This window comes from Dioscorea cayenensis, unplaced genomic scaffold (genome assembly GCF_009730915.1).
Source record: "Dioscorea cayenensis subsp. rotundata cultivar TDr96_F1 unplaced genomic scaffold, TDr96_F1_v2_PseudoChromosome.rev07_lg8_w22 25.fasta BLBR01000783.1, whole genome shotgun sequence".
NCBI lineage: Eukaryota > Viridiplantae > Streptophyta > Magnoliopsida > Dioscoreales > Dioscoreaceae > Dioscorea > Dioscorea cayenensis.
In genome coordinates this window covers 3,580-75,668 of record NW_024087174.1, presented here as the reverse complement: position 1 = coordinate 75,668, position 72,089 = coordinate 3,580, and the positions used below count along the sequence as shown (strand labels likewise).

At 33.0% G+C, this 72,089-nt stretch overlaps 4 protein-coding genes, 1 long non-coding RNA gene and 2 pseudogenes across 5 annotated transcripts in view; 1 reads left to right on the top strand and 6 right to left on the bottom strand.

Annotated features, from left to right (window-relative positions):
- Positions 1-975, bottom strand: part of LOC120255002 — a 1,076-nt gene extending 101 nt beyond the window's left edge. The window contains exons 1-3 of the mRNA XM_039262929.1: positions 822-975; positions 625-737; positions 1-246 (exon numbers count right to left, since the gene is read on the bottom strand). The exon at positions 1-246 is cut by the window's left edge and continues 101 nt beyond it. Coding sequence (XP_039118863.1) covers positions 3-246; positions 625-737; positions 822-917 — 453 coding nt within the window. The 5' untranslated portion in view covers positions 918-975 and the 3' untranslated portion in view covers positions 1-2. The remainder of the gene's footprint in view (positions 247-624; positions 738-821) is intronic.
- A 218-nt stretch (positions 976-1,193) lies between these two features.
- LOC120255003 lies at positions 1,194-1,969 on the bottom strand. The gene is made up of 3 exons (XR_005534857.1): positions 1,882-1,969; positions 1,343-1,605; positions 1,194-1,217 (listed from the first exon to the last, which is right to left on the bottom strand). It is a non-coding gene; the product is annotated as an uncharacterized LOC120255003 (long non-coding RNA).
- Positions 1,970-4,827: 2,858 nt separating this feature from the next.
- LOC120254997 lies at positions 4,828-9,199 on the bottom strand (annotated as a pseudogene).
- Positions 9,200-15,320: 6,121 nt separating this feature from the next.
- On the bottom strand, positions 15,321-17,663 carry LOC120254999 (F-box protein At2g32560-like). The gene is given in 7 exon segments (XM_039262927.1): positions 15,321-15,816; positions 16,575-16,649; positions 16,723-16,899; positions 16,973-17,051; positions 17,148-17,239; positions 17,317-17,426; positions 17,428-17,663. Coding segments are annotated over 7 exon segments (906 nt in total). The 5' UTR covers positions 17,613-17,663; the 3' UTR covers positions 15,321-15,628.
- A 22,302-nt stretch (positions 17,664-39,965) lies between these two features.
- On the bottom strand, positions 39,966-41,060 carry LOC120255000 (heat stress transcription factor B-4b-like). Its single transcript, XM_039262928.1, has 2 exons — positions 40,788-41,060; positions 39,966-40,687 (listed from the first exon to the last, which is right to left on the bottom strand). Exons 1-2 carry the CDS (start codon positions 41,034-41,036, stop codon positions 40,127-40,129), a joined length of 810 nt encoding a protein of 269 aa, XP_039118862.1. The 5' UTR covers positions 41,037-41,060; the 3' UTR covers positions 39,966-40,126.
- A 10,018-nt stretch (positions 41,061-51,078) lies between these two features.
- Positions 51,079-54,720, top strand: LOC120254996 (annotated as a pseudogene).
- Positions 54,721-54,929: 209 nt separating this feature from the next.
- On the bottom strand, positions 54,930-68,641 carry LOC120254994 (DNA gyrase subunit B, chloroplastic/mitochondrial-like). The gene is made up of 22 exons (XM_039262924.1): positions 68,411-68,641; positions 68,181-68,319; positions 67,023-67,103; positions 66,812-66,925; positions 66,353-66,409; positions 65,997-66,098; positions 64,218-64,368; positions 64,020-64,096; positions 62,221-62,328; positions 61,836-61,906; positions 60,897-61,038; positions 59,575-59,673; positions 59,321-59,449; positions 58,927-59,041; positions 57,284-57,351; positions 56,370-56,483; positions 56,182-56,298; positions 56,023-56,076; positions 55,836-55,941; positions 55,565-55,695; positions 55,370-55,440; positions 54,930-55,298 (listed from the first exon to the last, which is right to left on the bottom strand). The coding sequence occupies exons 1-21, from the start codon at positions 68,569-68,571 to the stop codon at positions 55,372-55,374; spliced, it is 2,205 nt and encodes a 734-aa protein (XP_039118858.1). The 5' UTR covers positions 68,572-68,641; the 3' UTR covers positions 54,930-55,298; positions 55,370-55,371.
- Between the last annotated feature and the right edge of the window lie 3,448 nt (positions 68,642-72,089).

Below are 72,089 nucleotides of genomic sequence, written 5' to 3'. Positions count from 1 at the left end.
AATCAAAAGTGATTTGAATGACTGTCACTAACTTCAGAGAAGTATTCAGCTACACTTTCAGATTTCTCACTTGTTGATGCTTGAAGATGCATTGAGGTTTGATCATCAAAAGAATTTTTCAAGCTGCTTTCAGTTGTTGTTTCAGCTAAAAAATTGTGTGGACTGAAGAATGGATTGCAAAACATCATGTTCGCTACCATCCTGTCGATCGCATTCAATTTCGCCACCACATGATTTTTTTCCTTCCTGAATTCAGTAAAAAAAAAATCATCTCAAGGAATTACAAGAAGATGATCAGAAAAAAGAGAAAATAATAATGTACTAAATAAATCTTATAAGATTTGTGCACACTGATTATGTATCATACAGAATCAATCATTACTAATTCTTAACACAAACTTTTTATAAGAAACCAATCATCTTTCAATTTCAAATATAAACTCAATCATGATACCCTCAGCATTGCAGAAATAATTCAACTAAAATTGCATCAAATTGCATGCTGTACACAATGTATACTCATATTTAACAAAAAGCTTTAGATTCTGAATTTTTTTTTAATAAAATAAAGAGTTTATCTTGGAGAAATTAATACATGAAACCATTTACTGAGTCTCTCTGTACCTTGAATTTTCACAGTTGAGTTCTACATCTCTATTTTTGTATTCGACTCGTTTTGAGTTTTCTGCGAGACGATACAAAGCATTTCGGAAGCACATTCGTGTCTCATTATTCATCTGTCCAAATAAAGAATCAATTATGACAGGTTTTGTTTGAAAGAAAATAAAGATTTAGTGATTTATATAATTGATAATATATACCTGAATCATTACATGTTCGAGTTCCTGCAATACTGTTTGCTCCATACATTCCGGCTTATCCAAATCGGCAATTGCATCACTTTTGCTATTAACCATTACATTCTGAAACTGATTATAAAATAAAGTTTAATAATGGTTTCTTGCAAATGCAGCTAAATTTCAACTATCATACCATAGGTACTTCTGATGTCTTAGATCTCGTCGGGAATCAAAAGATGATGATGAACTATTTTCTATTTCCCAATCTTCTAATATATAATTCAAGGACTGAAGAAAGCCGAACGGTTTCACACATGTCGAGCTCACTGATCGAGCAGGGTCCGTAATCAAACTTAATGAACCCATGTTCACATCAGCAAAAACCATTCTGCAAAATCATCTTCCAGCAAAGAGTTTCTGCAGAAAAACATCAGAAAATAACTGAGAATAGCAGCATGTGTTAAATGTTTATTTAATGAAAGTTTTCAACAATTTAATTATCAGACTTATTAGTTCCTACAAGGATTAAAACAAGTTCCTACAAGAAAGTGTCATCCATTTGCCCCATATTGTTCGGCAACCGGAAATCAGAAATGCTTTGAATTGAAGTTTCCGACATCCCCAAGCTGCAATTTATCGATGAAGTTAGCTTATTTGCACTTGAGTTACTAAATTTTTTGTACTGATGACCGGGAATTTCATCTTTTTCACTAAGTTTTTCAGTAGATACATCTTCAGTTTCTTGATCATCAGGAACAACAAAATTTTCAGTTTCTCTTGTGAAATACCAGTCCATGTTCTCAACCTGAAAATTTTGGCATCATAAACCAGATTAGCATGAAAAAACACAGAAACTATTAAAAGTAAAACTTGCAGAAAAAAATAAAAGTCATGGATCATGACTTACTAAAAAACAGAAAAAAAATAATTACAGAATTTAATTAGATCAACATATAGAAAAGAAAAAGATTCAGTACTATATAAAGATCAATAAAATCAATCAAAATCAAGTCTCATGTCCATATAATTAAAGAAAAGAATCAGTGAAATTATCAATATTTAAATATAACATAATAAATACCTGAAAACAAAGAACTTGAGTTTGTCTCCCAATTTTTCTGAAAAAAGGAATATTATTTTGGTTTCTATATTTAGAGATAAGGTGCAAAGAAATTGGTATTGTGAAATGTGGTGGGGCCCGGTAAAGAGATTTAGTGGTGTGAATAGATTTCATTGAATCTAATTCTCACATCTAATTTTCCCACGTGTTCTAAGAGGATCTAATGAGGCTTTTCTGTGGTTCATTTGCCTTTCATGGCCCTTCATGTTGTTGTTAGTAATTGAAGCATTCTGCAGAAAGGATCCGAGTTGAGGAGAAGAGGTTGTTCTGGTAAAAATATAAAGCAATTAAGGGGTAAGAATGTCTTTTCATGTGTTCGAATTTCAGTTAAATCCGTTAGCAGAAGGTGGAAAGAAACCAACGGCTGAGATTGATTTGATCATGGATGGAGAGTAAGTTCGAGGCAGAAGCTAAGTCCAGCATCGGGGTTAGCCAAGTCCAGTGTTGGGGTTAGCTTAGTCCAGCATCACTTAGTTTATTTCATTTTGAGTACTAAACTTTCAGTTATTTAAATACTTTTCATATAAATAGTTAAAGTAAGAGTTTTTTTCCGATTTTCACCGAGCTTCTTCATCTTCGTGAATTTTTCCCGGATTGTATAAACTTTTTGTGTTTGAGATGAATTGAAAAAGTTGTTCCTCATGAAGTCTAGATGCTATATAGTGATTATCACATGTTTCCCTAGAGTTAGATTCTCTTCTAATTTTTATTTCTATTTTGATAAATGGGACAATTCTCTGGGTTAATCAAAAGACATGTGCAAACTTAGGGTACATTTGATTAGTTCATAATAACAGCACAAACAGTACAATATAGTATAAATGGTTGAAATACAGTACAATATATGTGCTATTTTATTTTGATATTTATTAGACAGTATAGAATTTTTTGTGTTGTTTGATGTTTAATTTGCAAAAGTATTGAACTAAAATTTGTTAATTTACTATAATATTCTTTTAATGTTATATATTCATGACAATATTTTTTTGAAAATCCAAAGATTTGTATTCAACCAACCGTTTATGTTGTACTCACTTTATTTGTAAAATCAAAACAAGTAATCTGATAAATTATTCCTCTACTGCTTAAAAATCTCCAGATCAAATCGGACTCCTTAATGTCTCCTCGTGCTCTCACTAAGTCTCACACGTTCTCACCTTGGTTTATTAGGGTTTGTATGAAGATCTAAAGTCCCGTGTTGTTAATTCCTCTACATAAAATTTGAATTCTCGCCACAGTTTTCCTCTTCTAAAGAACTGAGGGTTAGTGCTGCTAATCATCTCGAATTTGGTGGTTTTTAACAATAGATTCTTTTTTTCATAATCTTGGATTAGGAACTAATTCTTTTTAAAAATTACTAATTTTATGAAATAATTAAGTTTTTAATGTTTATGGTGCTATGTGATATCGCAAATATTTTTTTAGTGATTCTCTCAATTTTGGGGAGATTTTGATTGTATATTTTAGGACATAATTGCTTATTATTAATGATATACAAATATATTTTTCATTGTATTCATCTAATATAACTAGAATGCCTGTGTATTAACATGCTTACATTCTTTTACTACATTTACCACAATCAATGAAATAATATTTTTACTACTATTCTCTTTGTTATTATCCACTTTTATTTTTAATATATGTATATAGATATATATAATTTTTTGCCTTAAACTGCATGGATTTGTTCATGTGTGAGTTCATATTTAAATAAAGAAAAAAATCAAAAATAAATAAATAAATAAAGTAAAAAATTATATAAAGATTTATTCCACTTTTAGAAAGTAAAATGAATAATTACTCAAACGTTAAGGGCCCTCACTTATAAAAATTCATTGGTGACATTTGCGTAACGACGTCAAAGCATCAGATTTGTCATTAATTAATTAATTAATTTCTAAAACATAGAAAAGAATTTTAAAAGCTCGGCATCATTTGTTCACATTACTTGTTCGTGTCTTCTTCACACACATTAGTGACTCTCAGAATTATGTGTGATCTCCATGAGTTTCACATGGACTAATACATAATTTTGCTAATTTTCAGAAGCTTTCTGATATATATATATATATATATATATAATATGTTTTTAAGGAATATTCCTATAAAACGAATCTAGTGACATCCCTACAGCAGCGGTTAGATCATCTATCTAACGGCTATTATTTCATTACTAACTCAGAAGTGGGGTTATTAATGCTAATCTCACTTTCAGGGTTATATTTATAATAAAACAATAATTATTAGATGATAATCTAATTAACAGTTATTGTGAGACATCTCTGAATTTTTAAATCTAAGGACGTCCTTAGATTATCAGTCCCCAATATAAGAGTAATTATTACAAATTATAATGTGACTGCTTTTGTAAATTGAAGATATACACAACTAATAAACACTATATTTCACACATCTCTTTATTTCAACCTGCTTTTTATGGCCAAAAACTTGAGCAAGATGTACAGAAAACCAGAGACTAATTACTCCAAAATTAATAACAGCTGCAGTAAAACCAAAGTTGCAAATGTTCATTGCCCATTCAACAACATAATGTTTCTATCTTTCACTTGGAAAAAACAGAGAAAAATATAATCAGAAACTAGTACAAAAGGATGTGCAGACATGTCACACATCTGATATCACATGAATTTCAACCCCGAGTTCATAATGCAGTAGCTTGTCGCCCCTGAACACCGGCATTTCACCAACATAAAAAGGTTTGGCATGCAATGGCGAATTCTTGTGCTTAAAATGATGCTTTTTAATGCGCTTTGTGTAGAAGAAAACAACTCGGCTTCTCTGGTTGGTAACCTATAAATTTTCACTTCATCTATTTTGCACTCTAAAAAAGTCAATTTTGGTATCAGTGATGTTGTGGCAGGAGACTGCATCTTGGTTTTGCTGCTCACGAACCAGATTATAATTAACAGTTAGAACAGCAGAAATTTTGAGCTTCTCAAGGATCGTGTTTAACTTCCTTCACCATCAATGGTATAAACTGGTATTTGCCATTTCTTCGTGTTCTTCTTAGGGTCATCAGTAAGGCTGAGATCATTCTCATCTTCTTTAAATGTCCGGACAAAGGTTTTGGCACCAGCTAAAATTAACCTCTCAATAATGAACAGCTGATAATTGTTTTCTACCACCTGGTCCAGGATGTCACTGTAATTTGATGAATATGCCAGCCTATATCTGTCGACAGATTAAGAAGCCATTGCATAACATGAGAAGATGCATAAACAAAGAATTAGATTATAAATTTCAGTGCATTCAATATCAAACAAATACTGAAAATGAGCATGTGTTCATCACACTGAAACATACGTTTATAACAGAATGTTTAGAATCTCACATAAGAGGATGTTGAGTTGTAATTCTTATCTTAAATTCAAGCCAAATAAATGCTGTGCAAATTTGATATCAAAATTCTTGAGAGTTGCATTCAATTATAAAAAACAATGTTTTAACAAAGAAACAGAAAGATAAATTCTCAAAGAGATTACCTGTCAGAAAGAGGTGAAAAGAAGCTAGGTGTCCTCTCGTTTGAAGCAATGAAGAGTGTATGTCCCTTGGGAATCCATTTCTCAATTCTTCTTCCAATAAATTCAGGTCGTGTATCTCTATCCAAATGAGGGTGAAGGGTCCGATCAACTCCAAATCTATCTTTTTCTTGTTTTTTTATCTTATCCCCCTTCTCACATGAATGGCATCATAATCACCAAGGAGTTCCTTAATCTATAACGGAGAGTTCATATAAATCTCAGATGCAATTCAAGAGGGCTACAAACATACTCTTATAATAAAAAGATTTGATGTGACTTATTCCAAATCCAAAATGAATGTCTTCCCAATTCCTCCACACGAAAGAGCAAACAAAGATCAAAAATAGAACACCGTGATCTCCTAACACCTCAATAACTAAATACTGTATGGCAAAACCCAAGCTACTGCATGAATCAGTATCTTGATAACAACAATTTGCAACATAAATAAATAAATAAAAGCAATTTACAGCTTTCAATCAACAACCTTTAGAGCCAACTAAGAATTTACGAAACAATAAACAATTTCATTTCCACCAAGCTCACAAGCATGCATACCCATAAGTCAAAGGGGTGTGATTTTAGGATAATGCCATGGGTAAGACAATGCCAAATTAAAAATTTAGATTCCCAAGATAAAACATAGTATCAAAGGAAAGAAAGCCACTAATGACAAATGTTCAACATCTTGATAATTTTCTACTGCTGACATGAACTACCAATGATAATACTAATTAGGTTGACAGCAGACCAAGTTCAAGTTAAAGAAAATGTGAATACCTTATCTGCAGCATCTCTTAATTTTCTTGCAGCCATCTTTGGGAGAAATGAGTATGGCAGAGTGATAGAACTGCGGTTGTTTCGATCTTTGCACTCCATAAACCTGAAAGATTATCCAATGTCAACACTAGTACTTAACATTTCAAATATCACCTAACAGAATCATTGATATATCCTTAGTCAATAGTCTGGATATCATATATGATAACTAGAAATAAAAAGGAAGTAAACTGATAGAAGATCAAATAGCTTGTAGCCTTACCATGAAAGTGGACTTGCCAGTATGATTTATCAGCAAAAACGCTTTGAGTAAATAGTGTTGTCTCTAAGATCAACCTTATCCGTACCTTCCACATGAACCAACCCCCGAGATCCCAACTTCATGCTTGTTGATAGTATACGATACCACATCTTTGAGTTATCCAAGATCACTGGAACAGTTTCTGATATGAGATCCAAATCATATAAAGAATCCATTGCACAAGAATTGGCTGTCCATCTATCAAACAGAAGTTTAGACAACTACGAATCAGCTTAAGATTTCTGTGCAGTGTAGAGACTATTAAAAAAATTGTAAAAACAGTAAGGCAAAAGACCAAGGAATAATATTATTCAATTAGCAAAATAAACATACGAGAAAAAATAATTATTTTAGAAAAATACCAAAGTTGAATTGGTTTTTGATTGAAATTATGTTGAGTAGGTTGACACATAAAAATTTGACTAGAAAGACTATGTCCAAAGTTGTTCTTATGTGGAAATGGAAAAATGGTATGCAAGATGGAAGCAGAGAGTAAATTTATGTATTAAGACTTAAGAGATTGGCATTCTACAATAGATCACACTGTCAGGAAAAATAATGTTGCCCACTTTACTGTTGAAACAAAATACATATATTTTCATAAGAGAAACAAGTGTCTAGAGTTTATATTAGGTAAAAAAACTTAGCATGTGAGGCAGCAGCCTGCTTTATGATGAAGGCAGAATGAGTATGCAAAGCCAAAATCAGCCATTAGACTCATCACTGATAACAGCGTGATGTGCACAAAATTTAAGTTTGTGCTTTCTGCAAGTCCATATTGGGCTCCACCTCATATTTTACAGCTTTGCAACCACACATACTTTTCTGTAATTTGTCATACAAGTTAAAGTCTAATAAAACAATTTGTGAACATCAATATATAGTTTAAGAGCAAACGACATTTCCCAGGGTATGTTTAACTTTCCAATGAACTGGGTAAAACTGATAATGAGAGCACAGAGGATATAGCAATCAATAAGAGGCTGTTGTTTTTTCATCAACTTAAAAGGAAACCATATCAACCACAGAATGGCCAAAACCATGAACAAACAATGGAGTCATGGAGATGAAAGGCTCAAGGAATAACCAAGTACATAATGGAAATTAATGCATCTTCCACAAAGAAATCTAGGATGGTTCAAGTGTAATAGCAAGATTGCATAAAGATACCAAATAAGCTGTTATGTTAGAGTTCACTAGCTTTAATCATGAATTGGTATTATAGGTTCAATAGAGCAACTAGAACTTAAAAAGATTTTCATCGTCATGCAGGATATTTCCTGGTCTTGGAACTAATGGCACAGGAAGGCTTACAGGTCATCAAAGAAACCTGAAAATTTTACATATATATTCAAGATTGCGACCTTAAGGTAATCATGGAAATGAAGCCATAGTCTCTCAAGCAGACAATAAAACATATTTTCCCTTAATTTAAAATTACCAATCATGTTAGAAAATGCATTTCCCCATAGAATTCTATGCACCATTAGTAAATTAAATCTTATAGTATGAGCTGAAATTAATTAGTTTCAGGGACACATAAACTTTATATAAACTTGCACTGTCATCAATATCAGAAGATGAATATACAATCAATTTGCAAGTCATTAACATGTATAATGATGGGTCATACCTCTCTTCCGAAGTCGCATTGCTAGAGTGGTGAAGGATCCCCTTCTTATTATGAATTGGGTTAATGCACATCCTTGAAGGCATCACAAACACCCTACAAAAATTAGTAAGCATCTTCTATCAATTCCAATTCCAAAGAAATCCAAATGTACAAATTCAAACACAACAAGAAAAAAACCCCAAAAATTGGAAATCTGCGCAGTTAATGTTGATTTACACCAATTAAATCTTTAGAAACCAAAAGATCACCTTTTTCGTTTTTTTTTTAACATAGGACCTATCAATCTAGACACATGCTCAGACAGTCACAAAACTCTGTTCCAAATAATATAGTTGACTAAATCTCGCTTGATATAGATACTTCTATTCCAAAATTTTGATCTTTTTGGGAATGTTTTAAGAGAGAATTCAATTCAAACAGTTTGAGTTTCCAGTCCAGCATCCCTATGATCAAAAATAAAAATAAAAATAAAAGCACCAGCATCTTCTCACTAAAACATGAAGCATTCTCTAGCAAATCACCAAAATCAGTTCAAAATTTTCATAATCAAATCATTTGCAAGAATAAAAAGAAGAAGAAAAGAGAGAGAGAGTAGATCACAACAAATAACATAAAAATCTCATTCAGTGAACAAACCATAACAAAAATCAACCCCATTTACTTCCAAAGCGATAAAAATCAAGAAGAAATCCACCTCTTAAGGAACAATGCCTCCTCGAGGGCGCAACGGAGGCTGGACTCCTGATGCCCCAACCCCTCGCAAGAATCGCAATGCTTCCCGGGACAATCAACCCTGTTCCCCCAGTACAAATACTTCCGCTCGAGCCCATCCCATCCTCCCTTCTCCCGCGTCCCATTCTCCACCCAATTCACCGCTGCCGCTGGCGACGAGAAGGAGAACCCCAAGCTAGGGATGGATGAGGAGTAGAGAAGCCAGAAGCAAGCAATGGCGATGGCCGTGATCACGAGAAGTAGGACTCGAGATCTGGGCTTTTGCTTACTCTTCTTCGAGATCGCCATTGAAGAAGCTTCAAGCCTGCGGGAAGGGCCTCTTTTTTATCAATGATGCTCACGAGCTTGGAGATTCGTGCTCTGACGATCCTAGCCGTTGATTTTTTTATACATTTATTAATTAATTTTAAAGAATTTAGAAGCTTGTTAGAATCTCATTTATAACAAGTATACATATGCTAATAATTCGTTATTCCATCTGTTTTATAAAGATACAAATTTTTTTTATGGATTATAAAAAAAATAAAGATTTAAATTTAATATTAGACTCTTGAAGCAATTAGATTTTTTTTTTAATTGAAATGTGGACAAGTTGTCAGGTTTCGACACTGTAACAGTTAAAAATTTCAGTTGTTCATGTATACGATCAAAGGCGCACACTTACCTACACACCTCTTTGCCAAATCTATGGGGGGCTCTTGTGCAGCAGCACAATAGCTTGAACACTTCTTTGATGATGATGTGCGGATATAACTTTGATGTGTATTGGCGCACACTTACCGGTATGTCCCCAGATTGGGTTATGCGGTCTCTTATGCAGGTGTAAGGCCTTCCTAGGCCAATACAGATGTTGCAAATATAAAAATGACCCCTTTTTGTGATCTAGCATGGAATAATGAGCAACAAACCATCTAATGCAAACAATCGATGCAAGATACTAAATTTTACCGTGGAAAACCCTTCAAAGAGAGAAAAAGCCATGGCACTTTCTAGAGTCAATTGAAATGTTTCCTCTATGTCAACTATAGTGTAACAAAGGTTTTTCTTTAACTAACTAAAGGTATATAAGCACAATGACATGAGTTATCAACAAAATAGGCTCTTAACAACACAAACACATCATCATCCCACAAGAATAGATAACAATGACTTTTACAAGCGATTAAAAAAAGATCAAATCTGTGGAGTAGGAGATCTTCTTGCAAGGATGCACTGCTCAAAGTGTGGTGAAATCCGTCACTACATACCGTATGATCTTTTTGCAATCACAAGTCCTAACCCAGGGACGGAACCAGGACTAGATGATAGGAAGGGCTAAAGCCTAAAGGCAAACCATAAAAAAAATAAAAAAAATAATCCAACAAAATAATTATTTTAAATGGAAAATAATATGCTAACATAAAAAAAAAATTAAATACATATATTAAAATAACATAAAGGATAATTTAAAATTGTGTTATCTATAGCAGATATAAGATATTTTCAATAACTCAATTAATAAGAATACATATCAAGTTTGTATTTTTTTATTAAAAAATATGGTAAAATCTATCCCTCTATATATATACGATTTTTTAAACCTTTTTTTAAATTACTAACCCCTTTCTCTCCTTCTCCTTGGGTTATTTTTCTCAATTTTGTATACAATGTTATTCTCTCACATTTATTCAAATGAGAGTTCATCATTTAAGCTTTTCCAATTAAATTCCTCTTTTGCCATTTCATTAATTGACATAGTTTCTTTATATATATATATATATAATTAGGTGGGATGGCTCACTTTTATTCATTTGTTGGGGGCCCAAATATAGGAGCACCAAACACAAGCCATGTTAGAGACGTGTACAAACATGGAGTTAGTACTCGATACATCTCTTAGAATTAGTATCTCAATACATCTCAGATTTCTCACTTTATGGTTTGAAGTTCAATCCGTCTCTTCACAGAGGATATGAACACCCCAGACAGGAGACCAACCAAAAGGTACTTGGATTAAAAAAAAATAAAAAATCAATTATTTAGCTTCATTTCAATTTTAGAGATGGATGAACAGCAGGAACTCAAATAAACAATAATTCACCTACAAATTATATAACTCACTAAATCTTTCTAGAAAAAGAGCAAACAACTAAGAAAAAAACAAAAATAGGAGGAAGCAGAAAAGAGGACTAGAAGGATAAGTTTCTTTGGTTATAAATGCCTTCAAGCTAGGAGGGACGATCTTTTGCCCTGGAAGAAGAGTGAGAGTTAAGGATTTAGTCCTCCATGAGACGCCAATCTATCGACAATGAAGTTGTCTTCCCTTGGGATTAAAAACAATTGGATAGTTGGGGAAGACAATTAGCTTTTGCTTGAGTTCTAGAATCTCCGAGTTGTAAATCAAGGAAATACTCGGGATCGTCGGTGAATAGTAATTTGAGCGACGCCTGGGCGATCAAGTATAAATTTTTGTGGACAAAAGCTTTTGACCATTGCGAGATATGTCAGGGGCATAAGTAATTGCGACTAATTCGCATTCATTGGAAGAAGCATGTACACCAACAAAAACAAAGAATAAGGACCGGACTGAGCTTGTAATGAAAAACCAATCCGAAAGAATTTATGATGGGGTTGCCATAAAGCATCAATAAAAACAAAAACATATTTAGATTGAAAATAAGGTCTAGAGAGTCCCTCAGAATCATATGGGAAGCGAGATGTGCCTACATCTTCCAAGAAAAAAATTTGGGTCGGGGGTTCAACCCCTCGCTAGCCCCCTTGGTTCCCCCGCCTCTAACCCCTTTCTCTTCTTCTCCTTGGGTTCTTTTTCTCAATTTTGTATACAATGTTATTCTCTCACATTTATTCAAATGAGAGTTCATCGGTTTAATTTTTTGAATAATCACTAAAGTTTGGTAAAATTACAGTTTGCTCACTCAAGTTTGATTTGTTTCTAAATAATCACTGAAGTTACTAATTATTTCAAATGCCAGTCACCCGAATGATTACCAGCTTCATTAGCTGACGTGGACACTGTGAAAAGTCCAATCAACATTTAGAAAACTGTGTCCACGTCAGCTAATGAAGCCTGTAATCATTCGGTGACTGGCGTTTGAAATAATTAGTAACTTCAGTGATTATTTAGAAACAAATCAAACTTGAGTGAGCAAACTGTAATTTTACCAAACTTTAGTGATTATTCAAAAAATTAAACCGAGTTAATCATTTAGGCTTTTCCAATTAAATTCCTCTTTTGCCATTTCATTAGTTGACATAGTTTCTTTTATATATATATATATATATATATGATTAGGTGGGATGGCTCACTTTTTATTCATTTGTTGGGGGCCCAAATATAGGGAGCACCAAACACAAGCCATGTTAGAGGCGTGTACAAACATGGAGTTAGTACCTCGATACATCTCTTAGAATTAATATCTCAATACATCTGTACTCTCACTTTATGTGTGCTGAAGTTCAATCCGTCTCTTCAGCAAGGATATGAACACCCAGACAGGAGACCAACCAAAAAGGTACTTGGATTAGAAAAATCAATTATTTAGCTTCATTTCAATTTTAGAGATGGATGAACAGCAGGAACTCAAATAAACAATAATTCACCTACAAATTATATAACTCACTAAATCTTTTTTTTTTCTTTTTTTCGTTTTTTAGAAAAAGAGCAAACAACTAAGAAAAACAAAATAGGAGGAAGCAGAAAGAGGACTAGAAGGATAAGTTTCTTTGGTTATAAATGCCTTCAAGCTAGGAGGGACGATCTTTGCCCTGGAAGAAGAGTGAGAGTTAAGGATTTAGTCCTCCATGAGACGCCAATCTATCAGCAATGAAGTTGTCTTCCCTTGGGATTAAAACAATTGGATAGTTGGGGAAGACAATTAGCTTTTGCTTGAGTTCTAGAATCTCCGAGTTGTAAATCAAGGAAATACTCGGATGCTGGTGAATAGTAATTTGAACGACGCCTGGGCAGTCAGTATAAATTTTGTGTGGACAAAGCTTTTGACCATTGCAGATATGCAGGGCATAAGTAATTGCAGCTAATTCTGCATTCATTGGAAGAAGCATGTACACCAACAAAAACAGCAATAAGGACCAGACCTGAGCTTGTAATGAAAAACCAATCCGACAGAATTTCGATGGGGTTGCCATAAAGCATCAATAAAAAACAAAAACATATTTAGATCGAAAAATAAGGTCTAGAGAAGTCCCTGTAAATCATGCCGGTAGCTATAAGAAAGTCCTGACAAAGATATCGGGCTTTAGTGACAACAATATTCAATCTATTTCTTGGAAGATGTAGGCACATCTCTCGCTTCCATTTGAGCTAAGAAACAAGTGGCAATCGTGGCCTTCTCCTAAGAGTCACCGTAGATTGAGTTGATGGTGCTAGTTAACCATTAGCCAATAGAGAGAAAGTTAATATTGCCAGAATTTAAATTGAGCATAGATAAGGTAGTGTTCTAACATTGCTGAAGTTTACAACAATCCCACATAATATGTCTGGCGATTTTTTTTGCCAGCCCACAAAAGGGACAAAGAGTAAAAGGACCGACATTCAAAGCATAGAGGAGAGCACCAATGGTCAGTTTCCCATGTGCTAATTTCCAAATAAAGGTTTTGATACGAGGGATAACAAGAAGTTTCCAGATCTTGTCCCAACCTTTCCAAGTAGCCATGTCCTTGCCATTAGAGTTCAGATGATCATAGACAGCAACAGGAATGGTGGACTTGTGAGAAGCAAGGGCCCAGGCCCAAATATTGGCAGTAGAGGAATCTACTTTGATGTTATTGATCCAATCCAGGTTGATATTATTGCTAAAAAGGACATTAAGAAAGGAAAGATTAAGCTCATCACCATTAATAAGATCAATACTATGAATATTATCCCAAGGAGCATCCATGTTGATAAAAGTGGACTTGTAGAGAATGGGAAGATCCAATAGGCAAGGGACATTCAAAATGTTGACAAAGGCAGGATTAATGGATATGATTCTGAAGTGAGGCTTGAGGAGCTCAGCAGGCTGACAAATTGATTTGAAAAACCAAGAAGAGGGAGTAGAATGATTATTGAACCAGGGATGCCACACTCTATACTTGTCTTTGAAGATGTCAATCCAAATTTTGTTTTCAGAATTTAGAAGGGCTAAAATGTTTTTGGCCATAATAGCATGCTTCACAAGTTTAAGATTTTTTATTCCAAACCCTGTCTCAGATTTACTAAGAACAACAGTAGACCAACCCACAGAGTGAAAGCCGCTACTATTGCCATACATCCCCAGAGAAAGGCCCGAGCTTGTTTAGAAATGGATTCAAGAATGGAGTTAGGAAGATGCATAACAGAAAGGAGATAATTTGGAATGGAGAAGATAGAGTTATTGAGGAGGGCTGCACTGCCAACTGTTGAAAGAGTATAGTGATTCCAAGAAAAGATGGTTGAGTTAATTTTGTTTGGAAGGAAGTTAAGTTGATTGATGAGAATCCTTCTTGGAGAAATGGGAGCTCCAAGGTAGGTAAAAAGGAAGTGACCAAGATTGATACCTAAGATTTTGGAAATAGCCTTAGAAATACTTTTGTTGCACTAAGAAGGAAGAAAAATAGCAGACTTTTGAAGGCTTGGTTTTTGGCCAGTGAGAGAGTGGTAAAGGTCGAGGTAGAGAAGACAATTTCTGGCAGTCTTTCTCGAGGCTTTAGTGACTAAAATGAGGTCATCTACAAATATAAAGTGGTTAAAGTCTCGAGGGAGATTCTTGTTAAAGCCAGGGACCAGATTAAGGAAAAGGGCTTTGTTAAGAATGGCCGAGAGGGTCTGAGAGGTAAGAAGGAAAAGCAAGGAAGAGATCGGATCTCCCTGCCTGACTCTTCGACTACCAAAAAACCAGGATGAGTGATTGCCATTGATGAGAAGGGAGAAGGAAGCCGAGGAAAGAGAGAGGCATGAATCCATTTAATCCAAATCTCGGGGAAAGACATTCTCCGGAGAATTGCAAGAACAACAAACCACTCAATGGTATCAAAGGTCTTTTCTATATCAACTTTAACAAGCTCACTAAATCTTTTTACTTTTATTCACTTGTGGTGTTTGGTTTTTTCCATGAATGGTTGAATAATGGACACAAATTTGATTTCAATGAAGCATAATTTAATTGTTATTATTAAACAGAAATCTTACCAAGCGAAGCAATAGCGATAGAAACTAGTCTGCAGAATTTTTCTGTTCATCAACTTTTGCTGCATCTTGAAGAAATAGCAAATACAATCACACATATCCAAATCAATTTAGCTCACAAACTGATGCTGATTTCATGCAAAAATTAGAGCAGCCAGAATTACTGTTACCGATGCAATAAAAACAACTATTTGCAACTGCAACAATTCATCATCGATCAAAATTTTATCAGTAAGAAATAATCAATTGTAAACAAGAACACGATTATAATTCGCCGATGAGAATACTAGATTAACACATCAAGCATTGTACCTACAAGAAGTAATTTACATAGAAATGTTTTCATTCTAAAACTACAGCCGCGAGAATCTGCATAAAACCTGGAACCTCATGACCGGAAGACAAAAAGAGCATGGTATCCATGCGGACTCGAATAAAAATTGTTCCTTTTTTTTCCTTTTTATCTTGTTATCTCATGCAGAATCGATTTAGCAAGAGAATAGTGAATTTACAACAAATAGATTCAAAGACGACAAGGATTCACTGATCAACACTTATTCCAGGTTATCAGTTGGCCACAGCTGCTTCCACATATTGATTTCATCCTTGCTTTTGAGTTTTCGAATCCCTCCGTAAAATCCGTCAGTCTCATTCCCTTCTTCACGATGATTTTTCCGATTTACAGCTGCTCGTCTCCATCTTGAACCAGGTGTGTATTGATTAAACTCTAACATGATAGTATCTGCAAACAAGACAAGGAATGTTTTTAAGCTGCACAATTAAGTATCAATCTACAATTTTTCCACATAACCAACAATACATTCAATTCACGGGGGCATACATACACAAAAATAATCGGGCTTTTATACTTGGTAAATGAGATGAGATCGAATTATAATATCTTCTACATGTACTTCAACTGTTTGCAGCATTTGCATCTTTGGCCATCAGAACAAGGATATATTTAATTACTGATTGTTAACTTTCTACTCTATATGTAGATTTATGTGTTTGAGTTTCTTGCCAAGTGTTAACTTTCTACTATTTAGTAAATGAAAACAGAATTATTATAACATCTTCTACAAATAAAATGATTTACAAAAAGAGGGTATGATAAATTACCCGGCTGTTAACTTTCTGCTTGTGTAGATTCAAATGTTAGACTTTCCTGCCAACCTTTAACTTTTCTACTATTTAGTGAAGAAACAGAATCCTTGTAACATCTTTTTAGAATTACTTCAATGATTTTACTGACATTTACATCTTTGGTTACCAGAACAAGGACATGTTAACTCAGTTGTTAACTTTATACTCATGTAGATTCAAGTGTTCGAGTTTTTTTGCCAACCGTTAACTTTCTACTATTTAGTAAACAAATCAGAATTCTTACAACGTCTTCTACAAGTAGTTCAATGACTTACGAAATTTACATCTTTGGTTATCAGAACAAAGACATGCCAAATTACTCAATATTAAATTTCTACTCATTTGTAGCTTTACCACTGTTATGACATCGGCAATGGTACTCACTACCGTCGCAAGACTCCAAGTGACCAACAACTCCATACCACCATCCTGTGAAACCAAAACTCACAATTAAATGAATGTGACAATACAAATGCCATACAGGAACTAACACACGACATACCATATGGGAATTCTTTGTTCCTTCTCCACTGAATCTCAATATGATCACCGGGCAGTAATTCATGCAAACAATCAGAAATATGAAGCTCATGTGCAGAAGTTTCAACAGGTGATGCTCTCAGTCTCCCATTGCACTCCTCTTCAATCACAACCGTTCTCCGGCCATGTGGAGGGTACCCTAAATGCATACACCAATCACATATATAATACATGACACTTAGAATACTTACAGTAACAAATATGCAATATACACTTGCGCAAGGTATCAGTATGACAATCATAACTGACTTCAGCATCATAGCAAGACAACATGAATCCAACATGCCCATGCTACAAAAGATATGATGAAAAATTCAATCTTACAAAGCATACAAATGAATGAAAACATCGAAGAATTGACAGATAGATAAATGAATATATACATACCTCTCTGTTGTAAACCTGAGCAGGGAACCAGAACTTGCCATTTTCAAGAGAGAGATACCAGGACATAATGGAAACATCAGGGAAGAAAACACCTTTTGATTTGGCACCACCATCAATCTAGACTTAATCAATGAAGAGGCAAAACACAAGAGAGACGGGCAAAAGAAACCTTTGCCTAGCCTTACACAAAAGATTGATTCCTCAAGGCCAGTACACAAGTCCCACTGTCTTTGAGCAGCCTTGCCAATTAATCTCCCCCATTTTGCTTTCATGTGCTCTCCACATATGATCACTCCTGCAAGTCTCCTCAGATTTGCAAACACAGGACATGCTTGAAAGCCCAGCAGGAGAAAGCTTGCCAAGGACCATGTCCAGAGCCAGCTCTGGCAAATCCAGAACAGAAGGAAACATATCATTCTCTCCCTCATTCTCCCCTTCACTTTGACTCCTCCTCTTGCTTGACATCTTGATGGAAAGATTCAGACTTGGGACAAGATCAAGCCAGTGTGTCTGCTTCAAAGGAGGGACTTGGAAAGGAGGGAAGATGAAAGGAAGAGAAGATAGAGCAGGAAGAACATCGCAAGTTGTGCATTAAGCCAACAAAGAGAAACACCCACCAAAAGTATAAAAAGCTCGCAACTTTCAACCAGAACAAGAATCAAAATTATAACTTTCTTCAATCAGAGAAGAAAAGATTGAAACTTTTACAGCTTGTCACAAAACGCAAATCAAAAACAAGGACAAAAATTAGGGGAAAAATGGGAGAAGATGGGGATTAATAGAAAGGAAAGGGAGAGATGGAGATCTTGGAGAAGGAGAATAGGATTGAGAGTGTGGTAGAAGATGGAGATGGAGAGGCAGTGGGGTCCCTCCAGTTCATCAAATCTTACCACAACCTACCAAATCTCAACACCAATACCTTCAATCCTCTCTCTCCCTCTTTCCCTCTACTTTGAAGAAGATGGTCTGTGTATATATATATATTTATATTTGTTTGTGGTTGAGACACAAGATGTGATTTTGAGTGTTTTTGGTTTGGTTTTTGGATATTATTTGTTTGAGGTTGGGGAGGAATTTAAGGAGGAAGGGCCAATGGAAGACACACACTTTGTGGTGTTTTTCTTCTTACAAAAATCCTTCAATTTATTGGAGATGAAATTTGGCAACCATAAAGATGTATATGGTGGATAAATGTCTATTTTGGTTTTAGTTTGCTATTTTCCTCTTGTTCTTAAGGAAATGATTGTTCTAAGTATTATTTGGAAATGGGATTTGATTTAGTAAATTTATTTATCTAGCTAGGGGGAAAATTAGTCAATACTAAATAGATGTATTTCCACCAAAAATAATGTGTTTCCTTAATAGCAAAAGAAAGGAAAGAAAGTTTATTTTTAGAAAGTCTAATAATTTGATATGATTAATTTTGTAAAAATTTAAGGAGAAAATTTGATGGAAGAGAGAAAATTCAGTATTGTTAAATAAAAGGAAATTTTAGTGTCTTGGATCACTCCGATAAAATAAATAATAAATGTAAAATTTGATATGATTATTAGTTGGAGAAATTACTTGTACACCTTAAAAACTGGATAAGTGGAATCATATTTACTTGTATTTTTAAAAATCAATTTAAAAAGTATAGAAAGGTACATGGGTACTCAATTCTAGATAAAAGAAAAATAATTACTAGCTATTTAATAGAACCCATATTTGCTACATCACATACAAGGCAGCTAGTGATGCTAAAATCATATAAATTACTTTTTTTAATTAAAATATCAGAGATGTATTATTACTATTATCATCTATTATCTATATGCTTCTTTTATTTCAAATTATTTAAGAATTTTTATTTTGTTTCAAATTAATTGTTATTTTAAAAATTTAAACACTAATTATGATTTTTCAATTTCGTTTTATTTTATTTTTATTTTGAAAAGGAGGGTAATCGCGCGAGGCAGAGTGGGCTAGGCTATAATTTTATCATTTTTATTTAATAATAAAACGTGTATCAATGAGAGTAAATCATTTCAATAAAAAAGTAAAATTATCCTCACATATTATTTATTTTTATTTTTATTTTTGTTTTTAGAGTTTAATAGTACTATTAATTTTATATAAAAGCCAAATATAACATATAATTTGAACCCAAAAAGCAAATGTCAAGCATAAAAATGGAAAAACAGGAAAAGATAAATCTATTGATAAGGAAAGCCCATAGTCTAGTGCAAGTGGTAGTGGAATTAAGAAGAAGTCATTATAACATACATAAAGAGAAAGGGTGGTAAGAATAAGAACATGGGACAGAATTAGAGAGCCCTAGTTGCACATAGATGGTGGATAAACAAACAAATCCATCACTCAAAGTCACCCACCCATTACATTAGTTAGGTGTGATGTCAACACACTCTTACATGGAATCCATAAAAGGAGACTTGGAGAGTGCCCTCTTATATAAGAGATACAAGCATTGATAATTTATATTACTCTTGGAAACATAAAGAAAGAGAGAGAGAGAGAGAGAGAGAGAGAGAGAGAGAGAGAGAGAGATGGTTTTAAGGTTTTTACAATATATATTATATTAGAAAAATAAAATATTATTGTTATTTGAGAGTGAAGAACAAAACTGGTGGATGATCACTGTAAGTAATTATTTATTTAGAATTATTTTTGTTATATATCTTTTGTTTTTGCTGTTAGTTTTCTTAAGTTTTTTCATTTATTTTTTATGATAATGTAGTTTATGTTTTTATTCTAGATAAAATATGGTGGGGTTTTGGTATGCTTAAACAAATGGTTTTGAGTTTGAATTTTTATATATAAAAAAATTATTTAATGAAAAATATTTTTTATCAAGTTTTTATTTAAATTTAAATTTTTGTATATATAAAAATTACTCACTAAAATATTTACTTTTTTTATGATGCATTTAGTATATTATCTCAGATTAATTTAGAACTCGTGGTTCTGAAAAAACTTGTGAGCTAAAATTTAAAAATTAAAATTAAAATTAAAATAATTTGTATTAATTACTTACTTTAATATTCATTATTTTTAAAGCTATACTAAAAGTTAAATTTTAATTAAATAATTACAACATTGACTATAATGTTGATGTTGTTTTATTTTTGGTATTTATTGTAAACATGATGGGGATAAGGCTCAAGTTGGGTTTGATTATAGAGGAGGATGGTGGAGGACATAAATTCTAATATTTCTCTAGTAATGGTATGACAGGATTGGATGGAAAAGCCTATTGGTCTACCTAATGGGGTGACAAAGATGGCATCTAGAGAACCTGTTTGTTCTTTGTTTTCCATTTTTTAATAGATTGTTTTTAAATTTGTAATTATGTACATATAATTTTATTTTATTTTTAATTAAAATTATATTGTTTTCCATGGAATGATGAAAATATAGGATAAATAATAAATAAATGTGTCTAGTTTAGATTGTTTGACTTCATATTGAAGAAAGTTTTTATTTATAGCTATTATTTCAAAATTAAAATTAAAATTTTTAAGCTAATTAATATGTAATTAAAAAATATAATATTTTTATTTTTAATTTTAAATTAAGTAGTACTTTTAGTGTTTGGTTGAGCTTTGACAGAGAATGCGTAACTAATTATAATATATCAGAATTATCAAATCCTAAATTAACTTAATTTGTAAAAACTTAAGAACATAAATACTTTTATCAAAAGCAACTGATTATATCAATATTTAATTATCTTATTTTAAAAAAAATTGTAAAAATAATATAATAACTTATGAGTTCGATTTAGATGTAGATACATTGCAATAGGTGTAGTTGATATAATACTCATTGAGATTCTGATACGTTCCAAAAATATATTTAACAATTTTTCCATAATTGTATTATTTTTTTATTAAATTATTTATCTCAGGACAAGAGTCAAAAATCTAGTTATGAACTGTATAAACTTCACATATTCACTTCAATTGATTTTCCTCCATAACTTATATGTGTGGATTTTTGTCACTTTTTCTTTTCTTATTAATATTTTTATCCAATCACACTCTAATTGGTGACAAGTGGAATTGAAACTTGGTCACCGAAAGAGATGTGTGGCCCATTCTTTAGATTTTGAGCATATATGGTTGGGAATCAAGCTACACTTGTGAAGCCATGGCCACCTTTGATTTGGTGATTTATTGCTAAAGTTAAAGGTGGGACTCTTTTTCTCTTTCTCTATCTCCCTTTCCCTCTTTATTTATGCATATAATTATATAATATATATCAATATATATTATATAATAATGTGGCATAATCTTTTTCACTAATTAAGGATTGATAGGGACCATGAGAATCAAATCCATTTTGATAATTTGATATACTCCAATCAATAAGGGAAACTATAAAAATATTCATTCTTACCCACAACTAAAGGCATGCCACATCTTTAATTCTTGTGATTACTTTCACACAAAGTATCACTCTTTTTTACTTTCCATTTCTTTTTCTTTTTTAATAATCTTGTTAATGTTATTAATCACCACCTACTTCCTTGATTCAAGGAGAAATTTATATAATATTTAGAGAATAAATTTGAAAAAGTTGGATGACATCAAGCAAGATCAAAGATATCCTCAATCCAAGGAAAAAGAAAGATGCAATCCGGAAGAGTTGCATAAGTATCACCATGAACAATATAATCCAATCTAATATTCTTACATTAACAGGCACAAACAATGATATTAGGAGGATATATTGAAATGGAATTGCATTGTGATATGAAGACATTAAGGATCTTGTTTAAAAAAGTTAAGTAGATGATACTAATCAAGAATACGAGGCATTGTGCACAAAGAATAAAGATGGGTTATAATTTGTAAAAGTAAAGATAGTAGAACATTTTTGGAAATCACATCTAAGGTGTCAGAGCATCAATAGTTATTAAAATTATTTCTATAAAAATCTAAAGTTGCATGGGAATTCCTCAAAAAAAAAAATCTATATTGAAGATTAAAAAATATCCTCGTCCCCCCAAACAACGGGGATTCCCGAGAATCACTTCACAAACAAATCAAATAAAGCAAATTAGAGAAGATATCAAAGATTTACAAATAACTGGGAAGATTTTTCGTACTTTAACTTAAAATTTTGATTATATAGTAGTTGCAATTGAAAAGTTAAAATAAATTGAAAAAATAATTTTAGGGAATCTTATATGTCAAAAATTATTGTTGAGGAGATTCTTTGCCATTTAAGCACATAATTAAGTTTTAGTATAGCAAAGGTCAAAAGGGTCCATTGGACAAATTTGGTCTTGAAAGTCAAATCAATGAATGGGAGAAATTAACCCCTTGGAGGCTATAGTCATGCATATGGACCTACAATTGTTTGAAGGGAAATGATATCAATTAGTGAAAGTCAAAAACAATTTTTTTCCATATGGATGCCTGTGAGACAAAAGAAAGAGGTAAAAAAATTTTTGACACATGGAGGAATGATAAATCTCATCTTTAAAGTTATTATTGCAAAAGCTCTTATCATCACAAATGCTAATGTAATAGTTGGTAAAAAGATAAAGGCAATCAATATATTAAAGTTGTAAGGGCTTTTTGAAGAGATAAAAATTGAAAATGCTACGTTGCTAACATATGATGTAGCAACGGAGGATTATTAGAATGTCAAGTTTCTCGATTTAGGTTGTAATAATTAGTAGTGTAGCCATAAAGAGTTGCTTTGGATATATATTGGATAATAGTATTAGATCGAAGATGAAGTTCAAAAAAATGAAACAAAAATTCTAGTCATAGGCAAATTAAAGGCCTTATCAACATTACAATGAAAAAAATCACTCCAAGCTTTTTTTATAATTGATATTTATTATGTTTATGATCTTCACCAAAAATCTTCTTACCATATGATTGTTACTTAATTGAGGTTATGACATATAATTTAATAATAGAATTGGTACTATATTAGAGATCTCCGGAAATCAATTGCAAAGATAAAGATGTCATATCTAATCATTGTTTTCTTTTATATGCTATTTTTTGGCTTAATTCTTCTATTCAAGATTCTTTTTAGCTTTTGACCCAAACAATTTGATAATAGAATTTTGACATATTAATTAAAGTGACAAAAGCATATAATATCAAGTTTATTCCCCTTATTTTTACTAAAAATAGAAAAGGGTTAAATTGATTAAAAGGATATTTCTAAGTCTACCAAAGCTGCTATAAATTTATTAAATAAAGTATCATTTTCAATTTATAAGTTAGCTAAAAAAAATTGGAAGATATTTATTCACACTCGTTGATATAAACATGAGAATATCTATCTATTTATTTATTTATTTATTTATTTATTTTTTTGTAGTATACAAAGTGTGATGAATTTATTATTAAAAAAATGTTTATTCCATATACCAAATAAACTTTATAGCGTGCAATTAAATGAATCCAAATTATTGATATAGTATTCTAATATCATATGGGGTATATATATATATATATATATATATATTTGATGGTTTTGGTTTTATGCATTAGGCGTCGTCCTCCTCGGAGGGTCGCGTTAATTGATGTTTGTTAATTAATATTATTCCTTGGAACATTAGGGTATTAGGGAGACCGGCGAAGCGGTTTCTTGTCAAGGACTTTTTCAATTTACACTTAACGGATGTTTGTTGTCTTCAAGAATCTAAATTGGAGGAGATTGCACCTGCCCTTTGGCGCGAGATTGGTGGGAGCAAACTGGACAACTTTTTCTTTGTGCCGGCTAGTGGCTCAGCGGGCGGCATTATCATGGGTTTGAATAGTGGTTTCTTGACTGGCAAACTGCATAAGGTTGAATCCTTTAGTTTGACTATAGAATTCTTCTCCAAATGTGAGAATTTGACCTGGCAGTGAACTATTATGTATGGGCCAAATGCCAAGACGCTGAAGCTCTCCTTTTGGGTAGAGCTACAGAGCTACTGCTGTGTCACTGGAACTCCTTGAATTATCTGCAGGGGACTTCAACACAATTTTTGATGTGGGGGACAAAAATCAGGGTCCACCAAACTTGGAGGACATTCAAAAGCTAACGCTTTCATGCACGATCCGGCATCGCAAGAGCCCCTTCTATTGGTAGAAGATTCTCATGGACAAATGGCCAATCCGACCCTATTTGGGTTATATTGGATCGTTTTCTAGTTAATTGCGTTTGTGCAAACATCTTTCCTAAGATGATTCAAAAGCAGTCTCCCGAGGCGGGGTCGGATCATGTACCCATCCGGCTTGAAGTGGGAAATCACATCTCGAACCCGCGACCTTTTTAGGTTTGAGTTGGTTTGGTCCACTCGGAGGGCTTCCGAGGAGCTAGTGGAACATTGGTGGGATGAATTATCTCCTCGTGCTGCGGTACCTTCATTCTAGCAAACAAAAGTGGTAGGGCTTAGGAGACAGCTGCGGCACTGGGTGAAGTTCTTTTTCGAGTCCATTAAACTTAAAAAACTGGCCTTATTGCAAGAGCTTGAGACCATTGATATAATCAAAGAGACCCGACGTTTATCGACATTGGAGTTCAATCAGGAGGAGTTCATTTTGTCAAAATTAGGAGAGATTCATAAACAAGAGGAACTTTATTGGAAACAAAGATCGAGACTTCAATGGTTGAAGGAAGGAGATGATAACACCCGCTTTTCCATACGGTGGCCAATGAGCGTAAAAACCAGAATTTCATTCCTATTATAAGTATTGATGGTGTTACTTGGATTGATTCGGGGGAGATTGGGAAAATTTTCTCTGAGCGCTCTGTTCAGCAATTTGGTCTTAAGTGGTCTTACATATTCAGGGTGGATCTCCAAAGCTGTTAGGTAACAAGACGCAGGTGGACTTATCTCTACTGTAACACACTATCTCGCTGGAGGAAATCAAAGTTGTTGTTTTTTATTTAGGCGGTGATAAAGCCCTGGGGCTCGATGCTTCCCCTTGCATTTTTTCAAACAGCTCTGGGAGATTATCAAGCTTGACCTTCAGAAACTTTGTGAGGATTTCTTCTTTGGGAGAGCTAATTTAGAAAAGATTAACGGGGCAGCATTGCACTTATTCCAAAGGTCTTGACACCGGAGTTACCGGGGGATTATCTCCCCATTAGCTTTATTAACTCATCCTTGAAAATTTTGTCAAAAATCTTGGCAACGCGTTTAAGTAAAGTAATGCACTCTCTTGTAGATTTGAATCAATCGGCTTTCCTAAAAGGACGTTGCATCTTTGATAATTTTGTGACTGCTGAAGAACTGATCTATAATCTATACAAGTGAAGACTTCCAGGGCACATTCTAAAAGTTGATTTTATAAAGGCATTTGATTTGGTTGACTGGGATTTCCTGGTCGAACTACTATTGGCGAGGGGTTTTGGAGAAAGATGAGTGGGTTGGATCAAGAGTATTTTGTACCCTTCGAAGGCTTCAATTCTTGTTAATGGCTCTCCGAATGGGTATATCCGCCATCAGAGGGGTCTGAGGCAGGATGATCCTCTATCACCATTACGTTTTGTTCTAGTTACAGATGTCCTGAGTTCGATGTGTTACCTATGCTCTAAATTCTAAGATTTTGATTGGAGTGCCTTTGGGGAAGCTTGGAAGTAAGTGTAACCTGCACTACGTGGATGATCTTCCGATTTTGAATACGAGAGAGCTGGAGGACCTCAGAATCATCAAGCTAGTTTTATACTTGTTTGAAGGCTTGACTGGTTTAGAAACTAACCTTTCAAAGACGTGCCTTTACTCGAGTAGAATGGGGGAGTTATCTAATATGGTAGCTACGAACACATTAAATTGCGCTGTGGCGCTCCTGCCTGTTCTTTACTTGGGCATTCCGATTTTAGGTCGGAGGCCTCTTAGGCAAGATTAGGAGGGCTTATTCTCAAGGTTAGAAGGAGGCTCTCCGCATAGAAAGTTCAACACCTATATTTAGGTGGACGACTAACTCTGGTGAACTCTGGTCTATCAATGATACCAACATACTAGATGTTTATCTTTCGACTTCCTTGTTGGGTCATTAAAGAGATTGACAGAATCTAGAGGGACTTCTTGTGGTCAGGTCCAGATATTGACCACCCTGGTGATCGTCCGGTAGGTTGGAAGAATCTTTGTCGCTACGTGACCCGGGGGTTGGGGGCATTCTCGATCTCGCTACCTTCAATCGAGCGTTGCTAGAGAAATGGTGGTGGAAGTTTTTAATTGACCCGTCTTGGTGTAGTGCAAAGGTGGTGCAGTTCAACTATGGGTTGATCAGTTGGAGGACGGGCCCAACTCTGTCTGGTAGGATATCCTATTTTTGGAAAGGGGTCTTAAGTTGCTCGCCGACCTTTTAGGGGTTGCGTTCTTCACGAAATTAAGACAGGAAAAGAAACACTTTTTTGGAAAGATTGTTGGTTGGATGGAAGGGAACCCATGTACCTGTGGTCGGATGATTTTAGGGCGCGTCTACATCCCAACGACATTGTTCATTAGCTTCTCCATATTTGTAATGGGCCTCCTTTTTCGAGAGAATGAGTTTCTGACTGCAAAATAAGCGGCGTCTGCAGTGATCGCTAAGGAGACAGGTGATTTGAAGTGCTGGAGGCTTACTGGGAACAGGGTTTTCTAGGTCAAATCCTTTTACAATTTTCTAATTGATGGGAGTTTGAGATGCCTGGTTGCGAAGTTCTTTTGGCGCAACTGGTGCCCAAAGAAAATCAACCTCTTCAACTGGCTTGCTTGAAAAAACAAAATTCTTACTTTGGGGAATCTGGCGTATACATGAGGTGTAATAGGTTGCCGACTACAACTTGTGTTCTTTGCCATACTGGAAGTGAATCTGTGGATCATCTTTCCTTTCACTGCCTTTTAGCCAAAAATGTGTTCAATTACTATATCATGCTTTTTCAGCTTCCTGATCTACCTTCTTCTATGCATCAACTTTGGGGGCAGTGGAGGTTCTGCTGGCATTCCGCTAGGAGGGCTTTCGGGGATCTGGTCGCGAAAGCGATTATTTGAAATATTTGGCTTGCTAGAAATGATTTCATTTTTAATGCCATTATTTTTCCTATGTATTGCATTATATTGAAAATTGACCGGATGATCTTATCTTGGCTATCTTCAGTTGATGTGAGCCCCAGAGAGAAGTGCGAAGATGATATCTCTACTATCGAAGAAGTATGGAGTTCATTGGCACTTTTCGGGTGGAGGAGGTTGGGTGTATCTTTGCCGTCTAAGAAGGTTCATGATCGAGCTTGGGCTAGGAGTCTTGGTGACCTTGAGGATGGCTTTTTCCTCCTCTCTCGTTCTTGTATTCCCCTGTACTTTTTATTTTTTTCGGTGTCTAATGTTGTTCGATCACCACATCTAGTAGTAGACGTTCCTACTCTGTGCTTGTTTTTGTACTTGTTCTTTTTAATTGAAGTAGTTTATCCACCTTTTTCAAATATATATATATATATATATATATGGTTAATATAAAATTTTTACTGTAATCCAATCTTAGGGTTACTACATTTCCTATGAAATTAGTTTGAATCTAATTCACCTTTCCTTTCCTATCTTTCCGATCCTTGTATTAGTCCATCCTATTCTTTCCCTAATATTTACTATGACAAATATAAATAAAAACAAAAATAATTTTTTTAACTCTTCTCCAACTATGTATATATAACAACTGCCAAAATGTCATCAATTAATTCAATTATTGCTTTAATTTATAGATTTTACAGTATAAATAATAGGATTGATTTATAATAATAATTAAAAAAAAGAGTGGCAATATAGCATGTACGCAATGAGAAGGAGAAATTTGGTAATTTATATAAATAATTATTGATCAATGGTTTTGTACTTTTACATTTTATTTAGTGGTAGATGTAGATGCAAATCATATTTTCTCTCATCTCTTATTTTGAGCACATTAGATGGGTTTATGAAAATAATCACTTTATTTATGTTTTCAAAAATAAATTTCTTTGTTATTATATGAGTACGAGAAATTTTTCTTATTTTTTTTAAAAAATACAAAAAAATTATTTTTTTCATGTAAGCATTTATTTTTTTACTAAAAAAATTTATTTATATAACTTAGAATAGAATCAAAAATAATTAGTTCAAAAAAATTTCTACATACAAAATTTTAATAAATAATTGTTTATTAAAAAAATTAATGAGTTGAATTGTATTTTTGCTTTAATTAACTCTAAATTTGATTAATTACCCTAAGAACACAAATTATGACTCTAATCAAGATTGGCTTAGTGATTAATTTGGTTGGATAAAAGTAAACAATTTTTTTAAGGTTTTTCTCAATTATTGTTAGTGATTAGGCTTAATTTGACTTGGGCTTGCTCAAGTATTATTGGAGCTAAATGAAACAGATCTTAATTAGTCCAATCTTACTTAAAAATTCAGCGGACTTCATATCAACAATTCCATTCATTGTTATAAACCTCCCTTTTTATTATTTACTTAGGAGTTTTAAATTGAATCTATTTTTAAATTGCTATTCCTTAAAATAAGAAAATTGGATAAAGCCTTAAATGTTCCTATTTATGAGAATATTTTTTTTTTTGTTGAGAAAAACCAAATAATTAAATTGATGCTATAACATATGGGTGTGAATGTTCAATTAAATAACATGAGCACTACTAAAGAGAATTGCATTTTACAAAGCAGCATTTTTCATTTTCTAATCCGTTGCTAACTTGCATTAGCAACGGATTATAAACGAAACTTTTATGTTTGCAAAATAGGTGTTGCTAATTTTTTACAAACGACATAACATTCCGTTGCAGACTTCAGCAACGGATTTGTAACGGAAAAGCTTCCGTTTGCAAATTTTAGTAACGGAAATTATTCCATTTCAAAAGTGTTGCTACATTTTGCAACTGAATGTATGTTGTTACTAATCCGTTTAAACAGATACCAACGGATTAGCAACGGAATAATTACCATTCCAAAAAATAGAAACGGATTTGTAACGGAACATATTTTGTTTTAAATTTGTTTTTTTATTATAAACAAAAACTATTTCGTTACAAATCCGATGCTAAAATTAAATATATATATATATATATAATTATATTTTGAGACAAATTAATCGGTTTGTAATCCGTTGCTAAAAAAACTAAATAATTAAAAAAAATATCACATTGGTTTTCAAAGTTGATATAAATAATACCTGTTATGACAAATTTTTTAGCAACAATAAAGCTAACAAAAAATGATTTCATTAATGCATTTAGGAAAAGATGTCCAAAACGAACTTTAACAAAAGAAAATTAGTAACAAATATCAAATAAACTAAAGCTCATCCACATGGTCAACATCATGGTCATTACTAGCTGGCTTGTGAGTCCTGAGTGAACTGTGAGCGCTGAAGCATCCTAGCCTCGAAGTCCATCATCATATCCTGCATCTGACGCAACATCTGATTACGATACTCATCTCTCTCTGCCCTCATCTCATGCAGACTCTGTTGAAGCCCTTTGTTGTCATCTCTCACTTCATGCAGACTCTCTTGAAGCTCTTTGTTTTTATCTTGTAGCTGATCAATAGTTTCACACAACTGTGTAATCTTAACTTGTAGCTCTTGGGATGATGTACCTATAGATGAAAAGCAAATCAACAACATCACATGTTTGCCTAATATTAGCATGTAGGTCTATAGATGATGCACCTGTAGATGAGCATTGCAATAGCTGGGGATAAAAAATAGATGCTTGGGAGCCCACTCCATAAACCCGGCGCTTTTTTTCCCCTCCCGTAGCTTGAAGGAATATATTTGCTTTGTCTACAATAGAAAGCTCATTACTCTCTTCTTGTGTTTGTGATGCTTGATCTAGAAGGTTCAAATAACGATCCTGTAGCAATACAAAATTTTGGAACGCAAATAATGTGATTAATACAATAAAAAAACCACATGAAATCAAAAACAATATCTACAATTTAAATATAAAAAAATAAATTAGTCTAGAAGGACATAGTTGTATAATAATCACTTTATACTTATGAATTATTAGATCTCTGTAGATCAAAGTGTTGTGGATCTTGATATCCCTTTCAGACAACAATACAACTTCTCAGAGTATTGATTATTATTATTATTATTATTGTACTTCTTGCACTAAATGAGACTAGTCTTTAGTATTGATTTTCATGTATAGGAGGGTCTCCACGTTATTTATTTTTATTATTATTCTCTCAAATCCTATCCAAAGATAAGAAAGATTAAGACATGTTTAAACTTAATCCTACTCCATTAATTATTAATCCTTATCCAAATATTAGTTTATTCCTACACGAATTAAATATGTGAATTAATTTAAATGGTTTTCCCATGCGATGACGCAAACCGAAGACTATTTACCAAGACAAAGATTCCTCTATTGTTTTCATGATCTCAATCTAGCTAATTAAATGCCTATATATATGAACAATCACAAATCATTGATAACGTGAGGAAAGAGACAAACAGTTTAGATGAAAATAAATAAATTAATAAATATAAAAACAAGAACATTGTTTATATAGCAGATTGAGATTATCTACAAGAAAAGGTTTACTTGAAACTTCTTCAGATATGTCAATTTAGGTGGGCCATTAGTTAACTACTCTACTTCTATTGAGCTGCTATAAAGTATTGAATTAAAAATAGTTGACTTGTGATGCTTAAGATGGGAAATTAAACTGATTTGAAGAATAACAACTAAGTTTAAGCTAGGCTCTAATTTAAGAAAGGGGTTCCTTTTTCTTACTTTTTCATGACCTATTAAAAACTGATTTGAAATATTAGTGAACTATTAAAAACTAGGACAAATCCTTAACACAATACAGGGCTGTCAGAACAATGGCGCATCACCCCTTCTTCAAGGTCATGCTCCGCATGCCATCTCATTTCTTTTGCTGTTGCATTTGATGCATATAATCTTTGTAGCCTTGTTGTTAAAGGAAAGTAATACATTTTCTTGTATGGAATATCTTTCTTCTTTTTAAATGAGCTACCTTGTCGACGCTTATATCTAGGATGTCCACAAATTTTGCAAGTCATTAGTTCAGTATCTCCTCCCCAGTATATCATGCATCCATTAAGACAACAATGAATCTTCTCAACTGGTAGACCCAAGCCTTGAACTAATTTCTTTGTGTTGTAAAAGTTACTTGGTATTGCATTATCGGACGGTAATATTTCTTTCAAAAATTGACAAAAGTCATTGAAACATCTTTCAGATAAATGATGTTCTGCCTTCATATTTAACATTCTTGCAACTCAGCGATAGTTGTGAGTGATTTTCACATCCTGGCCATAGCTCTTGGTTGGCGGCTCTTAACATATCAAACAATTTTTTAGCTGCCGCATTTGGAGGCTCATCCATATAAGTAGGTGAGAAATCAAGCCCTGCAGCATCTATGACCATTTGTTCATACATATTATATGATGATGGTCCGAAAGACTTGTAGCCTTAGGGGTTACACCTGCTCACCATGAATGTCGATATATGGCTCACTAGGTTCTCCATGGTGAATCCATTGGTAATAGTAGCTTACAAATCCATACTTCATTAGATGATACCTAACAGTATTTTCATCCCAAAATGCACGATTTTGACATTTACGATGATTGCATGGACATTTGATTTTAATTCCATCCATACATTCTGGGTGCATTCTTGCAAACTCAATGAAGCCATTGATACCTCGTAAAAAATCAGGGTTTAGAAAACCATCTTTAAGCCTAGCGTACATCCAATTCCTTTCTGAATTCATTTTAATAAATACTGTTATAAAAGAATGTAATCAATAAACATTGTTGTATATCTAGTGGTATGAAATATCATATACATGTAACCCTATCAAAGTACGTAAAAATCAATTTCTTGTAAATTCATAAAAATAAAAAATACATACTACTTACATTTGCAAAGTGTTTCACTTGATTAAAAACAAGAAATTGCTAATACTCTGAATAAGATGGGCGAAACACGTCAAGTTGCAACAAAGAGAATTCACCTGAGCGAAGTGCTGCAAAACAATGCAAAAGGAAAAATAAATACTTCAAAAAAGATTTAAATTTTAAAGTAAAATTCATAAACTTTCAAAATTTCAATCAAAATAAAAAGCAAAAAAATGTAGAAACAATATAGTTTTTTTATGAAGGTTATTATAATGACAATTATTTACTTTTTGAAAATTTGAATATTTAAATCGGAAAAAAATACATAGAATTAAAATGCAAACAAACTCAAATGATAAATAATTAAAGTTCTTTATTATAGTTGAAATAACAACTTATATTTTTCTTCTGAAGCTCTTAACGAGAATACATGAGTAATATACATAAACTTAGACATCAAAGAAAAATAGCTATTATATAATTAATTCCTAGGAAAAGTCAAAGTGGGTCTACAATAGAATTTGCCAGGAAAACAATATAATTGTTCTCCTAATACTCCCTCCCCATTCAAGAAAATCTCCAAATATTGTTTTGTCCATAAGATTATATGCCACAATCTTTTTGTGATAAAAATATAATAGTTTATCATCCTCTTGTGCAGTTCCTCGGAGAATGCTCAGCGGCCAAGAGAAAGATGCATGATACATAAAATATACATTTATTTAAAAAAATAAAATATTCTTTAAAATCTATATGATATAAAATAGACCATTCCGAGAAATCTTTGCCAAGCTCAAGAATATCAAAAGCCAAACAACGATGATCTTCAGACACAATCACATGCAAATGATCTCTAGACTCTCCGAAAAATAAGGGATAAAGTATTTTTTTTGGCCAATTTTATTTTTCGGTATCTATAACTTTTAAGGTTGAAAGACATTATCACTAAATAACCATGGTCTATGAATCCACCCCCATGTATTTGGCTAAATAACCACGGTCTTCTGGCTAATCCCTTAATTATTAATTTGTTCTTCCCAATTAATTAAAGTCACTAATCAAAGTGTGTTGTAAAGAGTTATATTTGATTCCTAATAGTCCAAGTGCACCAAGACATGGATTGTATGGATGCAATTTTTTTATAAATTACTATCAAATCGAGAGTTATTAAACAAAAAATAATTATTATAAAAAACAGAAAGGATGAGTGGCGAGATGGGTGAGAGAATCGGGCACGAGGGAAAAAGGGGTGGGAATGCACATGGAAGTGAGTGAAAAAAAGAAGAATAAAAAAGCTCTAGAAAGATAGATAAAAATGCATGGTGGATGGATCATAGAGGGCCCTATATAAAAATAAAAAAATACAAACTATTTATAGTGAATTAACTCACAACATAAGGAACATGGTGACAGATAAATCACCTTTTCATAAAATCCTTGTACTTTTCAGAAAAATCCTCTCGAAATCTGTCTGATGGGTCGACCCGAGTTACAATCTTGTAACATCTGTTTGTAGAGTTTGGCGTCGCGATTTAAAAATAATATCGGAAAAGAAGAAAGCATTTCATCCAAATTAATGGTCATGCTCTGGAATTGTCCGGATTCCCAAAAAGAAGTCAAATCCAAAAACAAACTAAAAAGAAGAACCTTTGAACCAAAAACTCCAAATATTATCATCAAACAAGCATCCTTTATCAACCTAATAGATCTAAATCAAAAAAAGAAAAAAAGAAAAAAATTTTTCAAGCTCTAACAAGCGTAACACATTAAAACACAAACTTCATCCCGAAAAAGCAATCAAATTTACAAAACCTCTCATCCTTTCCGATCAATCATCCACCCTCAAAACAATAAGACAAAAAAACATCTCTATACATTCACCGAAAAAAACCAACAAGCTTAATGATCTTAACAACTGCATGCCAAACCAACACGTAAAGACATGAAAGCACTTGACAACCACAAACTTCAATCCCACCACAAACACCACCAACAACAACAACAACGAATCCGCCCTTCCTCGACCTATTTATCAAACTCATTAGATCTCAAGAAACATCAGCACAGATTTAGAAAAAAACACAATACCAAAGATGAAACAAAGAAAAATCTCGGGGATTCAACGCTTAGATGACCGTCGACAAAACACTTTCCGACAAAGAATCGGGGGATCCAACAAGCAAAGTAGAGAGAGGAGTCAGGGTCTCATCACGATCTCGTCGCGAACTTCGACTTTTTCTTCTACCGAGCCCTGTCTAGAGCACTCATCAACATCACCGATCATGATTTCTTTCATGCACTGACTATAATGGTTAAAGTTCAATCACTTAAAAAGGAAAACCTAGCTTTTTACCAAGGGACAATTACGGTCTTTGTTGGATGAGAATTCTGTATGATATCCGAGTACTTGTCTTTAAAGCTATAATCTTGGTGTGGTCACTCGCATTTGAGAAATTTGTAAGATTTCATAGTGCTCGCATAACAAATCTTGTAATCGAGGTATTATTTTTCAAATTTCGGGGCATTTGATAATGGCTAGCTAGAAACAAATTGAATTAATACAGTATCACCATTAAGTAATCACAACTTGTGCCTTAGTGAGCATTCTGCAAGGCTAATAGTTCAAGGAATAATTCCTTGGTGAAATCAATATGTGAGCATTGTAGCTACACTATCATTAACCAAGCTATGTGTTCAACTTGGAAAAAGTCATTTATATTCAATAAGAAACACCATTCTTGATCAACAAACAAGGAGCATAAAATTGCAAAACATCTAAAATTATCACATAGGAATGTATTTTCTGGTCATCTTCATGTAGTTGGTTCTTCAACAGTCAGACTAATGTTGTGTGTGGATAGAAAAAAGAAAGATTATAGCTGTTTCAACTAGCACTCTTGATGCTTGTGTTCATAAATATCAGGTGAGTAGCAACCAGATGGTGATGTACCTGCTTGCCTCTATAACTAGAATCAATCGTTGCCTATTTAATTAGAAAAGTCTATCAACCAATCTAATCACCAGTAAGATCCACAAGAAATGAGGTATCTAGTGTTGTTTTCAAACCCGAATCAATCTTAACAAATTCATAGAGATTTGGCTCCGATCATGAGATCATAGTATTTAAAACGAAGACAATCAACGAGAAATCAAGTAATCGGAGAACACACTTGAGAAAATTTAAACTAATTCAACCGAGAATGTGTATAAAATCACATGGAGAAAAGAGAGCTATGGGGAGATCCATACCAAATGAAGCTGGAGTGAGGGGCAAGGAAGTTGGTGGTGCTGGCGCCAGTCGAGGTGCATGAAGCAATGGTGAGCCGCCTGGTCCTCGTCTGGACTTTGGGGAAAGCCTTTTCGCTTTCTGTCTTCCTTGGCCTCTGAACAACAGGTGGTGGTCCAGCCTCTATAATTCGGCGAAGTGTGGCAATCACCGTGTGGCAATGGCGGCGCCGGAGTGCACAATGAATTGGAGAAAGAACACAGGGAGATTTGGAGAAATCGGAAGCGAAGAAGGGAAGGGGTTTCTCCTGATTGCTAGGGCTCAGGATCTGGAGATGGAGAGAAGAAACCTAGCAAGGAAAGGAAAACAAGTTTAACGGATCCGGATCTGTTTGATTAACAGATCTGGATCCTTGTGAAGACAAACGGATCCTTGATCCGTTTGTGCTGTACAAACGGATCCATGGATCCGTTTGTGCTGTACAAACGGATCCATGGATCCGTTTGTGATAAATAATTAAATAATAATATTATTATTATTACAATTATTATTATTATTATTATTATTTATAATATTTTACATTTTAAAAATCATTCAATCAAAAAATATATAATATTAATAATAATTTTATATATTGCAAACTTATTAACAAACAATTAAATCTATTTTAAACTTTATTAGTAATAATATATAAATTAATCTTTCCTGATTAGAGTTAAAAAGATTTGTAATTATCAAAACTTATTATGGCTATTTTTATATTTAAGTTATTGCCATATATATCTTTAAGGAAATTATTGGTCTGGAGTAATTCAAAAAGTCCCAAATAATGTTTGTCATTTTTATCCTAAAAAATTTACTAATAAAAAAAGTTAATAATCTGTAACATTAATCATATCTAGGAGGAGTTAATATATATTCATAAAAATCATTTAAAAATTATTATTCTTTCATGATTACAATTAAACAAAAAATAATAACCACTTCAATTAATTTGTCAAAAAAAAATTGTTTTACAAAAAATATAAATAAAATTTAAACCTACTTTATCTAATATTTATTAAATCCCAATCTTATAAATACGTATCTCCATAATATATTCATAAACGAATAGTATACATATGGATAAATTTATTATAATCATCTAAAACCAAAAATTTATTTAATAAAATATAACTTTAGAAATGGAAGTTCATGGCCATTTCTAATTTACCAACGGAACCAAACTCCGTTGCTAAGTTTTAGAAACGGATACCCAATCCGTTGGTAATTTACAAACCGAATTTTAATCCGTTGCTACCATTTAAAAACCGATGTGTAATCCGTTACTATTTTACAAATGGATTACAAGTCCGTTGGTAATTTACTAATGGATTATAATGTCCGTTTGTAATTGTTTTTTTTTTTTAAATTCTGTATTTACAAAATCTAAATATTTTAATTTTGTTTGAAAAACTAATTATGGCTATTTTTATATTTAAGTTATTGTTATATATATTTTCAAGAAAATTATTGGTCTTGAGTAATTTAAAAAGTTACCAAATAATTTTTGTCCTTTTTATCCTAAAAATTATATTCATAAAAAAAAAGTTAATAATATGTAACATTAATCATATCTAAAAGGAGTTAATATATATTCATAAAAATTATTTAAAAATCATGGCCATTTCTAATTTACCAACGGAAACAAACTCCGTTGCTAAGTTTTAGAAACGGATGCCCAGTCCGTTGATAATTTACAAACCGAATCGTAATCCGTTACTAGATTTTAGAAACCGATATATGAACCGTTACTATTTTGCAAACGGAATACGGTTCCGTTGGTAATTTACAAACCGAATTTTAATCCGTTGCTACCATTTAAAAACCGATGTGTAATCCGTTATTATTTTACAAATGGATTACAAGTCCGTTGGTAATTTACTAATGGATTATAATGTCCGTTTGTAATTGTTTTTTTTAGAAAAATTCCGTATTTACAAAAATCTAAATATTTTAATTTTTGTTTGAAAAAAACTAATTATGGCTATTTTTATATTTAAGTTATTGTTATATATATTTTCAAGAAAATTATTGGTCTTGAGTAATTAAAAAAGTTACCAAATAATTTTTGTCCTTTTTATCCTAAAAATTATATTCATAAAAAAAAGTTAATAATATGTAACATTAATCATATCTAAAAGGAGTTAATATATATTCATAAAAATTATTTAAAAATCATGGCCATTTCTAATTTACCAACGGAAACAAACTCCGTTGCTAAGTTTTAGAAACGGATGCCCAGTCCGTTGGTAATTTACAAACCAAATCGTAATCTGTTACTAGATTTTAAAAACCGATATATGAACCGTTACTATTTTGCAAACGGAATACGGATCCGTTGGTAATTTACAAACCGAATTTTAATCCGTTGCTACCATTTAATAACAGATGTGTAATCCGTTACTATTTTACAAATGGATTACAAGTCCGTTGGTAATTTACTAATGGATTATAATGTCCGTTTGTAATTATTTTTTTTAGAAAAATTCTGTATTTACAAAATCTAAATATTTTAATTTTGTTTGAAAAACTAATTATGGCTATTTTTATATTTAAGTTATTGTTATATATATTTTTCAAGAAAAATTATTGGTCTTGAGTAATTAAAAAGTTACCAAATAATTTTTTTGTCCTTTTTATCCTAAAAATTATATTCATAAAAAAAAGTTAATAATATGTAACATTAATCATATCTAAAAGGAGTTAATATATATTCATAAAAATTATTTAAAAATCATTATTCTTTCATGATTACAATTAAAAATAAATATAACCACTTCAATTGAGTCATAAAAAAAAATGTTTTACTAAAAATATAATCAAAATTTAAACCTACTTGATAACCAACGGAACCAAACTCAGTTACTAGGTTTTAGAAACAGATAACCAATTCGTTGGTAATTTACAAACCGAATATTAATCCGTTACTAGATTTTACAAACCGATATGCGATCCGTTACTAGTTACAAACGGATTATAAATCCGTTGGTAATATACAAACCGAATTTTAACCCGTTGCTAATATTTCGAAACCGATATGTAATCCGTTACTATTTTACAAACGGACTTCGAATCGGTTGCTAAGTTTAGAAACCGATGTTTAATCCGTTACTATTTCATAAACGGACTCCAATTCCGTTGGTAATTTACAAACGAATATTTTACCCGTTTTTAAAACAGAAACGGATTAGCCACCGATGGCATTTACGTTTAAATTTTGAAACAGTCCTAAATTTTGTTTGTAACATTGTAACGGACGGTCTAATCCGTTGCTAATCAGTTATTAAACCGCAACAGAACTAGTCCGTTGCTAAATTACTGTTTCTAATTCAACAGTTTCTTGTAGTGGAGGTTATGTCATGGAATTAAAGGCCTAATTTTTTCTAAATAAAATGCATAGATCACAAGAAAAATCAATAGTAGTTTACATTCAAATTATTATTAAATTTTTAAGATTTTTTTGATAAACATGGAACATGATTCATAATCAATTTTCACTAGATTTATAATATGAGGTTTAAATGAATACCTTCTTCCTTAATCCATATAGTGAATCAAGATCGTGATTATATATATATATATATATATATTTATATATTGACAAAATAGACAAGTTATGTGGCAAGGCTGTATATGCGAGCATTTTAAATATACTATACGCCCTCATCATACTATGGGGAATCGAGTGATTATATATATATATATTTATATATTGACAAGATAGACAAGTTATGTGGCAAGGCTGTATATGCGAGCTTTTTAAATATACTATACATCCTCATCGTACGATGGGGAGTCGAGCCCATGACCTCGACCCACAAACAGGGATCTGGTGCCAATATATAAGCTAAGGTATGGTTAGCCTTTTTATAAATTTTTTTAGCTCAACATTTTTTCTTTCTAGTATCTTATCATAAAATGATTAAAAACAAGACATGATCATGAACTACACCAACCAAAGAGCTCTTCTTCAATGCACCTATAATGAATGGAATCTATAACATATCATTGATACTAGAACACTAGAAGAATCCAATGTACTGTGATAAAACAAAGTAGAAACCTTTCTAGAAGTTAATGCCAAATTTAATTATTTATAATTTCTACCGAAAAAATAAAAATTGAAGTTTTTCTAGTCAATTAGTTAATGATATAGTCCAAGAATCTAAAAAACATTCTTAAGTATAAAAGACAAGAAGAGTAATCCAATGCATCAAAAACACAAAGTTAGTGCTAAGTTTGATGTAAAAGTACTACTTTTATCAAAAAAGAGCAATTCTTGTAGTCAATGTTAATGAGAACTTCTGAGAATCAAAAGAAACATTTCTTCAATCTCGATTTAACACATGATCATGAACTAAACCAACAAAGACTAAAATCACAAAGCAGAAGCCTTTTAACAAATTAATAATTAATGCTTATGCTTACTAAAAACCCACAGCAAAGCTAGAAACTTTTTTAGTCAAATGTTTTGATGAGAAACATAAATAGATCATACAAATGCAGAGAGGAATCTAATGCATTAAAAACACAGTAAAAGTTAGTGCTACCTTCACTGAAAACTTCAAGCAAATTAAGTATAGATATCTTCAAGAAAGAAAGCAAAGAAACTTAGAACTAAACTTAGTCTGAAACATAGATCTTTATATATATATATATATATATATAACTGATATGGTGAGGAGACAAGAAGAATCAATGCACTAAAAATACAAAGAGAAAGTTAATGTTGATGAGAAATCCTCAAAAGAGAAAGAGAGATTAAGGCAAAGAAACATTCTTGATTCTTGATTCTGGATTCTGGATTCTGGAATGAGGAATCAAACAAATATACACAACTATGTGAATCTAGAGATCAAATGACACTGAGCTTGATGATCTTCAACATGAGTACTAGCCTCCTGGTGCAACCTCTTCTTCTTACCATGAAGATGAACTCCAAAGAGCTTAAAAGCAGCACCATCAGCACTCTCTCCGGCAATCGATATCGAGCTCGAGCTCGGCTTTTTAAAGCATTGCAACTGATCATCATGATCACCAATCTCCATCAACCTTCCGGAAGGAGAAGAAGCAGGAACCACAGGACTAACATGGTTCTGAAGAAAATAAATGATATCATTGTAAAGCTTCTTCATATGATTAAGCTCAGATAAAAGCACCAAATTCCTTCTTCTCAGTCTCCGGTTATCCTCCGACAAAGCCGATATATAATCAGTATCACCACCGGGCAGCGGCACCGGACAATCAATCCAAGTTGCTATCTGATGATCTTCTTGTTGAAACTGCTGAGATATCTGTGGAGTTTTCCTTCTATGAATTTCTGAAAGCAAATGTTTCTCTCCTTTTCTAAAAAATTCATTGGCAAACTCCCATCTATCTGCTACTATCTTCCTGAATCCCTGCATAAATTAATCCAAACACACCAAATACAGTTGATAAAAAACACACACAAATAACAAATGAACAAGGTTTGATAATAAACATATAAAGAATGCATACATAAGTGTTGAGTTGTCTGACAAAGCTAGAGAAATTGTTGTGTTTGAAGTAGTTAGGGAGGAGATCTCTGGCAAACTCTGGAGGTCTCCAAACAACAAAAGTGGTGTCATCTTCACCCCAAGAAACAATGTGATTGGTGAGAGGATCATCAACAAGTTGGTATGTTTTTGTGAGGAATGGAGCTGGAACTGTCTTGTGAGAGTCCATATTGACCACCATCTCTCCACACTTGTCCACCATGAATGCCATTCCTTTGTTTCTCACTCACACACACACACACACACACACACTCAAAAACATATCTCTCTTTTTATGTCTTTATCTCTATCTATGTCATGATTACATGGACCAAGATTTCATGTGTGGGTGTTTTCAGAGAGGGACATGCATGTGCATGCATGCATGCATGTGCATGCATGCATTCATTCATATATTGGATGTATTGGCTACATATGTTAGATTAATTAATCAAGATGATGATTTTGGGATTTATTTGTAATCTCAAGGCGAGTCCGTGACTTGAATGGCATGGGAAAGGAGTTTAGTGGGGGAATAATTTATACATCCTCTGAAACCATGCAGTTTTGATGCTACTTCATTTTCTTATTACAGTACTGCATGGAAGGATTCAAACACATATATATATTTACATAAAAACAAACATTCCTAACCTTCTAGCCCACATGGAAACAGACAAAGGTTTTGAAGAAATAAAAGAAACATATTTATATATATATATATAGACACAGAGAGATAAATAAAGGTTGTTAATCAGTTAAGGCATTGTGGAGTGTATGTGAATATATATATATATATATATATACTAATTAGTAATACTTGGGATCTATAAAGAGTACTCTTATTACTGTTGAAAGTCCTGCAGAAAATTAAAGCTTTTACCAACTTTGATATCAGCCCTTTTCACTCTCTAAAAGCACCATCATGAATCAGTTTGGTGCTCCATTTTCCTCTCTTTTTTCCCAAAAAAAATCTTTTTATCTTTTCATTTTCTTTAGACATTTGTTCATAAAAGAAATATAGAAAGTGAACAGTGATAAAATTAACTTTATATATATAACTATAAAGATACAGTAAATGTAGAGTAGTTATCATATTATCATTTATTATGCAATAAATGCAGTCAGACAAATTAATAACTTAAAATCTTCATCAATCTATATAATGAAATGATAAAAGTTATAACCAATGTTGTTTTCTCATTGTTAAGTATGTTATAGGGATAAGAGGGTACGTAGGGCCTTTTTTCCATCCATTATCTTTCACATTTGTGTCTTTCAGTCAAAGCATCCAAACAAAGGATAAGTCAGTGTTGTGTTTTACCATGCATGCTTCCCATTTACCCAAAGATGCAACAAACTTATACATATATATATATATATATTAATATTAAACACTTATAAAGGTGAAGAGATAAGTGTTGAAAGATGGAGCCAAGGAGAGAGAAAAAAAAAATTTGAAAAATGAAATACAATAGTGATGGAATTTGAATATTATGGAAGATTCTATTCCACATATGGCAAGGTGAGTTGATGATATTAAATGGTAGAGTAGTAGAGACATGTAATTTAGACATCACATGACCTTTCTCTATCCACATGTGACCCACTGCTTAGGCAGGCAGGCAGGCAGGATGGCAGACACCCATATATGATGTATCATAGATCTCTCTTTGACTAACAATTATTCATTATTTTTATATATAGATCTTTAAATAATCATTGATCATATATATATATATATATAAATCTCACTCAAACTTACATAATCAAAACTATTTTTTTTTTTTAAAATGAGTAGTTTCTAGTTCGAATTTTTTATCAAGTATGTAAAAAATATTCAATAAAAAAAAATATATACCCTCTTATAGAGTTCTTAGTATCACCCCCACACAATAAATCAACAACCAATAAATTAAAACTATACATTAAAATTTTATTTTAATATATATATATATATATATATAGCTTGATAAAAAAATATCGACCAATCGACCATTTTGGTCTATCGCAGATCGGGTCCCTTGGGTAGGGTGTTCATCTCGAGAGTCGAGCGTGACTCCCCGAGTTCGATTCCCATCTTGCGCAAGGTGAGGGCACGGTTCGGTGGTGAGCTGACTCCCCACGCTGTTCGTCCCCTGGGTTCGCGCTTGTCGCCTTTCTCATCAGTGAAAATGGAGTTTTGGAGGCATTTTAGTAAGAAAAAAAAATAAAGTTCCCTGGGTTGGTTAAATAATTTAGTGTAATAACTGATAATTGATTCTAGAAAGTTATACATAAAAAGATATCAAAATTTGTGTATATATTTTATTTTAATATTTTTAAAAAAATATAAACAAATATGAATAACCATTTTAGTGATCTATTGAAGGGTCTTTTGTATAAGTTGATCATTTCATTGAAGAGACAAGTTTGAATCCAAGTTCATGTAAGTGTCTGACATGTGATTTATTCATATTTATTAAAAAAATAAGTACATTATTTTCTATAAGAAAGAGTCTCAAATCATCCATCAATATAAAAAAAAAATTATTATGAAAATATAAATGTAAAATATATACACACACATGCATGCACTACATTGTATCAATTTCAAACACTAATAATAATAAATAAATATTATTATTATTATTGTAATTGAAGTTATGAGAATAAATGGAGGCTTTATAACAAGTTTCTCATCTTGTCTGCTTTAGGGTTCCTTTAGGCCCACACATGCTCTGCTCCCACGTTCCAATGCACAAATCTAGATGCATTCATGTGACCATGACTCAAAGGATATTCCTTTTTCTTCCTTTAATTTTGTCTAATGTGCATGAATGAATGGAATGAATGAAATTAATGAAAAAACTTTATGAGGAACAACTAAGGCAACTCTCTCTCTTTCTTGGAAGTTAGAACATTTTTTATATCATAATAATAATATTAATAATAATTAACTATATTAAGATCTCATTCAAGTTTTTGTCCTTGCTTTATTATGTCTTCTTCTTCTTCTTCTTTCTTCTTTTGATAGGAATTAAACTAACTAATAAAGTATTATATAATTATAAACATATCACTTACTTTTTGTTTAATAAGTACTACTTATTCATCCCCCTCTTCTTTTCATGTGTGAGACAAAGTGAGGTGGTATATTCAACCTTCTTTTTATGATCATGTTCATGCAACTATAATTAATTAGCTTATATATATATATATATATATATGTTTAATTAGTTTTTAAACTATGCTTCTTTTACCTTCAAACAAAAGCTCTTATGTTAGTTTTGTTTCAAGCTTTCACCAAATACTTTATCATATATATATATATATATATATATAGAGAGAGAGAGAGAGAGAGAGAGATAGGTTTAAATGAAAAATAAAATAAATTTTTTTAAAAAAAAAGGGAAAAGCTTTTGATATGGGAAAAGGGGAAAAGGAGAAAAGACACTCCAAAGATGGGAGAGCTTGCTAGACAAAGGAAGCTTTGCAGAGAACATTTGCTTCTTTTTCTCCAAGTGAAAGACAACAAGGTGGGTCTCACTCCTTTCAGACCATTAACCCTCACTGATTAAAGTCCCCCTCTGCACATATATAAAGGATATATGTATATCAAAAGAAACATTTACCATATCCCTTCCCCTTTTTCTCTTTCTCCCTATAAATTAATTCCCCTAAGTTAAACCAACCAAAATATTCATAATAATATATAAGTACATATATAATAATCTATAAGTATATATAAAGAGAAAGAGAAACATGCAAAGGTGGTGTGCATGCATGTGTTATGAATTATTATAATAACTGAAGAACAGTCCAAGAAAAGAAAGAATGCATGGCCATGGCAAAGATATATATGTACATATATATATATATATATATAATTAAATATATGTGAATGAAGGTTCCAAAAACACAAGATCAATGATTCATATTGAAGACTGAGAAGCTCAACGTGGGAGTCACATGAGGAAGCAGTATGAGTCTTAATATCAGCAGAGAATAATAGTACTCAGTTTGAGTTCATTTCTCAGAGATGGGGTCCTCCTTTCTCACATTCACAGCCTTTTCTTTGACCCCCCATATTGCACCCACATTGTGTTGTTTCTTCTCTTTTTCTTTCTTTCTTTAATTTCTTTGTAAGATATATATGAGTACATGTTTGTAAAGACTATAGAGTTTTTGTCGATAACCTAACGGAATGAATATGCGCTGAGTTAAGATTGTGAGCAAAAATTTAAACCACTTGTGGTGTAAGTGTGATGTAATATATTGAAGATTTATATATATGTTTACGTCACAATTTATATTTATATATATTATCATAAATATGTGCTGAGTTAAGAGTGAATGTGCAGTGGATTGTCACAAGGCACTAAGTGGGCAAACGCAAGGTCAAGACTTTGCATCTGCGGTATTACAATGGTACTATTCATTTATTGTTTTCTTAGGCTAGATATTGTTTATAATACTATAAAAATAAGTTTTTGTTGGGTCATATGTGGGAAGAATCGTATCTCTATTCTCCAAGATTATATGACCGAAGAGATTTATTAATTAACTCAATATTATTATACAATTTTTTTAAGCATGTAATAGATTTTTATTGCCCTATGTGTATGTGGTCTAACTTGGTTAATAAATCTTAGAGAGTCAATAAACCAAATACTGTAACTGGTATATTTATATATATATTTGTCCATTGATAAATTTTTATGCGGTATTTTGTCGACTATTATAAAAAATAAAAGTAAAAATTATGAGTGGAATCATTATTGAATGGTGTGTGATGTAACATATTGCAGAGTTATTTATGTGTTTAACTATATAATTTATTTATATATATATATATATATATAATTGTCATAAATATGAGCTGAGCTATGATTATGAGAGGAAATTTAAACCATTGGGTGCCGTGTGATGTAATATATTGAAAACTTATACATCTGCTTAATTCACAAGTTATATATATATAAGGGGCTAATTTTCTAGGGTTGTTTGTAGATGAAAATTCTGCAGACATTCATATATCTTACACATTTATCTTTTTTTGTTTTTTCTTCCATTTATATAACCATAATATGATTTTAGAATTTGTGTTTACAGTTAATCTGGAATTGAGAATTTGTAAACGCATAAATAGAGTAATTATTAAATGAAGCAAAAAAATATTGATATATAGAAATAAATAAATAAATAAATAAAAGATAACGATATAAAACAAGGCACTAGTTAAATAAATATATTGATATAAAATAAATCACTAATCAATTTGAAAAACATAATTATCGAAAATAGCTCAATATATTTATCAAATTTTCATATCAATGTTTTTAATTTAGTAAAATTAGCAAGCCGATTACTAACTTTAAATAAATATATATATATATATATATATAAAGGTATAACTATATAGAGTAGCGATCCATATTAATTTATGTATGTGTGTGTATATATATTACGGTGTGTCACTCAATGATTTATTTCTTTGGCCATTATCATGTCTCTCTGTTTGATGGAGATTCTCATGCAAAGATTGCACATTCATATCAAAAGGCAAAAGAAAAGAAAAGAAAAGCCAAGGGAGCATTAGAAGGTGGCTCGCTTTCAAATCATGGGTCCATGCACACAGAGAAACTTTGATTAAAGATTTTCAAGATAAAGATGATAAATGTTTTTTAAATGAAATTTTTGTAATATATTTATATGATATATATTATAAATTAAAAAGGCTTGTGCTTCTTTTTATCTTTCCATATATAATTAGCAATGATGATATATATATATATATATATATGCTAATATGCCATGCATACATATAATATGATTTTGTTAAAAGATATAAGTTTAATTAAGAACTAATTAAGAATGCATGTCATCATGCCATGCATTTGAATGTGGTCTTAATTGATGAAGTTATGAGACTTGGAATTCCAACCAAATGATCATCTTGGTTTTGTTTTATCACCTTTTCATGTTCTTGGATTTATTTTTTTGGTAAAAGTAATTTAAAAAGTTAAGGGAAAAATATGTTATGTGCTTATATGACTTTTGTTAGTTTTTGTTTGGGTTTTTTTATTTGCATATTCCTGTAAAATCATAAATTTACTTAAATACTCTCATAAAAATAATATTTATTTGTATATCTCTATAAATTAATTATATTTACTTATTTGCCCTTATAGTTAAGTTGACTCTTAATGGTGTTAAATCAATGGATGGAATAAGGGTAAATTACCAAAATGGGTTTGTTTAGGGCATCTCCAACCCAACACCCAAATCTCAAATTTGGAGTGGGATTTGGGTATAGAGTACTCCAACCCACACCCAAATCTTACCCTAAATTTGGGTTTTGCAACAGTGCAACCCCATGTGACCCCAAATTTGGGGTCACAGGGGTCACACTATTGCAACCCCAAATTTGGGGTCCCACATTATTTTTTATTTTTAAATTATATTTTTTATGTGTTTAGATATTAAATGTTTTCATGCTATATTAAAAAATAATTTCATTGTTTATTGAAATAATTAAGAAATTCAAATTATAATTTTTAAATAAATTAAATAATAAATTAAAAAATATAGTTGTAAATTTTTTAAGTTATATTTTTTAATAAATTATTTATAAATTGTAATTAATATTTAATTAATTTATTGTTAAAATGATTAATTTCAAATATCTTTATTAAATAATAATAAAATAATATATGAAAAGAATATTATAAGAATATTCTTTTTTGGGGTAAAATCTGAGATTTGTGGTTGAAGTAAAATTTTCTGTAACAAGACCAAATTTGAGATTTGGGATTGTGGGTTGGAGATGGTCTTATATACCTCTCTAACATTTTTTTTCTTACTTTATAGACATTACTCATTTCATTCAACAAATAACCATTATGGGTTGTTAATATACCCATCAAATTTTTTATTATATTTTATAGACTTTAAATTTTTTAAATTATAGATAACCAATGTAATTTTTTTATATATGCTTTAATTATTTTAAAAAATTATTAAAAATCATGAATTTTTGAGTAAATTCATATTTTTAAGACTTTTACAAACATCTCTAAAAAATTTTACATTATCAGATGCTCTTTACAAACACAACCTCAAAATAGGTAAAAATTATGACATGTAACAATATATACCAAAAATAATTTCATACACCTACTCAAAATATAATCACATATGAAATTTATAAAAAAGAAGTCCAATAATTTTTTTGAACATCCATCCAATATCAAGTTTTTTACCATCAAGTTCTTTTAAAGAACATCAAATTTTTTGAACAAATAAGTTCCCCATAAAATTCTTTAAAAGTCATTGGTGTTTGGCCCGCCGACGATGAACATGATTAAGAGGTTCTCTGAGTAAGCTCTGGTGATGGCATTGATCACGCTGAGACCTTTGACGGTGAAGGTAACGGCACATGCACAGATGTCACGGCGTCAAGCGTAGCCGGTGTTGAGATGGTCCAGTAAGGTTATGTTAAAACCTCCGGGAACGGCATAGACATCTCTGGCGCCGATTTGAAAGAGCCGGCGAGTGAAATGACGTGGCGTGAAGGGATGGGTGAGAAGGGAACCTCAAAAGATGGTGGCTGAGTGGTTGAGAAGTTTGGAAATTTTTTTTCAGATGACTTAGGTTGGATGATGTTAAGGGTAATTGGTAATTTTGTTAAGTTTGGTTAAGTGGAACTATGGTTAATTTCATAAACTCTAACGGTAGCTAACGGTAACTAACAGTAGGGATATATAAGTAAAAAAAAAACTAGTTTTATGTGGGTATGCAAGTAAATAGTATTTTTATGGGAGTATTTAAGTAATTTTATAGTTTTGCAGCGGTATGCAAACAATTTTTTTTTTTTTGTTTTGGATGGTGTTGATAATTGATATGTGCTTATATGACTTTCGTTAGTTTTTGTTTTGGATGGTGTCGTTTAACATAAAATTATTTATTAATATTAAAACTAGCTAGTGAAAAAAATACACTCTTTTGATAAGTCTAAAATATTTTTTTAAAATATTTAAAAAAAATAATGAATGATATTAAGCCAAATAAATAAATAAATAAATAAATAAATAAAATAAAAACACATAAACATATGTGAAAAACTCAAAATCTGAAAAAAACTAAAAGCAGTAACAGAGAAAAAAAATCATAATTTCACGATGTTGAAATTAAGTTTAGTACTGATGCCAATTTAACTTGTCAAAATTATTTTACAATAATAAAACTTTAAAATATGATTAAAAGAGTCTTAGATCGATTACAAAACATATCTAACTTAAACTCAATATAGATTCAACCATATATAACTCTATTGCTCTTTAAATACGTTTTAATCGCTCACCTTTTCTAAATTATCTAATGAATCCATACTAATAAAACTCTAAACCTATGTCAATGAAGTTTTTTTTTTTCATTATAATATTCAGAGTCAAAAATTCAATTAATTCATGAAAAATTAAAATGAGAGGTCCAGTTGTTATTCACTGTTGTGGTCATAAACTTTTTTGAGTAATTTGACAGCACGTTAGTGCATGGACATGATTATTAATCACTATTCCAAATGGCCATATATGTTCTAAAGAACACGCTTATTATATATATATATATATATATAATAACCTTTTATAAAAAGCTGCATGAATGGGGCACTTGATCATCATATCATCTGAAAATAATACATTTTATTTTTTATTTTTTTGCTTTACATAATTTTTAGGATTATAATTATGAAACTGATGGGAAAAACAAATTAGAGAAATAGAAGGCAACAAATTTATATGTTGAATGAATTATATTTATATATTGGTTTTACCTATGTGTGTATAGATATCACTAATTTGATTGTTGTAATTAGGCAATAAAAAAATGTGCCAATTATTATTTATTAATTATTGTTGATCTAGTTCACTCAATAATCCACTTAATTTAGTTTAATTATATAATTTTTTTTGAGAAATTGATGACATGTGTCTCGGTTGATGAAAGTTAGGGATGTGCACAGATGTGGAACACAACTGCAAGTTCAACAAACCCTGACATTAAAAAAAATATATAAAAATCTTCATATAGTTATATGGGAAGGATATGTATATGAAATTTTCGGGTGCATTTATTATTGTGTGTGTATATATATATTTATATACTTATCTAATTAATTTTTAAAATAACCAAGAATTAGTTTAAGTTATCTCAAGGATAGTGATGTTATAAATGGGGGAAAAAATTAAAATTATACTATAGTTTTAAATGAAAATTGAAATATATGTATATATATATATATATATATTCAATTTTTATTTATTTATTTATTTATTTCTAGAATTTAGCTTGCATTTTAAAATTTATATAACTATGACTTTTTATTGTGCTCAATTGAGATTAGTTAGCGGGCTCAAAGAATTGGACCACAAATTAATATCCAATCCTTAATTTCAAACTTCATTGGAATTTTTTTAGGGTTTAAATTATAATTTAAACATTAATGGCAATACCTTCCCAGTAAGCATTTGAGAGCATCAACAGATAACAAAAAGTAGGAGAGAAAATAAGAAAGAGACATAGACAAAGGTAATGGCGAAGAGTTGCACTGAAGTTGAAAATGAGTTATTTGTTGGTTTATATAAAAAAAAAAATATAGGAGAAGGGTGCAAATCTGTTTGGATAGCTGTGATTGCATAGGCACTATTGCGATGATGATTGCACGTTTGTGATGCAAAAACTGTGCATCACACACAATATTGTTCATAAGATTTTGTATTCCACTGCTCACTTTACTGTTTATACAATTGAGGAATGTGCAAAGCCAATGGCTGATATTTGGATGTTCGTAGAATTCTTATATATATAAATATTAACTGCATACGTCATCAAGCTTATTGTTCTCTAAGGACATAACGACTATTGCTTATATAGGGATTGTGCAAATTTACTATTAATTATTATATACAATTACTATTTGACCCTGGTTAGTATTGTGTATAAGATATTGATAGTTGTTGAATGCAAATCTAATAACACTATTGAATGTAACAGCTATTGCTCATATATAATTACCGTTTGATACTGTTTACTATATATATATATGTAGATACTCAATTTTATTTTATTTTTTCTTTTTTTAGAATTTAGCATGAATGGCATTTTAAATTTATATAATTTTAATTTTCATTGGGCCAAATTTATATTAGTGGGCCTCTAAGATTGGGCCAAATTCCGATATTAATCCCAAATTTTAATTTTTTAGGGTTTTTTTTTTAGGGTTTTGGGGATATCTGAAGGTTGTTTTAGGGTTTTAGAATGGTGTTGGGTTCTTCTTTCACAGTCTCCAAAACCATCTCGTTTTCCAACTGGGATTGGTTTTCCTCGACTCGCTCTCCATCGACGTCCTTCTTGATCCTCCATGTTGGCCATCCGTCGAGCTGCGAACCCTCTCAGGTGATTGATGATTTCCCCATTAAGAAAGCAGTGGAAATTTTCATCTTTTCCCTGATCTTGAGTTAGCTGTTGATTGTTTGTGTTGTTGCTTGAGTTTCTATTTGCAAGGATTCATATTCAATTTGGTCTTTGTAGATTGTTTTTTTTTTTTTTCAGGAATTTAATTATTCTCGATGTTTATGTTCTCGTTTTTATCATTTTCTGAAATTTGGCTGCTGATGAATTGAATTGTGATGTGTTGCTTCTTGGAAGAAATTATGTGCAATTGAGATGAAGGTAAATCGTTTTGCTGTTTTACTTCTTGTTGGGGAGGAAAAATCAAATTTTGTGGTACTTCCTCTTTTGATTTAACAGCATATTATACTATAATTCTTCTCTGTGTGTGTGTGTCATGCTAGTTCTAAAGTATTTGTTTTTTAAGAAATTATTATGTCCATTATGTGATGAGAAGGTGAAAATATATGCAATCGGTGCCAATTGAATTATTCTCAATTGACACGGATGCTCATATGTTATTTTTATATTTTTTTCCCCTCCTGAAATTTGGTTGCTTGTGAATTGAGTAGTGATTTGTTGTTGTTGTTGTTGTTGTTGTTGTTTCCTGGAAGCAATTATGGTCAATTGGGATGAGTGCAGTTCATGTTGGTGTTTTGAATGATGTTGTTGAAGAACATTCAATTTTTTTGTTACTTCCTCTTTTGATTAACTGCAGATTATGCTGTAATTGTGATTATGTTTGTTGAAGCACATTTCAATTGAGATGAAAATAGATCCTGCTGGTGTTTTACATGATGTCATTGAAGAATAGCCAATTTTTCTGCTACTTTCTCTTTTTTAATAACTGCTTATTGTCATAAAAATTTTTTTCTACATTGTAATGTAGGAGCCATTTTTATCGAACTGTGGGCACACATGCTTGTTGTGGAAACCCTGGTGTTCCCATCAGTAAGTCTGAGTGTGTCGATGGACTTAGTGTTGTATTAAAACCATTTTCCCATGGATCATCTTTCCGTTTGATGATGTCTTCTTGGGGGAGTAGAAATCTTTCTTCTCATGCTGGAATGAAATCTAGTGATTCTGAGAATGATTTGGAGGATGGCTTTTCTGACCTGGAGACACCTCCAAGTACTGATCGTATTGAAGATATTGGACATAAGGAGGATGACTGTGATTTGGTTTCTGAAAGTGATGCCTCTGAAGAGGACTTTGCTGAAGATGGTGAAAATTTGGTTGGTTTGTCTGGCACTAATACTGATGCAAATGGTGAAAAAGCTGCAAAAGAGAAGAATTCATCTCCGCTTTTCAAGATCATAATGGATGCTCCTCACTCATCTGTTGACAGTGCTCTCGATAAGTGGGTAGAAGAAGGTAATGCATTGGGACGAGGAGAAATTGCAGTGGTCATGCTCAATCTTCGAAACCGGCGACTTTATGTCAAGGCCCTGGAGGTAGTAATGTCTTTGTGGCTAAATTTCTTTTAACTGTTTTTTTTTTCTCCTGAATTTATATTACTGGGTACTACTTCTGGGTTTCCTCTCAATTGTTTGTATCTGGTGTCTTGTTATTCAATTCTGATTATGTGGAACTAGTGATAATATTGCCTTTAGTTTAATATTTTATCATGTTACATGTTCATCCCTTCAGATGTTGATTGTAAGTTTGAGAGACTATAACAATTTTAGAATGTTTGGTTTGATCAAGAATTTATAATGAAAGGCATGTTCTAGTTCTGTGTTTACTTTGTTCAATTTTGAACTATTTACATTAGTGGTTTGTTTTTGGTTAAAAAAATAAGGGAAGAAGCAGCCTGATGTAGAATTAGTGCTAAGCTGCCAATTTAGTGATAGGGAGCTAATTATACTGTCTTTTCTGGCATTTAGAATTAAGAATAGCTATTTGACAATGGCATTTATATGTCAAGAATGATACTTGTTGTTTCAATAGTATCATCTTATGCATTTTTGCTGTAATATGTGCCATATTTTTCTTCAGCTACGTATTTATTTTGAATTGAAGGAATGAATATTCTACTTAATTATGCAGTTTGTGACTTGGCTAAAAGCAAACAATCGTCTTGAATTTGCGGAGCGGGATTATGCTTCTTATCTTGATTTAATTGCTAAAGTACGTGGACTTCATAACGCTGAAAAGTATATTGAGAAAATTCCAACATCTTTTAGAGGTGAGATCATCTATCGAACGCTCCTAGCCAATTGTGTCGCTTCCACCAATGTCAAGAAGGCTGAGGAAGTGTATAATAAAATAAGAGAACTTGGTCTCCCCATTACAACCTTCACTTGCAACCAACTACTTTTGCTTTATAAGCGGGTGAACAGGAAGAAGATTGCCAATGTTCTTCTGATGATGGAAAAGGAAAACATTAAACTGACTCGTTTTACATACAAGTTATTGATAGACTCCAAAGGACGGTCAAATGACATATCAGACATGGAACAGATTGTGGATGCAATGAAGGCTGAAGGCATCGATCCTGACATGACTATTCAAGCTATGATTGCAAAACACTACATGTTTGCGGGGCTCAATGAGAAAGCAGAGTCAGTGGTAAAAGAGATCGAAGGGAGTGAAATTAACAAGAATCGTAATTCCTGCAAGGTTCTTCTTCCTCTATATGCTGCTCTTGGAAAAACAGAAGACGTCACGAGGATTTGGAAGGTGTGCGAGGCTGATGCCAGTCCATATGAACATTTGGCTGCCATTGAAGCTTGGGGTGAGCTTGGCCATGTGGAGAACGCAGAGAAAATCTTTGATGACATTATGAAGACTTCGAAGAAGCTTTCTGCCAAATACTACAATGCTTTTGTTGAATATTTATGCAAACCAGAAGCTTCTGTCGAAGGGAAAGGAACTGGCGAAGAGGATGTCGGATAATGGTTGTCGGATTGGTCCTTTGACTTGGGATGTGCTTGTGAGGTTGTATGCAGAGTCTGGGGAAGTTGAGAAAGCTGAGTTGATTTTGGAGAAGGCTGCGAAGCAGCGGAGTAAAATTAGACCATTATATAATTCATATATGATTCTGTTAGACCGGTACGCGAAAGAAGGCAATATTCATAATGCCGAGAAGATATTCCTCAGGTTGCGGCAGATTGGTTATGTCGGAAGAATGAGACAGTATCAGTCATTGTTGCAGGCATACATAAATGCAAAAACTCCGGCGTATGGGTTCAGAGAGAGGCTGAAAGCTGATAATATAATGCCGAACAAGGCTTTTGCAGCGCAGATCGCATCGTCTGATGCATTTAGGAAGACACAGATTTCCGAATTGCTTGATTAAGAAGAAGGTTTCTGAATTGCTTGATTTAGAATGCATTAATCCCACAGGATTAATTTATTTATTCGAAGATGCATTGAGGATGAGAAAGAATTATGGTTGTGTTGTGCATGTTGTTGCTTTTGTATCTTATCAGAAATTGGTTTTACTCATGATACTTTTGACAGTAAGATTTATTACTCTTTAACACTTAGAACTCTTTTCTGTAGGTTTTTTTTTTAATCTGAAAGTACCTTTAATTATTTAGTTGATCTTATTTATTTTTGCCAGACTTGCATCATTAATGAAATTAATATATATGTATATATATAATAAAATAAAACAAATAAATCATTCCCTGGTAAAAGAAAAAGATCATGAAAGTTCTCAACCAAACTGAACATATGATAAGAGTGATAAGGTAATCAATAAAAATCCCTCCACTGGAAAATATTTTGTATGCATTCCAAACAAGATTTTTAAACATATACATAAGACAAGCAATGGAGTCACATAAAATAAGTAAATAAATAACCAAGAAATCGGCATATGAGAAGCCTAGGGTTTACAGTTTTGAGATCAACTTGTATTGCTTCTGCAATCCATTCATCGTCATCGATAACTTGATATCAATCACTGGATGCTTTTAATTACCAAGTAACTTTGAAAGTATATTTTTACCGATAAGACCGCATTCTGAAGTGTTTTAAATGTATTAGTAGGTAGGGTCGAGTCGAAGTTAGTCAAAAACAAGCACCGAATTTCTAGTTAGCTCCGTGAAAGTACCTATTACAAAAATCGAAATGGATCATTTAGTTTGTGAGTCGAATTGTGTTTGACAAGATCAATCAACTTACAGTTATATATCAAGATGCTCAAGGTTAATCATGTTTGCAGAGTTCCGAATCAATTCCTTCCTGACATCAACCTGGAACACAAAAACAGGACAAGAACAAGAAATGCAATCAGAAAAATTATGATGTGGTGAAAGAAAAACAGCAAAATAAACAACGATGCCAGGTCTTTATATATATATATATACATTAACTTACCCGAGTGCCCATAAGAGAAGAGAATACGACATTTGCTTCTGCAGCATCTTCCACAACTAGCTGTTTTAGTAACCTTCTCTCCGGGTCCAATGTTGTTTCCCACAGTTGTGCCGGCATCATCTCTCCTAATCCTGTTTCCAACAGCCGGATTTGAGTATATAAATTTGGTAAAATTTAAAAGCAGAATTGGCAGCATATGAGCCGATATACATTCAAGCTCATGTATGCAAAGCATGATTACAAAATGAGAGGGACATCTCGGTTATATTACCTTTGAACCTCTGAATATTGAAGGAGGCATTCGAAGGAAAAGAATCCAAGAGATGTTTGAGCTCTGCTTCATCGTAACAATAGTGCGCGTGCTTGCCACGATCGACCTGATATTTTTTATGGAAAGAAGCTTGTGGTAAAATATAGCATGCGAATAGCTGAGTGTTGTAGAATGTGAGAAGAGCTACCTTGTAGAGTGGGGGAACACCGACATATATACAACCTTCGTCAAATAAGGCTTTCTGTTGAAAATTTAGTTTTATTGATTCTAACAGACCGAACATGGATCACCAACTTTCATATTCAATATTTAACTAGAAGCATACTATAAACCACAAAATAAATACCTGGTATCGATAGAAAAAAGTTAGTAAAAGAGTGCGGATATGAGCACCGTCCACATCGGCATCTGTTAAAATGATGATCTTATGATATCGAAGTGCTTCCTTTTTAAAATCCTCCCCCTGGAAAAATATAATCATCTCAAGAATACTGCCAAAAGGAAAACAAAACCAGCACAATTATGAACTCCAACCTTCACTCCAAGTCCAAGACCAAGAATAAGATTCTGAATTTCTTCATTCTTGTACATGGCTGCTTCATCCTTCCTTTCAATGTTTAGAATCTTGCCTCTCAAGGGTAAAATAGCCTGTGATGAAGAAAGAGAAATAAATGATTCAACTTAGAATCTCAATAATACCAGAAGAAAGTCTAAGTTCCCATTTTTTACACATAAAATTTTAAAACTAAAGACTATGTAAGCATGCATGATTGCATCTAAGTAAGAAAACTTCAGAGAGGATTCCTAGAGCAATAACTAGCATGAGAAAACGATGAGCTCCAACATGTTACAACTCTGCCCAACAAAGACCAGGAATATTCTGAACCACATTGAAGATTACATATTTCCTCATTCACGCAGAGACCAATACAGTAATACTCCATATATGTCCAATGTTAATATACTAACCTATCAAAAGTCATTCTATGCAAATCCAATTGCACTTGTTGCCCAGGTTGCAACTAATAATGCTGATAAAATAATAAACTTAAGCCAAAACATACTGATTTTTTCAGATCTTGTTTTAAGATTCATCATATCAAATCATTAGTGGTCAATATACTTAAGGCCCCTGCTACCACAAGAGCACTTGAAATTTTATCATAACTCACTGCACGGTTGAAATCAATTTTCCATCCTCAGATAGCTTGAACAAAACAGTTTGCCTCTCTTTTCCAAGATCACAATCAGGATTTCCAATATTCAAGCCCTACTTGCTATTTTTGCTTTATTTCATGCCCAATAGTTTTGTCTTCCTTACTGTATCATTATAACAACCGCTGATACAAAGAGACAAAGAATAAATAACTTTTAACCAATCTATACGGTTCTTATTATAACCAAGTACCACTATATCAGTCCACTAATGAATGAGAACAAGTTTTCACCTGAAACCTCCTATCACGACCTTGCTTTGCACTACCACCAGCTGAATCACCTTCAACTATAAAGATTTCTGAAATTTTCACAAAAAATGCCATAAGAAAAAAGGCCAAGAGACTATCAAGCACATAAACAATGTTTCATATTCTACTAAAATTATATATATACAGATATTGGAATATCCTATAAATGGAGTACATAGATGCATACGCAAGGATAAGCATGTTATTTGATGTAATCTACAATAGTCATTCTACCTTGTAGGCTAAAAACATCATAATGATCCCGTAAGATCAATGCTTGGAAGACTACTCTCATTAAGTAAAGGTGGCAGATGCCAATCACAAAATATAATTTGGCGCAAAAAACTTTTCTAGATTAGAATCATCTCCTTCAATAATATATATGAAAAGAATTGTTGAAAATCAGAATGTTGCAAAAGAGAACCATGGAAATGAGATACTCAATCCAAAGCTTCACCAATTTGCTCCAAAACCCAGATAACATTTTTTCACAAGTCAATTGTAACTGATGTATGCATCAAAGTGAACATTGCCCACCAACTCCATTGTCACTAATTTGTTAATGTAATTCAACAGATTATGCATTGTTCCAGGAGTGTTCACTTCGAGGGCATTGATATCTAGATAGAAAAAAGTGCATATCAGAGAGTGATTTGTGGTAGACTACCAATAGACAGGGATCTAAACATCTATGGAAGAGGAGTCTACATTTTTTTTCCACCACATTGATTTCTCAATGGAAAATGACAAATGATTTTGATGATCAATCCCCCTGAAGTTGAGAAAATGATACCCAAATAATAAAGCTCCAATTATATATAAATAATAAAAAAAAAACCCTCCAGAATAAAAACTGCAAAGGTCTTAGTAGTAGCCCATCAAGGGTAAAGGTTCAGCTTATTTTTAACTATATATATAGAAGCTATACCTGTTGTATACAAGCTGTAATAATATCAAACCACAGAAAACTGTGATGGTTAGCGTATGCCAGTTCATGACTTAGTTCAGTTCCAACTGAGAATAAAATAATTGATGTGTTTTTTAAATTTTATATAGCATCTTGTTTGGTGGGGACCTGAACTGAAGCCTGAACTTATACAGAATTATTTGTACCATGCTCAAAGAGCTCGAACTTGACTGGTTATGGATGAATCATGTCCAAGTTAAAGGGACAGGCCCAAAAGTATAGGCACCAAACTTGGATCACTTCTACATTTACATCCCTTGATAAATATTATGTGCATTTACTACTTGTAGCCCTACAGACCTTGATGTTTAACCTCCTATGTTTTTTCTCCGTCACTTGAAATATATAGGAAGTCTTAGTTTTGACATTGAATATATAGGGAATAAAGGGGAATAACATGAGAAAACACATTATATAACAGTCATTGAATATATTATTTGTGGAAATAACAAATCAAAATCGACCCTTATTGTCGAGGAATTTGTTATGCAACAAATGCCATTTCATCACAACCAATAAGAACCTTGTGCTCCAACATATGCTATACAAATAAATATAAATTGCGGGGACAACCCAAAGCAATCAAATTAGGGTTTTCTTGAATTAAATTGTAGGTTCTATTAATAATGGCATAGATATCCCAGAAAGAAACACCTACCACATTCTTCAGGATTTGTTGCTGAACAATCAGCTAATTTTCCTGGTAGAGAAGAAGATCTAAGAACACTCTTTGTTCTAACCAATTCTCTAGCTCTCTTTGCCGCCATTGCAGCCTACACAAAGCACAAAGTTCTTAAAAGCATGCCGCAAAAACAAACAACCTGATATTCACAACCAATCTAGTCTGTGGCAACCAATTTCACCAGAGATCAATAGCTTATAGCAGAACTATTTCTTCACGCAAAATGGATAGGTTATCCACAAGCATAGCGCAGAGCACAAATTGAGTGTAGTAATTTAAAATTATGAATGTTCAGGATTAGGGGACAAAAAACTATCAAAATAAGACTTAAGTTGTCATCAATCAAATTAAGTGCAAACAAACCATATACCTTAAGAGCATTAAGGGACTTGGAAAGGACTAAATCTAGAGCATCCGGATGAAGCTCCAAGTACTCAGTGACATGCTCTTGAACACACTGTTCAACTACTCTTCTGACCTCTGGATTACCCAACCTTGTCTATCTCATGAGAAGAAAAATTTACCAAAAACAAATAAGTTTGAGAAACTCGCTCAAGAATGGTAAGGCTACAAAATTATACAATGAACATTGATCAACTTTACAAAAGATGAAATTATTAACACCTTTGTTTGCCCTTCAAATTCTGGGTTTGGAACTTTGACGGAGACAATACATGTTAAACCTTCCCTTACATGCTCACCACTCAGATTTATATCCTTCTCCTGAAAAGAAGATTGGTGAGAAAATAATAAAAGCTAAGTTTCAGCTGATGAAAGGTATCAAAAATGTATCTTCTAGTGAGGCTTCATCAATGATTTACAAATATGTGCATATATGCCAAACAAATCAACTCACCTCAATCAGGAACCCTGTGTATTAAAAAGCTAATGCTTCGTTGGGAATAGTAGTGCTCATGTTTCATTAAATGGTTCAAGCTTTTTTCTCTTAAGAAAACATAACACAATTTCAACATGAGAAACTTTCAAAAGATCTTTTATCTTTTACCAGATAAGAAAGTAACCTATATTCCCACATCTGTTAAATGGGTAAATTGGATAAGCATATAAGCATGAGTCTCCCATCCTATTAACTGAAGTTTTTGGGTTGAATTGAACCAAGCTAGCATTACTAGTTTGCATCTAACATAGTGTCATAGATTAGTCAATTGGTTTGGCACAACGTTTTAGTTAAAATTAAACTAGCATGTATCAAGGGGCATATTAGAGTAACTAATAATAACAAATCGGTTAAGTTGGTAAACACATATCTAAATATATAAACTCAGGTCTCTCATCCTATGAGCTTAAGCTTTTGGATTGAATCAAGCTTAGATCATATGTTTGGCTTGTATCCAACAATGATAAATTTCACATGCTTGCACGCAAGTAATAGCTTTTATGCACTTTCATATGAGGTGTAAAATAATAACTCTTATATGTTGCAATGGAAGCTGCTGTTTAGGTGCATTCGACATGTACAAGTGATGCCAGAAGGTCACACTGGTGAACACTTCCAAGCATATTGAGAGAGGACAAATAGGAATGCAGAAAAAATTTTAAACTTCACCTTTAACATAACCAGAAGACTAGATTTTACTCTCATGCGCTTAACCAATTGATCACATTGAGTTATGTGAATGGAAATGTTTGTTGATCAGTTTCCAATGAGAAGTATTCTACAAACCTCATTCTGTATGTTAAATTTCATGTTGAGCATGAATAATGAATATAATTATGACATAGAGAATCATTTCACATTGACATGTACACACGCACACATAAAAATGTAACTTGCTCCACGCAAACCAGTTGTATAAGTTTGCCCATAGAAACAAAATTTAAAGCACATTCATCATTGGAATATAACATTTCATTTGGATCCTAGCAGATCAAATAATATTAAATGAAAAAAGATCAACATCATAACAGTAGCAGGAAGACATTACCTTGATAACTTTTGACTTCTTCCCAAGGTTATTAATGGTTCTTGTCAATGAAGCCTTCAGCCCATCTATGTGAGTACCGCCATCAATTGTTCGAATGCTATTAGCATATCCCAATATCGTATCCGTATATGCATCTGAACACCTTTGGGGTCAAACAATTAAATCCCAGGAAGGGTCCAGATGAGATATTAATTTGTAAGAGCAAATGCTATCCATATAGAGTAATATGAAAATCATGGCAGCGCAATGTGGCAGTTAGGCATTGGTATACTACGATTTTGTCATGCTAAATAAATATGAGAAAAGTCCAAAGATAATAACATGTGTAGAATGTTGAGGTATATTTTATACCACTAATGGTTTTTTTTTACATTTGTACCCCTGTGAAATCCCAAAATTACAGGTATTCTTTAAAATTCCATATATACCCCTGCACAGTAGAGATTATTACATATATAACTTAAAATCAAGTGAACTACCCATTGACATTTGATAATTGAAGGAAAATAGGTGAAATTTCAACTGTGCCTTTAACATATAAATCTTAAACATTTAAATTTTTAGATACATCTTTACAGGTCATAAATTTTATTTCACACATAGATTTACTTTGTATATAAAATTTTACGCCCTTATAAAAATAAACTTATATTACCATATAATTCTTACATTTTTATTCCTAATCAAAATCCTTGATATAAAAGAAACTGAAAGGCTAGGAATTCTTTTGTGTTGTTTAAACAATTAAATGTAATGAACCATGATTAACCATCAAAAAGTATATATGTAAGTTAAACTTTGCATGAAATGAGAAATTATATGAGGGTATAATTGATTTCAGGATTTTGCAGGGGTATATATGTAATGCCACAATTATATATCAAAAAAAAAAGGTAGAGCTTTCACACAGCAATTACATTAAAATGATATATACTATACCACTGAAGAGCAACATCAACAGTGATTCCATCAGCCTCCTTTCTGAAAGCTAGAATGTCATGGAGTGGTTTCTGGAGAACACACAAATACAAGAGCCATTAATAATCATGTCAGAGACAAGTTCAATGAATGAAAGAAGCAATCATTTTTTGTACTCTACTGAAGAAAGCAACAAGATCATTATGTGAAGCAGCATTGATAAAGGAGGAATTTGCAATTCTTCAAGTATAGAAGAAAGGCCAGGATAACCTTAACTTGTTTGAGATTATTATTACAAGGGAAAAAATGGCAGATATAGCAGAAAGGCAGGTCTAAGATAATTGAGATTCATGGATACAATGAACTAGCGAGTAAAAGAAATATAAGGAAGCTGCATGGTGTATACCTTGTCAGTATTCAACCATTTCACATACTCAACTAAGCCGCCAGCATAACAATGTTCATTATATAAAGTTTTTGAGTCTCCTTCTTCCTTCTTCAGAGTAATTGTAAGCTGAAAGGCGAAACGTAAATAGGATAAGTCAGTTGTCTCCGAAGAATAGGCAATGAACACCCACAGATAATTTGAAAGAATATAATCAAGAAAATTTTAAACACCACCAAAGGGGACAGGGAAAGAGACAGAATATAAAAAATGCAGGATAGTTCAATCCTAAACCTGTAAATAAACATGCATTACAAAGAAAACAATTTATGAGAAAGTGCTCAGATTTGCTCAGATTTTGCAGAGGACTTCAAAAGAAGTTACACAGCAAGACTAGACAAGTTTGTTGTCATCATCAACAACAACCAAGTCTTAATCTAACATTTACAGTGTCAATTACATGGCCCCTTCCAAGAAACTGCCAGACCAATAAAAGTATTTATCCTTGTCTAGATCAAACTCCATCTACTACTTTATACCTATTACGATTAAAGTCAAACTCAATAGTAAAGAGAAGACCTGAGAACTCTTATATTCTGTGATTAAAAAATATTGGTATTACTTCTAAATTGTCCTTTATCTTCCAAAACACTTTTTCAATGAAAAAAAATTGAAGCATCTCAATACTTCATGCTAGAACACTCACTACAAAAATAAGAAATGGTTTAAAACCCACTTCATTTTCAGCCAAAAAGAGACTAAAAAGGTTTATAATGATTGCTTATGCTTAAATAAGGAATTAACTGTTACCAATCTGAAACTCCTTGACTTGAACAACTAAAATATAACTACAATGTTTTAAAGTCCTATATACATACACGTCAAAATATTTATCATGATTTAGATACCTTTTATGCTTCTGCAGTCAACACCATCCACATAACAATTCAGCCTAAGTTTTTCCAAGATCTTTCCATTTAGTCTCAGTAGCCTTCACAAGCAGACAACTCTGAGAGAAATCTTCACACAATCTACAATAGATTTACTCAAAACAACTCCCTCATACTTTTACATGTGATGGGACTGATTTTAGTTTTATTAATGAGGATAAAAAAAATACTTAGCCAAGAGAGCTTGAAACTTCTACATACCAGCCATGAAAGAAGGATTTATGAAGGTTTACCACATTTAAGAGTAAATTATAAATTTTAAGCTCTTTGTGGTAATTGATTATAAGTCAAAGGCAGTTTGAACAACACCATGGTGAATGCAAATTTCATTTGAGAAAATTGCCATTACCAATCTCTATATCTTGCCTGCAAGTTAAATGCCTTTTTTTTTTCTCTAGAATTTTTATGGTTCCCCTTGGAACTTTTACATGCAGTGATTTGTATCCGAAATGCTTATATTTGCATTTTCTATATCAAACCGCCCATTAGATCCTTAGATTTTCCTCATTCCCATATGAAAGCCACTAACTTGTCCATTACTTCATAACTTTTGAGAATAGTGTTGAAGAGCTTTCATTTAACAGTGGATTCAGATCTTCTCCTTTTAGTTCAGTACCAAATATCGGGTAGGCTTTGCACATGAATCCTATGGACCAGTATAAAGGAAGGAATCTCCAAAACGAAAATACATAATGTGGAACCTCCCCCAAGCTATCTAAAACGCCTAGAACTGCAAATTGCTTGCTTGAATATCACTGCATGTTCAAAGATTTTCAAAAGCAAGGGGCCAAAGATATAATTCTTTTAATTTAAATAGTAAGTAGAAAACCGCACAGCATAGCATATTAGAAGAAAAAAATTAAATTCTACCTCAGGGTTCAAGAAAGCAAGTTCCCTAATTCGTCCAGCTATTGTGTTGAAGTCAAATGAGATGGAAGTTGTGAATACTGCATTGATCAAAATTTGCAATAAAACATATGCCATATATTATAACAAGCTTCCACACATGACACAAACAAACATTTGAAGATGGGCCATATGAAAAAAATAAAACGGAAGAAAACAGACCCTCTTTATCAGGCCAAAAATGGATGCATGTTCCCTGACGAGAACATAATTCAGGTGGCAACAATTGGCATGTGAGAGTCGTCACAGGCTTTCCACGAGAATAGCTTTGTTGATACTCCTTTCCATCTCTCCACACTGTAACTTCCAGTGCCTGTTTTATGTAAGATCAATTTATAAAGAAAATCCAACAAGGCAACATTCAAGGTAATCAAAATTCGATTCAAGTAACTTAGTAACATATATGTAATGGTAAACTTACTAAACAAATTATACAAAAACTCTATAGTTGACCTCAAATATCTTTATCTTGGCAGTGACCTAAAACAAATTGACTAATTGACAACGGCAGTGATGATGATGCTGATGATGATAATTTAAAAAACTAGAGAAAGGCAATATAAAATATGAATTTCTGGTTGTAGAGGTTACTATAATGTTGCACTACCAGAGAGATAGCTTTGATGGTTGATTTCCAAATAAAATCACTATTTAACGGAAAAGACATTTTAGCAAAAATAGAGTCAGATTCTGGTCAATGGCATTCCGGGCATTTGATCATTACTCATAAGAGGTCTATGTTGTCCAAATGTCAAATGGATTCTACAGACATAATGTTACTCGTTAAATACACTTCATATCAATTAAGCAATAATTCCCGCTTAACTAGGATGACCAGCTTGATGCTACTCATTGTAAAATAAAGAGTGTTCCCATCAATAGAATGCATTATCCAACGCCTTCACAAGTAGAACTTAATAAATTATAACACCGTCAAATTGCATCGATTTAAACCATCCATTGTAGTCTATGCACAGAATTAAGAAGACATGCCAGAAGACAATTCCCAATTGATGTATTGTGCCACCTATAATTTCAATTAGTATGGGGACAGCTATTGGATATGTCCCAATCAATCAAGACAAGAGGCCTTAAACCTTGAAAACCAATTACTAACATTCAGGAAGAAAATGATTAGGTTCACAATTTTCTGCTATTTACATAGTCCCAAAAGTCTTCATCAGTTCATCCAAATGAATCCTAAACTCATACATAGTGAACCTTCCATGATTTAAAATGTTTCTAATTCACCCAATTGGATTTCCAAGCACATGCAACAACTCTTTATTAAGCCTGTCTCTCAGACAGATAACTAAAGGCTCAAAACCCAAACTTGACACAATGCTCCAGCTTTCACCCCGAAAGTTCTAATAATGTATCTGTCTGCATTAACAGAATCATTTAAACACATTTCTTTTCATTTAGTAGCTAGGGAAAAAATGTTTTTAACACAATCAAAGCTCATTCCTCAGACCTCTTGGTTAAACAAGTCCTCCAATGTACAAGACGACATTTTTAATATGTTATTGGTGACTAAAAAATCTTGACAAATTGTTATATGAGAACAAATATCTCCTTACTCATCAAATAAAACAATTACATAAAATTTGGTTTTGATTTTTGTATAACTAGGATTGATGACTCAAAACAGTATCAATCCAACTTCCTAACCATACATATGAAAGGTCAATGGTAGTTGAATGCATTTAAGACTTCAATATGGTAAATAAGAAGAATTTCAAATGATTTGAACTCATAAGCATTCAAACAAATAAGTTTCCACACATGAAACCAAACACAACTCAGATGGAGAGCATTATGAAAAGAAAACCAAGTACAGCCATAGTGACCAATATCTAAAGTGAACCTTGAAAAATAAAAGAAAAAGAAAAGTCAAGATCAGATAATTGTAAAGAACTACAGAAGCACAAAGAAACATACCTCTGATAGAGCATTAACAACAGATAAGCCAACACCATGGAGCCCTCCAGAAACACTATAGCCACTGCTTGCACCTCCAAACTTTCCTCCTGCGTGTAGTACCTAGACAACACTGGCCCCAGTTATATGCTAATGTACATAATACAGAAATCACGTTAATATTATCCAGCTTTAATATCTGTTTAGAGCCAATTATTTCTCAGCTGAAGACAGAAATGTTTTATTATGCTTTAAAGTATATTCTATTGACCCACATGTAACAAAAGACTCAACTGCAGTATTTTCCAATATAGATCTAAAGTTGAAGATGCTTGTGTTATAGCCAAAAGAGTTGAAACAAAAGTAAACAGAAATACCGTTAACACAGTTTCCAAAGAGGACTTCTTGGTAACTGGATGTAAATCTATAGGGATCTGCAAAGAAAAAATATTTAACAAGTGAGTTATATGCCACAGCCATAAGTAACAAAAAGATCACCAATTAGAAAACAAGAAAATTCATAAAAAAGGCATGCAGCATGTTGCTTGGAGCTAGCAAGTAAATCAGTGCATTATTGGGAGAACTTTTGGTAATCAAACATAGGAAATTTCCACTAGGCATAGTATTCTCCAAATCACATTATTAAATTAAACCAGATTTATTTTCCCTAACTATTTTATTTTGACTTAAATTGATCTCACCAAAAAAGGGGTAGAAAATTTTCTACCTGCATTGAAATGAAGATATATTTGCCTAAACAAAATTCAAAGGAACTGATTGGCTGTGCTTTCGAAAAGGGACACACACACGCAAATGGGTTTAAAAAAAAGTCTCACCCCCCGTCCATTATCAGTAATGCTAACAGAATTATCCTCCAGAAGAACTACATCAATTCTTGAGGCATAGCCTGCTTGCGCTTCATCAACAGCATTATCCAGAATTTCATACACCTACAGGCATGAAAATTACACAACATTAAGATTAAAGACAAAGGTTGAAGCCTTCTCTGAATATACCTAAAACAACCAATAGCATTCAAGAAGATACCAGGTGATGCAAACCACGAGGTCCTGTGCTACCAATATACATTCCAGGTCTCTTCCTGACAGGATCTAGCCCTTCCAACACCTGAGTGAAAACAGCAAGCACATGATCAGAACAATATATTATAGGTACCCAAAAAAAAAAGTATTTGCCTATGATAAGGGGAAGAATGACACATATATCTTCTAAATATCTATCTCACGTCTTTATGATAAAATTTTATTTAAAAGGGAAGCCCACGCAGAAGACCGCCTCCATCACATGGTTTTAATCTTTCAAAGAGATAAAATATAAAAGCCCTATCCATACACATAAAATATGATCGTTTTCTCATCTCAAGAACCACGGTAATTACTAAAAATGAGCTTTCCTTTTCTTGTGCTTCTACAATACAACTTAACAAACTGCCTTCAAATGTCAAACATTAGGTGACAATCCTCAGAATCGGATTAATGCATGTAGCTTTGCAAGCCTAAGATAGAAAAAAAAAACCAATAAATAGCACCAATCTTTGCTCAGCTTGTAGCCTGCATACACTAGCTTTTCACATCAAATGAAAAATTAAACCCTATGAAAATTCCTAGCTCATGCAACAATCAGAAACTGATCCCCATGATCAAAGTTATATGCTCTATAATATAGGTCTTATCCACACAAGCAACAGAGAGCACCATATTTTCATCATTAGTGCTGAGATAGGCTATAATAGAGAAATACAGCACTTTAATCAAGAAATATGAGCCAAATGCACTAGACTCCTTAATGCTGATTAAAGCCTTGATAACCATCCAAGCATCAGCTGGCTACTACAATCTTTATTACCATGTAAAATTTCTAATATTTCATGAAAGATAAACCCAAAACACTACTTAATGTCAGAACTTCCTATTTTTCCCCCAGGAAGCATGAATTTCACAAACTTTCGTATTCATTTCTTCCCAAAAAGAAATAAATTAAAATATAAATAAAAATAAAAAGAAAGAAAGGAAATGTTGGCGATTTTATCACGTATATTTAAGAAAATAATTCAGAATGCACCTATGAAACTATAGATGGACACAAACCAAAATTCAGATTTTTTTTTTTTAATCCCAAAATCAATAGAAAAAAGAACAAACCTTTCCACGGAGCTACACCAATAGCAAAACCAAAAACACCCACCTGAATCTGCTCAGAACCATAACTTTCCGAGCCCGCCTTTTCCTTAAGGACTTCAGCAGCCAAGCCCGACGACATGAATGCTCTTGCTCCACCACCACCACCACCACCATTAGTAAGAGAGCAGCGACCTCCCAAAACTCTAAACAAAAGCGCCCACACAAAACACCCACACTAACACACAAACCCAACCAAAAATCTCAAACTAAGAAAAAGCGACAAACGAGAGAAACCTGGGACTGAAGAAGAGGCGAGAGCGGGAGCGGGGCGAGAAGGAGAGCATGGTGTGAGAGCGAGCACGAAGGAGAGAGCGAGGAGAAGATGAGAAGAAGCGGCGAGCGAAGAAGCGGAGCTGGAGAGGAGGCGGAGGTGCGGCTCTGAGGATCGCCATCATCGCTACTTCAGTTCAAAGGAGCGAGTTTTGTGAAACCTCGCTGGGATTTATTTGGTTTTGCGGGTTGGGGTTTCTGGGGCAGTGGATGATGGCCTATTTGAACTTGATCTTAAACCCTAAATTGGGTTCACCCCCTTCAATGATTTGGGTCCGCTTTAGTTGATGGGTCCGGATTAGATTTGAATAATAATAATAATAATAATAATAATAATAATAATAGAAAATTACCAAAAACACCACCTAAGTTTGCAATATGCACAAACACAACCCCTAAATTTGTGTATTCCTAAACACTCCTTCCTTTTTAAACACAATTATTTTCAAACCCCCAAAGCATGTAACAGTGTTTAACAGAGTTAGTTTTGAATTTTTTTGGACGAAATTGACCCTTGCATGGGAAGCTGTGGCAATGCGACGTGGTTTGACCATAATGGCCTTGGTTGCAATCATTTCCGGTTTGAGAGGAAGTGGGTTTTCCTTTTTGGGTAATCCCAAGAGACAACCATTACTGGCGCCGGTAATGTTTTTTTTCTCTTCGCCTTTTCAGCTTTTCCCTTTCCAAAGTTGTCTCTGTTTGGACATTCTCTGTAGAATCGGAATTTCCCTTTCCACCAGTGTCTCAATGGAGAAGTCCCGCTCAAGTATTTGTCATTTCATCAGTTTGCAGTCTAAGGTATTGAACCGAGGTGGATGCCGTTGAAGAAGGTGCAATTATGGTTTTATTTGTAAACTATTCTGTTAGATAGATTTTTCGGTTTTGTTTTGTGGTTATGTTTTTATTGGATGATATTGAAGTCTGCAGGGAGATTTCTCGGCTAGGGTTTTGTTTTGTTTGTCATTTTCGTCTGTGTACATGATCGAAAGAGATTTTTCGATTGTTATGATGTGTAATGTTTATAATGTATGTTTCCCCTTTAATTTGATATATATGATTGCAGTTTAAGAAATAAGGAATTTGTTTAAGAAATGAGGTTTAATCTAAAAAATGATGTTTCCGTTTAAGAATTGTGATTTCTGTTTAAGAAATGAGGTATATGTTTACGAAGTGATGTTTCCATTTAAGAATTGAGGTTTCCGTTTAAAAACATATCTTTCTGCTTAAGATGCTCTAAAAACTGCTTAATGTATTATTATTGTCGCAGACTTGTGATTATGGCGGTAAACCTAGTTAATGGGCAATGCTACTTGACACCAGTAATAGAGACTGTAACTGAATTGAAAGTTCACATGAGTGGACAATACTGGGAGATCATCCGAAGGACACTATTTGCAGCATTCTCTGAACTGGAACCTGTATTCCAAGAGATTACCCTTATTGATTCTCTATTGCAAAGGTACGATGACCGTACCAATAAATTCAGGATTGGGGCAAGCCTGCTGAGTTTCAGGCCTAAAAATGTGGCTCTCATTCTTGGTCTGTGATGTGATGGAGACAAAGTAGTATTTCAGAAGAAGAAAACACACTCAGCTTTTGAAGAAAAGTATTTATCGAAAACCTACGACCGACACAGAGACTCCATCAAGAGAACACTTGAGTAACTTGTTTGGCAGAGGGAAGAAGAAGAAAATTTTGTCAAACTCCTGATGGTATACCTCATGGGTACAATCCTCTTCCCAAATACCTCATGCTCGATTCTGAATTGGATCGCTGATTATGTCGATGATCTACCTGGCCTGGAGCGATATGCATGGGTGTAGACGATGCACAAGTGGCTTATGGAGGACGTTTCACAAGCGGCTCTCGAGTGCATGTAAGATGCGTTTGGAAGAAGACCAACATGGGGTACCTTAAAAGGTGCTCGGTCGCACTGAATATCTGGTTTTACGAGCTGACCGGCACCGGAAAGAAGCTACGTTTTGGCAAGACCCCAAGAATGTTGTGTTACGGTAAAAATAGTTATCAGAAGCAAGCGTCGATAGGAACCATGTTGTCATCTCTCGAAGGAAAGGAGGTAATAAATCATAAATATTGTGTTACAATTGTCTGGAATACTGTTATTGTTTAACAATAGTAGTTTATATTTAATTTTAGTCATTATCATTTAACAGGAGTAGTTTCTGTTTAAAAATATTCTTTAGAGTTTAACCTGGTGGTTTGTTGTTTAAGTATATGGGATATCATTTAAATATATGAGTTAACTGTTTAAAAAACATTTGTTATTGTTTAAGTTGAATGATTTTACTAAGATTGTGTTGTTTACAAATGTTAGTTTCCTAAACTGGTCGTGGCAAATACGGATGAAGCAATCTTCGCTTTTGGGGCCATCGGGCTTCGAAGAAAGATGAGCGGCCAACCTCTTCAAGGCTCGCTCAACGTCGTTCCCCTCCTTCCAACCCAACTCGCGCAAGTATTTCTCAGCGCCGGACAAGCCCCCTCTACCCCGGCCGATATCAATACCACCCTCGACCAGCAGTACCCCTCGAGACGCAATGAATAGGCGATGATGTCATCTGCGACGTCCTGCCGTCAGCGAGCAAGATATTGATAATTGAGTTCCCTCAGCTTATTGCTTGTGTTGAGGCATTGGAAGGACGGTCACAATCAAATACTACGTCCCTACAAACAAATGAAGTACTCAGCACGGATGCTATTAGGAATAGCCTGGATGCAGCCAAGGAAACCCTAGTGATTGCCGACGATGTAAGTGGGATGGCCTCAGATTTTGATGACGAGGACGTAATTGGGATGGCCATCCGAAGAGGGAAATGTTTGAAGAGTCTTGTGATAAGAAGAAAAACAATAATGTCACTCCCTCTACCAGCTGACGATAAAACAATAGCAGCACCATCAGTGGTTGATCGGCAGACTAAAAGGGCAGTGCCTGAGGAAATTGCCCCAACAAAAACTCCATCTATAGTGGACCAACCTTCAAGAGATGTGTCTCCGGTTGATGATGTCGTCATGCTCGAGCTTGACAGGATCATTGACTCTATTGCCAAAGAAATCCTCGTCTCAGTAGAACTGGCGGACGATAGTGTCGCATCGAAGGAAGACATAATCCCACAACAACATGAAGCAGCAATCACAGAACACCAATAACGGTCAATAACATTACCTGGTGATGAACCCAATGATGCTGCTGAAGAGGGGCAAAGAAACATCAACGAGAAAACAACGATTGATGAAAACGTTGATAGTATGGTCCTTGCCAACCAACAACCGTCAACAACAGCACCTGGTGATGAACCCAAAGATGCTGCTGGCGAGGGGCAAGGAAACATCAACGAAAAAACAACGATTGATGCTAACGTTGATAGTATGGTCCTTGCCAACCAACAATACGAAGAAGTGCGGAAGGACTTTTTCCCAAGAAAAAAAGATACCCCTGACACGCGCACCTCGACAAATTCGAGCAGGAGATAATAAGGATCTTCCTTAACGCTGGATAGATTCGTAAGTATGAAGTTTTTATGTTATAATTTAAATATATGTGTTACCATTTAATATATATAGTTTCCGTTTAAATATGAATGTTATCATTTAACCATATAACTTACCTTTTAACATTATTAGATTT

Coding starts and splice junctions, on each gene's coding strand:
- LOC120255000 (XM_039262928.1), bottom strand. CDS start 41,036: ATGGCATTCATGGTGGACAAGTGTGGAGAGATGGTGGTCAATATGGAC. Junction 40,688..40,787: donor TCAGACAACTCAACACTTAT/GTATGCATTCTT, acceptor TAATTTATGCAG/GGATTCAGGAAGATAGTAGC.
- LOC120254994 (XM_039262924.1), bottom strand. CDS start 68,571: ATGATGGCGATCCTCAGAGCCGCACCTCCGCCTCCTCTCCAGCTCCGC. Junction 66,926..67,022: donor CTCGTGGTTTGCATCACCTG/GTATCTTCTTGA, acceptor TCATGCCTGTAG/GTGTATGAAATTCTGGATAA. Junction 55,942..56,022: donor GTGTTCCCCCACTCTACAAG/GTAGCTCTTCTC, acceptor AAAAAATATCAG/GTCGATCGTGGCAAGCACGC.